This window comes from Epinephelus fuscoguttatus, linkage group LG14 (genome assembly GCF_011397635.1).
Source record: "Epinephelus fuscoguttatus linkage group LG14, E.fuscoguttatus.final_Chr_v1".
NCBI classification, from domain to species: Eukaryota; Metazoa; Chordata; class Actinopteri; order Perciformes; family Serranidae; genus Epinephelus; species Epinephelus fuscoguttatus.
The window spans coordinates 37,852,796-37,924,884 of record NC_064765.1 but is presented as its reverse complement, the minus strand read 5'-3'; the positions used below and the strand labels follow the sequence as shown (position 1 = coordinate 37,924,884).

Here is a 72,089-nt window from a genome sequence, read left to right as displayed (position 1 = left end):
CTCTGTACGTGAGCTGTTTTTGGGCAGATGCTGCGCCCCAAGCGTCTTTTCCTCTCACTCTCCTCATTTGTTGTTTTGGTAACTTGTCTAAGAAGCATCTCGTCAGTAACTGTAGGGTCTGAGAGGAGGGGCCTCAACTCACGCCGAATGTCATCATGTTTCTCATTCAAGCCCTGATAGACTGTGCGAAGGAATACGTTTTGTGCTGTTCGTGCCTCATACTTAATATCTGAATCTGTCTCTCTGGATGTAAATATCACCTTCTGTTTGAGCCCCATCATTCTATAGAGAAACTGCTGCGGTGTTTCATGCTCATGCTGTTTGGCGTTCATCAATTCCTGAAACAGTTCAGTGCTACTTTTCTCTCCTAAGTGTGATTGGAGGAAGCTCTTTAACTCTGCTATTGTCATCTCATCCTTGCTGGAGAGCATATCCTTGAAGTTGCCGGGCTTTATGATACGAAACACTGCTCTGGTTATCTCACCCTCGATGTGCTTTTCTTTCAGTCCTAGGTCAATTTGTTTACTAATATTGCTGTAGCTTATATCAGATGCATTATCACCAATTTGCCCACCATGGATTTTGAATTCTTTCCTCTGTAGGAGGGGAAGGTCTTTGAGAGCAATCATGCTTTCAGTGGCGTTGATGAAATGCTGGTCAGCGTTTGAGCAAGGCGATGCCATGGCCTGTGGGCTGTGGAACTGGTTACAGCCATTGTCAGTAAGTTGAGTGTCCGTCATATGTGGAGTGCCCTGTTTAAGATCCTGGCAGCGCACATGACTAGAGATCATCTTATTCTGTTGTGATTCAGGGGAACTAGCGTGAGAAATTATGTCTGTTGTCGTAGTTTCAGGGTGGGTACCTGTAGTGTGAGTGTCAATGTGAGTACCAATAGATGGTGAAGGTGGCGAAACATTAGCATCAGACACTGTAACACCCGCCCCACCCTCTGGAGGGAGTTCACCCTGTTCATGTGTATGCATCATGTCAGCAATATCTTTTATAAAGAGTAACTGCGAAAGGCCCTCGTCCTCTAGCATCAGCAAACTTGGACTGTTCATGTATGTACATATGTAGTCAATGCAGCCTTCTTCATCATGTTTGTTCAACTTAGCTGACTCTTTGCCGGGTGTCTGTGGAATGGTGGTTGCAAGCTGGAATCTTAGTTGCATGCCCTCTGCTCTTCACACCAGAGGACATTCTTTGTAATGTCTGTGTGTCTGATCTGCTGCAGGCAAAAACAATTCTTAAAGTTATACAAGAGGCGTGCGGTGAAGAGTCTGATGATGATTTGAGTGATGAAGATGGCGAGGATTCAGATTTTGAGGAACTTGGGGCATTTGGATACAGTTGATACAGAAGTTAATTTGCTATTATTCACCTGAAGCTGTTTGCACCTCTGTTGTATGTCTATTGCAGCCAACCTGGAAGAGCTCTCTGTCTGTGTCTTGCTATGTGACTGTTCTTTACATGTCCCTTTTGACCAGAAGTTTGTTCTTTGTTCCTTCTTAATGAATGTATCTTTGATGTACCATTGGAGAAACAAGGCTTCAGAGCCATTTTTTTGGTTTTCTAACACACTGTGCTGGTGAGTATAAATCATTGCACAAATCTTAAGCGACAGCAAATCAATTACTTAACAGTGCAAGATATTAGTAAAAATCAAAACCACACAAATAGAGCTGTCAAGAGGAAATTTTTTATTGAATCCCTCTCCATAGTGTGTAATTTAGTCAGTGCAATGTGTTTGTAAACATACTTTGTAAACATATATACTTGAAAAAAAATATCACTTTGAAAGAAAGGTAGAAAAATAAGTGTCCAGGGGCCTCATTTATAAAAGAGTGCTTAGGATTCATACTAAAAGTTGACGTGCGCCCAAAAGCTGAAAATGGCGTACGTCAAAAAATAACCTGATTTATAAAACCGTGCGCATGCACACTTGCACGTAATGTTCTCTTTATAAATCACAGACATCCTGGAGTTGTGCGCACCCAGATCCGCCTCATATTCCGCCCTCTACACGCCCTAGTTCAACCATAAATGGTCCTGCAGATCACCTCATGAATGCGATCTGCATATAAATAAGCCGGCATGCGAGTGTTCTCTCATGGGCAACGGGTGAGAAACGAACCAAAAAAACAGAATTTCTCCGAGACTGACCTAGAGACCCTTTAACGGGAGGTGGAGGACTGAAGAAAGATTTTATTTGGTGGCCACAGCAGCGGGAACACTAATAAAAGAAAGTGAAAAAAAGTGGCAACACATCAACGCTGCTGATGCTGTCAGCTGTGTCTGTGGGACTGCACGGACAGTGACAGAACAAAAAAAAAAGTGGTCTGATCTAAAGGTAGACCAAATATTTCTACTCCTTTACCAACATGTAGTTAATGTGTTTCCTTTATATTTGAGGATGTTTGACATTGATGTGCGACATAAAGAATCACATTTATTAAAGGCAGAGGCAAAAAGGAGTATGTGCCAGTGCCATCTTGCGCAATTACGCACGAGGGTCGGCGCAGTATTTATATGTTTATGGCAACTAGTCTGATCAGACTCCCGGCCTGAATTACAGCATGAACCAGTGGTATCCCTGTCCCAAAATACAACGTGTAATTTGAAATACAGTTCAAAGATCAAAGTGTAATAGGCGAACACGTTTCTTCATGCCGGTTTTGTCATGAACAGCACATGTCTAAGTAGGGCTGATGAAATGAGTGTAATGATTGTGCTTAATGGCTGTATTTCGAGACATGATAAATGCACTGGAAATATTTAGCTAAATAAATAACTATATTCCATGCAGTTGCGCCGTCCTCTCCCCCTCCTGCGCTCACAGAGTGAACAATGAGACGTTAGAGGCAGTGCAGATTAAATACATATTTAGAAAGAATTTCAATTCAGGATTTGAGTTGGTTTTTACAACGTTTTTATGAAACAATTATCACTCACTCCAAGCGCAAAATAAGGCTGCTGGATTTAATTTCAATGATAACGTGGATCTAAGGTGGATATAGCGTGACATTAAATTTGTGTGAGACATCAATAAAAATCTGACTCCACTTCTCCACCTCGCCGTCTGCGTCGCTACTTCCCAGTGTCTTCCAAAATGTGTGCACATGACTCAGAGTTTGCTTACAGGTGCGCACATTCTCCCTCCAAGTTTATTTTTATAAATCACAACCTTTGCGTGGTAAGTGGCGCCCGCCCCTTTCAAGCCCCATTTTGTGTGCAAGCAAGCTTTATAAATGAGGCCCCAGATGTTTTATAAAAAATGTAAATTAAATATACCAAACAATAAATAAAAAAAACCCACACATATCTTAGCTGCCAGAGCATCCATATTTGGATATTATTCAAGTGCTTCCCCTGCATCCCATGCTGCCTTACTTTTCCAGTCATTGAGACAAATATCAAGACTCTTTTTCAGTTTGTACAGTGGGTTTAACTGGCACTTGAGGAAGCCGATGTATACTCTGCCAGGTGTGTGAGTGAACACTTTAGTCTCAGTCAGCACCCTGACAATGATGCTGATGTCTGGCGATTGGCAATGGTGTGCATTCCAGACTCTGGCTCCAGCAGACAGTCGGGATCATAAGCCTGCATCAGTGCATTTAGACCTCCAGTCATCTTGCTCATTTCTTCTACTATCTCAAACTTAACATTGGCCCCTTGATGCTGCATCTGAACCTTGGTGTAGCGAATGTAGTGTTCACAGTTCAAGTCCAGGGCTATGTTTTTTCCTTCACCACCAGCAGTGTTCACTGTGTGGTTCCACATAAGTCTGTGTGCAACTCGTGGGCTCTGTACTGCATGAAGGTCCAGCTGGCCTCCAAGGCATACTTGTGGCAGCCGGCTTGTTTGAAGTGCAGCAATTTCATTTTCCAAAGGTGGCATCCCATCACCTTCCTTCACAGAGTCATTGAAATTCCTTGGCAGAAGACAAAATTTCAGTAGGCCACTGTGATAACTGCAGACTTTATCAGTGTTGGTGTCATTGTTATTGCTTGATTTGCCACTATCTTGTAGAACTACTCTGGAACCATCATGGACTTTGGTTAGATGGTCACTGAGCTGTTACTGATTGCGGAAGGCTGGGAGATCACATAAATCACAAAAAAAGTCTGCTTTTGGGTGTGGGGTGCCGGCTTGTCTGTTTGTGGTGTCCTCTGCTACTCTTGACATCACTATACCTCCATCATTCATGATGTACGTGTCAACTATTTGAAACATGTGTCTGTCAAATCATTCCTGTTTTTCTTTGATGAAAAGGTGGTTGGAGGTGGGTCATTCTGTATTGGCTCCTCAACTGTTTCCATGCCAAAATGATGGAGAGCTGCTGCAGTAATTGATGCATCAGTAACATCACTGAGGAAGTCAGAGCATGGCCTGTAGTGATCCCCAAGTGCACTTTTTGTGACATTCCTATGATCAAGCAGGTTTCTTAGCTAGTACAAAGTTCCTGGCTCACTGCAAGTAGTGTAGTGCAAGTAGTATCAGGTCTGTGAAGTTCATGGAATAAAGGAAATCTGCAATAGCTGGAAGTAAGCCGTCAAGGTTATCTTCTTCTTTTTTGCTCGCGTTTTTCCGTGACATAACGGCCGTATCTGCTTTCTCTTTGGTTAACTGGTCACCTGCAAGGATGAACTTAACAGCAGGCTTCATTTTTGTTCCTTCTCTGGTTTCAACAGGAACATAAGGAACATACCTTTCACTGATGTGCTGTAGACCCTTGATCATTTCTGATGACTTCTTTTCATCTACATTCAGTAGACCTAATGGTGTTATTTCTGTCTTCATTTTCATGACCGTGAGTTGTGACGCCCCTCCCAATGTTTTTGAGAATGTTTCAGCCAGTCTCATCAGGCAGCTGGCTGACATAGGAGGGTCATTACCTTGATTAGGCTCACCTGGGCTTCCAAGCTATAAAAGCTGCCTAATCTGTTCACTTGGGCTCTCCCTTCCTTTCAGCTGACATCCACTGAGCGGCTTTAGTTTTGGTTTGCACGTTCAACACCTCCGCAGGACACTTGACACTCACCTATGCATGGCTTTCATGACTGACTTTGCTGATCTACACACTCCATTGATTATTAAGTTAATTTTAGTTTAATAAATTTGGCTTGTTTTAAGTAAAACTTTTGTGTGGACTCCCTCCTTGTCACATACTCTGAACCAGTTCGTGACAAATGGGGGCTCGTCCGGGATCCGTTAGTTTGTGACAAATGGGGGCTTGTCCGATCCATTTGGTAAGGCTAAATCCTGCCTTAGTGTTACACATGAGGCTTGATTTGTTATATATGATCAATCTGGTTTGTGACTTGTAGTTTGTTAATGCTAAATTGAGTTTAAACACTTGAGTAGTACAGTTTAAAGTGTTTTGGTATTAGCATTGTGATTGAGACTTTTGGGAGTATCACACAAGGATTTTTGTTTTAGTTCTTTGTGGTTCATTTTTGTGGATGTTGGAAGGGAGCAGCATTTGTTTCCCCCTTTCTCTGATTGCAAACCCATGTGTTTGGAAAACTGAAAAACAAAAGTACTGGTGCATGTAACTGGTGAATACAGCCACATTAGTTTGAAGAGCCATGCATCCCCTCTGTAGGCTGAAGTGGTTGATCTCAACAGGAGATCAACCAGTTTGTTGTTTTCACTTAGTGTGGCGGAGAATGTGGTTGAAGACATTGTCTTGGGAGCATTTCCCTGGTTTCCTGAAGGTCGCCAGTTTCTGGTTGGCTTTTGGGTTCCAGTGGGACCAGTGCATAAGTACCCACCACCAGTATCTGTCCGAAGACTAGGTTTGAGATTAATTAGCTGTGACCAGTTAGGTAGAGCTGGGGAACCTGAGCTCTGTGGTTATTTGATTTCACCATTGCACATGTTCCTGTGAACTTGTTTTTGTGGGTTTGTAATCTTAAATTGTGGCCAGTGTTGCTGAATAAATGTCCTCTGTCTGGTATTGGTATTGATGGTAAGTTGCACTATCAACTGTTTAAACCAGGCATGCTGCTAGGCATGTGGTAGAATTTGGTTGGTAAGAAACAGTGGCAGTGAGTAAATGGTTGACTAAATTTGTTGTTCGTATCTGCAATTTGGTAGCTTGGCCTGCTAATTTTGGTGATAAGTACTACAGCTCATGCTTTGTTTGGTTTTGCATGTGAGCTTTGTTGTAGCTTGGTTCTTTTTGTGTGCGTCTTGGGACGACTTGGTTGGCTAGTGAGCCTTTTGTTTAGAGGAATCTTTGGGTATGCTACTGTGGTTTAGTACTTGTGTAATCCCATTTCAGTGTGCTTTGAGAAGCTGTAATTCTGAAAATGGGCAGAGCATCCTGACCTGTGCTTTGTCTAATTGCAGGCCACCTTGTAAGAATGTGATGAGCTTTGGTGCTCATTCTGAGAGCAACATTTTGATGTGTACTTTGGGTTGTGGGTTTAACAATCTCCTGACTCTACCTCACTGCTTTGTACCCACGTTACTGAATTCCTGCAAGATACAAATCTGCATTCTGAGGTGGGTATTGTTCCAAATGTTTTCCATAAGCCTTTGTAACTAGCCATTGGTTCTGTTGTGACCCTTTTCCCATGCAATAGCTTCTGATGCCAGTAAATTTCTCATTCTTAAATTGCTCCTCTGGATCCAAGGTTGCTGGGTGAGGGATTTGATCTGGTAAGACAGCTGGTGGTGGCTGGAGATTTAGGTCACTGTTAACACAGAAGTAAGTTTGTATGATGGCTGTCACATACTCTGAACCAGTTTGTGACATGAGTAGTCATGGGGGATATGCCATTTCACATTTTTCCTGAAGTGTTTCAGCTGAGGTATTTGGTTGACTACAACACGTCCCACTAGCTCCTTGTAGTCATGACGCATTTCCTCCTGGTCCTCTTCATTCAGGACCAGATCACAGTTTTGCACATCCCGAACAGGTCTCAAGTGCTCATCTGGCAGGTGCTCACCACTAACTCTCTCCTCATTGAGAGAGGAGGTAAGAGAGAGGATGAGAAAGAGGAGGGCGGGCGGGGGGAGTGGGGTGAAATGGGAGAGAGCAGGAGAGGGAAGAGTACAACAGGCTCATTTTAAGGCTTATTTCAGTCTGGGGTTGAACTCTAAACATTCAATATGTATAGTCAGAACACTAGCAACAATCTAAGAGAGTGTCACAACTGCCCCCAGGCAGTAGTGTTTTGGTGTTTGTCCTGTCATTTCCTGTTTTATTTTGTCATCTTCCCTCTTGTGTCACGTCTGGTGTCTTTACTTCCTGTTCCCTCCTTTCCCGCTCATGTCATTACCTTCCCCCATGTGTTTCACCTGCGTCTCGTTATCTCCCTCTCCCTGTGTGTATATAAACCATGTGCTCCCTCCTGTGTTTGCCAGTTCGTATTCGTCCGTTTGTGAGATACTTATCAGTGTTCCTCCTGCCTGCCTGCCTGCGAATCATCCTGCCTGTCTGTTTCCTGAGCCTTGCCTTTCCCCTGCCGGTACCTTTGCCTATGGACTACCTCCCCGTGTTTGACCCTGCCTGTTACGGTAACCCTGTTTTCGCCTTTTCCTCACATGTGCCTCAGCCTGATTTCCTGCCCTACTGTGAATGACCCAGCCTGCCTCGTTGACCAAATTCTGCCTGTCTCTAGTTGGTGCCTCTGCCTGTCTGTCTGGAAACCTGGTTTTGATCCTGCCAGTCTGGTTATCGGCCTCACGCCTGCCCTTGCCTGCTTCTGTGGATTTCTGGATTCCTACTACTGCCATCAGTCCATCAGCTTTTTTGTGCTCATTATTAAATATTTTTGTGAACTTTCTATCTGTCTCCTGGTCTTGCATTTGGGTCCTCCTGTCTGAGTTCAGTCGTGACAGAGAGAGCACCTGCTCAACAGAAGCTAGGGATTTGCTTTACACGTTCACATTGAGTCAGTCTATTTCCAGAGAGCCAACTTTGGCAGTGTCACTCGTCAAGTCAACAAAGCATGCAGTGAGTGACTGAGTGTGGTTGCACATGCACACTGTGGTTAGGCATGCCCTCGGGCTCCGCGTCCTCCCCTCCTGACCTCGACTCTTCAGTGATCAGGCTCCGCGGTGTGGAACTGCGGCTAGCCACTCGAACCTCAGAGGCCAACACCTTCCCAGGTTGTTTGGAGGTTGTTGGTGCACATCTTTTGGTTCTTGGCCTGAGGGTGTGGACTTGCTCACAGACAAAACTTCTTGTCCTCTCCATCTCTGACTTGCACCGACCATATTTGATTAAAATGTTCAGACAACAACCACACAGGGCTTGGGGCAGTCAGCCGTCACATTGGCAAGCCTTGCCCAAGATATCATCAAGTGCGGCTGTGTACAGACGGTCAGCAGAATTCTTGCCCAAAAATATCTGGTGCTTATTTTTCAATGACAGGAACGACTCCGAACAAACCCGACAAATATCTACACATTTCATCGGTGTAGTAGCCTGAGCCATGACTGACTACATTACAAATCTACATCACTGTACTACGCACCGGTAACCTGCTCTCTGTGTTTCTGGTACGTCTCTGTTACATGTAACACATGTGCCGTACCTATGGCAACGCCGTCACGTGGTCTGCATATCCCCGCCCATTTCTATTACAAAACGAAAGACAAATGTCCCCAGACTCCCATTCCGAAGTAAGGGAAGCTGGGGACGCGAGACTACACAACCACACGTCACACTATCCAGGCAAAGCTGCGATATAAATTAACCTGCGAGACAGTGGAGCACAAAGGCTCTGGAGAAGAAGCCGACTTAGTGACATGCAGTACGGCCAAGTTAGCGAGATGCAGTAACAAGACATTGTTGGACGTTTTAATCTGGGTCGCCGTCAGCTATTAGGTGTGCAGTTGTGCTGCTACCCACTCCCCCCTTGGACCTCCATGAGTGTTGTGAGGACTCTACAATGTCACCAGAGCCTCCCTTGGCATATGGGTGAATAGATAATGGCTGAATTTTCATTTTTGGGTGCACTATCCCTTTAAGTCTCACTGTCATCCTTTTGCAAGGAACCTTGGTTTTATTTTAGACAGTGATTTTAGATTTGACAAACAAATAAGATCTATAGTCAAAACAAGCTTTTTTCAGTTGAGACTATTAGCAAAAGTAAAGGCATATCTCCCCAGAAATGATTTTGAGAGAGTTATCGATACCTTTGTTATATCACATTTAGACTACTGTAATTCTTTGTTTGTTGGTCTCGATCAGTCAGCACTGCGCTGTTAACATATTCTAACTTTGTTCTAAATTGATTTCTTATTACTGTTTTATTTATTACTATATTTGTGCTTGATTATTTATATTGTATCTTAGTAACTGTACAGCACTTTGGTCAACTGAGGTTGTTTTCTAAATGTGCTTTATAAATAAACTTTGACTTGACTTGACTTGACTAATCCTAATCTAATCCCTGTACTCATACCTGTCAAGTTTTGGATTTGAAAATAAGGGAAATTTTTCGGCACCTGCCTCGCGAATCAACGCCCCCCCCCCCCCCTCCGGTCGCACACATTGCCCATAGCGAAACCGTCCCTGGGTGTACAGGAAATCTAAAATAACCACTTGTCAACCAGACCCGTTGTCGTCACTAACCTCGCGACAACTGCCACCCAGGCTACTGCAGGTGGCAGTTCTCGCGAGGCTACAGGAAAATACTAATACGGGAGGACGGCGGGAAAGATGGGTAAAATACGGTAGTTTCCCGGCCAAAACGGGAGACTTGACAGCTATGCCTGTTCTAAATAAATCAAGCAAATACAAGTAAAAATGCAGCAAGGGAGCTGGCCTCTGCATCTGCATGCACCACAGGGTTTTGCAACAGGGTGGTGTCTAAAATAACATTGCATGCTGTAGTATTAACATTTAGTTGCAAAGATTACCAGAACCATTAAAATTCCCCCGGCCCAAACTATGTGAACACCAATCGTGCAATAGATTGTTATATCAAGAAACAATCTCAAGAGCAAATGAAGTTATCTACCAGCATTAAGCAGGATCGGAAACCGCAGCTTGAGGTTTCTCAGTAGGAGCAGAGGGAGGAAGTTGTGACAGATGGAGGTTCTGCTCTGTCTTGTTGTCTTTCCTGCAGTGTCTCCTGCTGTTCAGCTTGTGGACCTCTTCCCATTTAATGCCTGCTGTAATTCACATAACTTTTTTGTTTATCTCAGCACTCCTCATGTTTTTGTTCCTAAGTGAATCTCCAGGAGGAACCTTGTTTCTTGCTCTGGTATTGTCTGATGGAACAAGGGGATCACCAACACAAGCCAGAGATTATTTGGGGGGAATTCTCAAGGTGGGTGAGCAGCAGTGGGCACCCATGCTGCTGGCTTCACTGCTCACCCAATCAAAGAACTGCACCTGGCGCTTCATTAGTTCTTCCTCTTTGTCTCTGCTCTCTGTTGGTGAGCACACACAGAAAGTCCTGATGAATTACAAATTGTCAGGGCCTGCGCCATGGCTGATAATAATGCACAAGAGCAAGTACCTTCTCTGAAGAAAACTTTATTTGAAGAATGATGGCATCCGTCTCGCTATCAGTGCTATGAATATAAATGTGTTTTGACATAAAGCTGTATGTGTACTGTGTGTCTTTTGTATTACCAAACTCTGTTGTTTTGGGGTTTAATTCCTGTTTTCTTATCAAAGCCTCTCTCTGTTTTCTAGCTGTTATGAATGTCACTCTTTTGATGTTTGAGAAAGAGCAGCAACTCTATTGTCTCTAAATAACATGGTACAATGCCCAAGACAATTGACTTCTTAGATGACAACACCAGAGCTTTGGAAAAACAAAGACTGTGAACCAGCATAACTTTCTACCAGCATACACAATAACCAGGAGCAGGTAGTAACAAAAAAATGGGTTTTTTTGTTTTTGTTTTAATGGAATAAGTACTTTTCAAGTTCCCTTTTTAAAACTACACTAAAACTACACGCGAACTCATTACTCCAGTATATGTTTTGCCAGTAATCTACTTTTTACTTGGTTACATTTGCTATTTATAACTTCATTACAAAAAGTCTGCTTTAAATGTGAGGATCCTGTGTACACATATCACTATGCAAACTTTGGTAACACTTTATATTAAGGTACTGTAATAAGTGTTAATTAATGCTTAATAAGCACCAATTAACAGTTAGAGACAGAATAAGATGTTTATTACCATTAATAAGACTATATAAGTGTTAATTACAGCATAATTAACACAGTTATTGCATAGAGGAGCATTATAAGCACTTAATAGAAACTTGATAACAGATAACAAAGCTATCCTAAATATTAATAAGATGTCTATTTACATTAATTATGGTTAAAGGTTAATTATAGAATAATAACCACATTTATTACTGGTTTAAGACACTATAAGACCCTATCAGATTAAATTAATAAGGTGTTATTAACAGTTAATAATGATCCTTTGCAGCTACTGGATCTAAAGTGGGAACAATACAGTGGCTTTTGCTGCACCTGATCTGGCGCCACACGGGCGCATGCACACACAGAACTGAACTCACTGCATGACAGTCACAATTATGTTGCTAAAATCAACACACTAGCCCTTCAATTTAATACATATTTATATAATTATATAATATAAATGCTGGGAAAGTTACATGATAATCAGTGGACCACAAAGCTTGTCCATACTCTACAAGTCAAAGCTTAAATGATGATTTCACACACACACACACACACACACGTTTGTAAATAAATCCCTGAAATAAAAGTTTAATCCTTTACTATGTTCACAGATAATATTATATTTGCACATTTAGAGGTTATAGTTGGATTTGTAAACTCCTGACGGAGTTGACATGTGACAGAGTTGACAAAAGGGAAAGTATTTTCCCTCCAAAACATGTGTTGTACACTGCAGCTAGCTAGGTTTTCCTTGGTTGCTAGCTGCCTCCTTAACCTCGCTAAAATGCACAAATTTGATTAACTACTGTTTCAAAAAAACAAAACATCATAATGGAGAAGACGGTGTTGACATGTTCCAGCTGTGACCGTAGGAATATCGACATTGTTTTTCAAAAATATTAAAAATTGGCAGTGCTGCATTCAGCACAGTCAGGAAGATAAAAATTTTGCTAACCATGTTATTGCCAGATTTAGTAAGAATTACAAAGAAATCTGACAGAGTTGACAGAAACTGAGAACACAACTTTGTTAGGCAGATTTTTTTAGACACACACACACACACACACACACACACACAGAATTTAAAAATAAAAAAAAAAAAATTAATAATAATAATAATAATAATAATAATAATAATAATAATAATAATAATAATAAGGCAACACTTAAGGTCACAGTAAAGCCAGTTCAACAGGGAAATCAATCTGTCCATTTACAAGTGATTGTGAATCAGTTTCACCTGTTTTGGTGCAAATAGAAATAGCAGGTGCAATGGAGAGGCAAAGGTATGGCAACCCCCCCAGAAGGGAATGGTTTTGCATGTGATGGCCACAGACAGTTGCTCTCTCCTTATCCTTCCTGACTTATTCTTTTCTAGTTTTGTTCTGCTATTCTCCTTGTCACTACTGACCTTGCTGCTAAAAACGCACAACTAGTTTTCTGGCCAAATTTCCAATTCAGAAGCTGAAAGATCTCACAGGTGTCACAGTTTGCTGGAAAACTTTAGCCTTCAGCTGGAGAAAAGAAAAGTGGTGCACAACTCCTGAAAGCTGATGGAGGATATGGAAGGCTTTGGTCTGTTTTGGAACAAAGCCTCTCATATTGAGAAATAAACACATTTCAAGGAAAAAAAAAAACAAAAACAAAAAAAAAAACCTCCACATTGAAAACTTTTAGCATGCGTGTTGACAGGTGGGTTTAGGACTCAAAAGCAGCACTTATAACAGGCAGGACAGTTTATGATGAACTTTAATGCACTGCTTATATAAACACAGAGGAGCCCCTCTGAGAGCCTTATACAGTCCAGGGCTCCAGGCCGCCAGGTTAGTAGCCAGCATCCCCTGGACGCACACACAAAACAGTTCAATAGTGTGCAATAGTACCATGAGGGAGCAGACAGAAGGTGACATCAGACAAGCAAAGAATCCAAAACCAGCAGGAAACACAAGAGAAGCAAACACACCTGTATGGAGTCAGCTGTATTTAGGGTGGCTGTGGCAAAAATCTAGACAACAATGATGCAGCAATGATGAGTTGAGTCTGTGTTGCAAACACAAAGCTGGAATGTGCAGCCACACGGAGAAACAATCAATAGAACAGGCAACCATAGGCACTAGAACAGGTAAACTCACCATTGAGAGCTGACTGACGATCTCGCCACACAGCCACAGAGAACAGGTGAACAGAAACCAGGAAAGTGGAAGCTGAGCTATTGGTCAAGGACAGAAGGCTGAGTCGTTTACCAGGAAGCAGATGAAGCACGAGAGTCAGAGGCAGACATGGTCAGCAACAAGGAAGCAGTCCCGAGATAAGCACTGGTCTTGCATGATATGGCAAAGAACACTCTGGCCAGGAGTCTGTGAAGCTGCGGTATTTATAGTGACAGAGGGTAATGAGCCACAGGTGAACGGAGTTGGCTTGATGAGGTGGGTGTGGTGGACCGGCTGGAGCTGGAGATGTGTGGACAGGTATCAGGCTGGCAGGTAGGTGTGCTGGAGAGGTGGGGTGAGTGAAAATCTACCGGTTGAACTAAGAAGATGGCATGTATGGCAGGTAAAAAATGCACACTGTATGCACACTGTCATAGAAAATAACAACATAACAGCACATACTGTCATGTTATTTTCTGTTATGTTATTATGTTTCTGTTTTGTTTGTTTTATCTGCATAATGTTGCTATTCTTGTCTGTGTAACATAAAACATAAAAAATACAATTGATGAGCAGTGCCTAAAACCTGTCAGACAATGCAGTAGCATTGGATACAGTATTTTTAGCAGGTTACACAAGCACAGGAAAATTAAGATTTCACAGAGAGCCTTATTTCATTCAAGACAGGAAGTAGTCATAGTGTGTTCTTGAGGGTTCTTTAATTCTAATAGCATGAGTGGCAGAAAGCTTTCAGGTGCCATGTTAGTTTAAGTAATTGAGTTATGTTGTCTATGGAGCAAGCTCGAAATGAACTAAATAGACATTGTGATGTGTGTTATGTTCCATGCATGCTATTTTACTGAATTCAAGAAACTCTTTACATCTCCCCAGACATCACCTTGTCTGTGTTTAAGTGACTCCACAAGTTTACAAAATCTCTATTTGGTTATTAAATCTCAACATTGTTTGTAGTAACCACTACTACAGGTGTGGAGTAGGAACTGTGAGGAGAGAAAATTTAGAGAGTTACTCAGATACACGTGCTGGCACCCTCAGTGTGTGAGAATGTGCCAGTCAATGTGCCCTGTCAGTGAACACTTTGTGCTCACTGTGCAGTATTGTTGACTTGGATGGCCTCCAGATGTAATTGCTACTTGTTGTGGCCATATATTGTGCTGGCACACCTTTACTCATTATGTTATTTCATCACAGCATAAGCAATGTGTAATCCTGTTTGACAGCACAGATGCCATCATTTACATTACAGAGGACACTGCTCATAAAAGTGCCTCTGCCCAGAGGGCATGTTAAGAACCACTCTGCTGTATATTCACATGAGGCTGCAGTTTACTGTCAGACCATGCAGTAATTAAACATATGTTACAGTGATCAACTGAGGAGCCTTTTCACCTGCACTATTGTGAATGTTATTATTTCTAATAACTTTGTTGCATATGACAGCATACGTAAGTGCCCTGTCCAGACAGCACTGCAGAAAAGGATAATGATTAACATTGTTCACAGCTGTTCCAATCAATCAAACTGGGAAAAACCAAAGACCTCTTCAAGTCCCAAACACATAGAAAATAGTAGAAACTCTGAAACAGCAGCAGATTAGAATCAAAAACCTCTGTCTTCAGTCTGGAGAAGCAGAGTCCACTAATTCTAAACAAAATCATTAAAGCGCCTCAAGTGTAATGCAATTATAATGCAGTGCTCCAGGGATGACGTTTTTCTGTAGGTCGATATGGGAGTTAGCATCACCCTGGTTCCCTTCTCACAAAGCCTATGGGATCTTTCCATTGGATTTTGGATTACTGCAGCAAATAAGCTCTGTGGTCAGCAAACTTTTCTGATACCTTCACATTTTGTTCAGCAAGATGATCTTCACAAATGAACACCACTTTTATGATCTTTGAAAACTAAATGCAGTCACCATTAGTAAAAGCTACAGGGTATAAATGAACTACAACACAGTCAAATTAATTAAGCGTGATTTATACTTCTGCATCGAATCAACGCTGTGCCTAACGCCACTGCGTGCTCCACCATCTGTAAACACCCACTGGCTACGTTTGCTGCTGACAGCGGGAGTCACGAGGACCCACGACATCTCGTGAATTCACGCATAATCACGCGACATAACAAGATGTAGTTTCTAGAAACAGAACCACAAAACCAGAGGAGCAGTAGGAAGGCATCTCGGTGCTCCTCCATGATTAACATCTCCTCGTCCATGGTGTCAACGGGGTGAAATGACATCTGAAACCTCTGACCTGTTGACTTCAGGCCTGCCTCCGCCCATTATGATGTTTTCAAGGTGTAGTGCAGGGAAATATGATCCGCCGTGAACACTGTATTTTATTTTGAAAATTAACCGGATGTTTTATTTTGTTTCTGTGCATGACTTCCTGCCCCACACGATCTGCTCCGTGCTAAATTGCTGCGTTGTGCTCCGGCGTCCGGCAAGTCCCGCGTATCACTTGTGGAGGGCTCCGGAGCACTGCAGCTGTGATGGAGCTGGAACGCAGCACAGCTGCAGCTGGTGGAAGCACACACATTGACTAGAACTGAAACGTATCAGCTCCACTGCCGTTCTGGAGCGCAGATGCAACCCACGCGCATCTGGTGGAATCTGGGGGTAAGCCATTCCCTACTCTGTACCCTATGCTGTAGCTTGACACCTCCCCAGAAATGTAACCACACACCGTGGTGGCACAGACCTCCTGTCTATTTTTGTAAGCTGAAACGATTTCCCTCAGTGGAAACGATTATATACTTTTATTTCACAGATAAGAAAAATTAAATTATGAAGACAATAAAGCCCCCACAAAATAGCACAGTGTCTGATTTATCCTGACTTTAAATGAGTAGAAGAAATCTCTGCTAGTCTGAGCTTATTCAAACAGGCAAAATATTAATGTGTAAATGCCATAGGCTTGTGCTAACAGATAGATTTTTATTAGCCATTTCAACACACATGGTTGATTGGAAATTGTCTTTGTGTAGATTGCTCATACAGGCAAGGAGTGACAAGATAAAAACATTAAACCAGACAAATGGCCAAAACTATACAACTTAAATGACAATAAAAACACAATGGACAATAGCTCAAAACACATACATTTAAAAACTTAAAAACAATAGTAAGGACACAATGGGTAGTAAAAGTAGCTTAAGTATAGAAAAAAGTGCAAGGTGCTTAGAGGAGTGCAAAAAAAAAAATCAGCTTGTCTTGGCCCTCCTAATACAAAGTGCGCTTGGGCTAGGGTTAAGGTGACGGACAGCCTCAGGGTATGTGCTATTTCTAAAACGAGATGTCCTACACCTAATACTCTGGAGTCTCCTGCCAGAAGGCAGGAGCTTAAAAAACGAGGAAGCGGGGTGTGAGGGATCTTCCATCACCTTCTCCCCCTTTTGCTTAATGCATGTGGCATTTAAGGAGGCCACAGAAGGAAGGTCACAGCCTACAATCTTTGATGCCGTGCATACCACTCTTTCTAGCTGTGCCTTGTTGTGCTCAGTTGTGTTTCCATACCACACCATCACTGAAAAGATGAGAACACACTCAACTGCAGCTCTATAGAAGCTGAGTTTCCCATCCCTGGAGACCCCAAACTTCCTTAATTGACACAGTGAGTGGAGCCTCTGATGGGCCTTACCAATATTGTTGCTGGTGTTAACTTCCCACTTTAAGTTGTCACATAGGGTTGTTCCTAGGAATTTAAAATGAATTACTGGCTCCACTTGCTGACCATTGATAAGCAGGGGAGGGTGAACTGCATCGCCATGCTGAAAGTCTATGATCATTTCTTTTGTTTTGGCGATGTTTAGGAACAAGTCATTCTCTTTACACCAATCGACAAGGCTATCTACCTCAGCTCTGTAAGCTGATTTGTCATTGTTCTTAATTAAACCCACTACTGTTGTATCATCTGCATATTTTAAAAAAAAAATAACAGAGTCAGAGTGGGAAACACAGTCATTTGTGTATACAAGGAAAAGAAAAGCAGAGAAAACACAGCCCTGGGGGGCCCTGGTGTTAAGAGTCATAGATCTAGAGAGCAGGTTACCAATTTTAACCACCTGTTCTCTGTCTGAAAGGAAGTCTAGAATCAAATAGCACAGAGACTCATCAATACCTAACACTCTAAGTTTTTCAAACAATTCAAAAGGCACAATTGTATTAAACACTGAACTAAAATCAATAAAAAGAATTCTGGCATAAGTGGCAGAGGCCTCTAGGTGCTGCAGGATGGTCTGGAGACACATGGATACAGCATCATCTACAGACCTGTTGGGTTGGTAAGCCAACTGATACATATCTAGCTTTATAATACTAGACAAGTGGTCACATACAAGTCTTTCAAACACCTTCATTATAGCAGAGGTCAGAGCAACAGGTCTGTAATCATTCAGGCAAGAAGGGTTGGACTTTTGGGCACAAGAATGACTGTAGCAGATTTATACAGTGCCAGGATTTTAAGTGTGCTCAGAAACGAATTATACAGATCAGTAAAAACAGGGCCAAGTTGATCGGCACAATGTTTCAAGGTAAAAGTAAACACATTGTCTGGCCCTGCAGCTTTCCTGACCTTTTGTTTACATAGGAGGGCTCTAACCTGGTGCTCCTCAACTGTGAAAGGAGGGGTTACAGGCCCCATACTGTCAGCTTCTCTCAGTCGATCACCTGACTGTACATCAAAGCGACAATAAAATTCATTTAATTTGTCAGGGAGTAGGGGATCTACATCCTGGACCAACTGTTTTTTATTGGTCTTGGACCCAGAGATTGTGTATAGGCCCTGCCAAGCCACCCTAACATCCCCAGCTTTCAATTTATCCTCCAGGCTCTCTCTGTATCTAGCCTTAGCTGTTTTAGCTGCCCGTTCAAATTCATACCTGGCAGTCTTGTCGAGATCTGTGTCTCTGCTTTTGAAGATCTGGTTCTTCCTAACCCAGAGGCTTTTAACCTCTTTGTTAAACCAAAGTTTTCTGTTGCCGTACACACTCGCCATTTCTGATGGAATACACATCTCCTGAGAAAAGTTTGGAGGATAGTGTATCAGTGTATTCGTCTACCCTATCACATTCTTCTTTAAGAGCAGAAAAGTCAGTGGTTTCTTAGCTCGTCAGCAGCCTCGGGTAAAAAACGCCTCACAGGCCTGACAGTCCGTTTAACAGTCTTTAGCTGCTGGCGAAGCTGGGGAATAAGAGAGCGTGCAGTGGTCAGATTGGTCTAGAGGAGTGTGCAATACAGCGTGAAACGCCTGGGAGATTGTACAGTAACACTGGTCGAGTGTTCTTTCACCCCTGGTAGCAGCGTGTATTTGCTGTTTGTACCTGGGTGCCGACTTCCTCAGGTCAACGTGGTTGAAGTCTCCCATCACAAGAAGGACAGAATCTGGGTGCGCGTTTTCCAGGTCTGTAATCCGTGCAGCCAGTTGCTGTAGTGCCGATTTGGCCTTGGCCTCCAGAGGATGTATGCTGCCACAATGACGATTGAGGCGAATTCCCTTGGCAAGTAGAAAGGTCTGCATTGGATAGCATTTCTAGCTCAGGTGAATATGACTGGTGTAATGTTCTCGTGTTGGTACACCACCTTAGGTTGACGTAACAGCCGAGGCCGCCGCCTCGCTGTTTCCCCAACTCTATGGTGTGATCCGCTCGGAGGAAAGAAAACCCCTCCAGCAGCTGTAGCACTAAGTTAGGAATGCTGGAGTGGAGCCACATCTCGGTGAAAACCATGGCGGAGCAGTCTGCGTAGTCCTTCCGCGACAATGTTAACATGGCAAGCTCGTCTAGCTTGCTGGTTATGGATCTCACATTAGAGAGTACTCGGTAGCGGGGAGTGGTGTCTGCGTCTTCTGCTGCGCGCAAGAGCACCTGCCCTTCTTCCGCGTCTCCTGGGCCCAGGCCCAGTGTGTGTTTGTGAGTTCAGCTGTGGCTGTCCAACAAAGTCTCTCGAAAGTTAAGTCGCTGGGGTTCAAAGCTTGTCATCTCAGAACGTATCCTCAAAAGCTCAATTCTTTCATACTTCAGACTCACACTTTCCGACAAACACACAAAGAAAACAGACAAACACAGAGCAAGCAGCACCATTTCGCCGTATGCCGGTTTTAGATTTTGAACTCAACTTTACAAATTTCAGAATGTAAAACTTACAGTTATTCATTGTGTTGACTATTTGAGAATTTTGTCAGATTTGTATGTGTTGTGTTTCAACATTTTTTTTGGTGGTGTTTGTGCAAAACAGACCAGAGTATCAAAGGTAATAGTTACAAGGAGCACATCACCAAAGTTTTCAAAATTTATAATACAACCCAGCAAACCACCTCCCTACCCCTGCCTGTCTACCCTAAGAGAAATAAATGAAAAAAAAGTAAGTAAATAATTAAGAAATAAAATAAAATAAAATAAAAAACAGCAGACCATTGAAAAAAGGAATATAGGGATATTGCAGAACTGGCCAACCGTCAGAGTTTACACCTACATTCCACATTAGTAGTGCACATAGTAGTTACAGAATTCAGTCTTAACAGATTTGTATGTGTTGACTGAACTTAAGTTTGGGGGTTTGTAAGTTATCAGTTGAAAAAAAGCAGAGGGAAAAAAAGTGGGAGTGGGGGATGGGAGCTACAGAATAAATCTATTTGCAGTGACTTGCAGTGACTTTTGAGTTGATCTGTCTTCTTTAAATCAAGGCAAGGTTGAACAATGGGAATAACAATTTATACACTGTAGATAAGTCATATATCGAATTCCATCCAAAAAATACACATTTTGCATTAAACAAGAAAGGACAAGGTGGACAAATTTAATCAATGCTTTTGTGTGTAAAATGTTAAATATATAACTAACTGGTGTAGTGTTTAAATGTGACCATAATATTTGTTGATTATTTCATGTGCTGCTGAGGTTTTTCACTCCCCACTCTTAGCTAACGTTAAAGGAACATTTCGGTTTATTTCAACCTGTCTCCTATCGTCCTAAATTTGTTTCAAGTGACTAGTGACATAAAAATAATAGTTAGCCTGTTAGCCATTAGCCTAGATACAGCCGGGGCGCATAGTAGCGTCAGACCTGTTAAAACGTAAGTGGGGCAACGGGCAACCTTCAAGTGCAAAGTTAGTCCACTAAACAAGCTTTTTTTCCACAAAGACCGCCTCGTATCGTTAGAATAAATGTCAGAGAACATATAGAAAACAACATGTAAACATGTTGTCTTACCTTACCGGTGTGCTGCCATGTTTGTTTATCCCTCTAGCTCTGCTTTCCAAAGCGCAGCCAAAATATATCTCGCCAGCTCTACATAAAGCCCAGCTGGATACTAACATTACTTCAGGTGGAGGTGTCTCGTCCTCGGTCACATCCTGACCTTGAAAATAAGGCTGCAACCGGTCCCATTCCTTGCAACAGAGGCATTCCTCTTCTGTGGGCACTGACAGGTACACCACCAATCTCCAGAGCTACGCAGCCTTGCAGCAGCCATTCCTCCTCTCTCGTCCTCTACCTGTTGCGCCTCTCTCTCTCTCCTCCTCCGTTCTTCAATTTCACGAACGGAGGAGTGTTGTTGAAATATCTATCTATCTACATTTTTTGTCTGAGGATAAAATATTGAACAAATTTTAAAAAAGAAGACAAAATGAACCTAATCAATCTAATACGTAGGCCTGACTGCTAACCATAATTTTCAAAAGTTCGTGGTGCCGCATCAGTAATTGATGTCACACATCAATATAGCACTCTGTTCCTGTGGGAGACCTTGTAAAAAAGTACACAGGTAATAACAAAAAGTGACATGTATGTCGCTCCTCTCTCTGCCTCTCTCTCGCTCTCTCCTTCTCTCTATCCCTCTCTCTCTCCTGCCGTATCTCCTGCAGCCTCTCCAGGATGGCAACGCGCACGCACACACCTTGTACTGCTGACTGATTACCGTAGTCTAGCCTACATAACGAAAAATTGGACTCAGTAGTCCTGTGTTTGATGTGCTCATTCATCCAGTTTAGCCACTTCAAAATCTGAGGGTACCCAAAACCCATCTGCCCCGCACCACTTTTGCAGGCCTTCTTCCACTTCTTGTGTGCACGTCCGAATCTGTCCTGTTAATTTCAAGTGTGTTGCTTGTATTATCACCCCCGCTGGCAACGCATGGTATTACACGCGTCGCTGCGTCGCGTATCAAAAAAATGGACAACACATTTTGAGACACAAGCATGCATCATGGCAGCCAATGCGTCTCGATGCATCACAATGCATGCTTTTGTGTCGGCTATGAAACGGCCCTAACAATCCAGGCGTAAGGTCAGCATTACGTTGGCATTATGTTACACTGGATGTTAAAGTTCAAACAACTTTATTTATCCCAAATAGGGCAATTCAGTGTACAGTCTCCAGTCAAATGAATGTGGATTTACATCAAAACTGCGCTCCCATGCTTTGCACACTGTGTGTGTGTGTGTGTGTGGTGCATGTTTGCGTGAAAGTGGGTACTCAGAGTGGATAGCAGAGCAGAGGTGGGCTTTCATTCATTCATCTTCTAACCGCTTCATCTCTTGAGGGTCGTGGGGGGGCTGGAGCCTATCCCAGCTGATATCGGGCAAGAGGCAGGGTACACCGCCGCCAGACTATCACAGGGCTGACACATAGAGACAAACAACCATTCACGCTCACATTCACACCTACGGACAATTTAGAGTCACAAATTAACCTAGTCCCCAATCTGCATGTCTTTGGACTGTGGGAGGAAGCCGGAGTGCCCGGAGGGAACCCACGCTGACACGGGGAGCACATGCAAACTCCACACAGAAGGGCTCCCACACCCGGGATCGAACCGGCAACCCTCTTGCTGTGAGGGTTGCCACCACACCACCGTGCCGGATGGGCTTCGTCATGTTAAATTTATATTTTTAATATAAGGCGGGAGTAAACTGTAAACAAAGTCCTCCACAATTTTTCAAACTCCTGTGAAACAAGCAGTGACGTCCTGAACAGCTCTCTTCACAGTCAACTCGATGCTCCTCCGGTATGCTTTGCACAGACAGATGGAGCTTGCAAATTAGTGAATTAACTAAAAACGAATGTCATTTGTAAATAAAAGTATAGTTTTAGCTAACGTTAAGTGTCTGAAAACAGTGGAATTATTATTTTAGGCTGAGACAACCAACCCCTCCTCCCTGCCATCTGTGCGTCTTCACATCAGCAGCAGAGAGGAGAGGATCTGTGATGATACAGGGCTGTTTGCCAGTTTAATGTAAACCATTGCGTAGTTCAACTAAAGTACGCACAAAAAGCAAGGTAATTTGTGTTCGGTGATTCACAGCTCCTGGGTGAACTGATGACAGCAACATTCTCACAACAAAGACAAGAGATAATTGGTGATGAACCACTCATCTCTGCAGTCATGGACAGATGGCCTGCATTGTTTAGTGAGCGACAGGTAATCCTTTGCCAACAGAGTACAGCATAGAAATCCTATATTTTGTTACCTGAGCGTTGATGTAGTCAGAAAGCATGTACTCTTTGTTGCAATCATATTTATTTCTTTGTGTTTCTATCCCTACAGCTCTATGCTGCTCTTATTTTTCCCTCATTCATGCCCTTTTCTCTGCTATTTTGTTATCCATCTGCTTCTGCTAATACCTGAGTTCCGCAGAATTGTCACCAAAGACCTGCTGGAATCCTTTCTGGGTGCCTTCGTGCCTAGTCTTCTACAACTGTACAAAGCAGCTGCTGCATCCAGCAGGATGTTGGCCCTGAGCAGCATTCTGGTTTGTCTTCAAAAGTAGGTATGCACTGTATAGAAAAACATTTCCTATCAATGTGTACTAAGATCAGGATTCTAGCTTGTGTATTGCTTTCACCTACTATTGCCTGTTTTTGTAGGACACAAACCAAAACCAAAGAATAGCTGCCCTACATGGTTTCCCGTGCTACCTTTCAGACAATTCCTCCAACGTAATCAGGATGTGTAATGTAAGACACTGTATTTATATATTTCATACTACACTGTTTAGATTTAGTTTTAAAGGAGCAATAAGCGAAATTCATCATTTCTAGATTGAAAGAATTAAAAAATCGCTATGTGAAGAACTAGAGGTGTAATTTCATCTGGAGTATAGCATGACCTCACACACCCTCTCTCTGTGTTGATCTCCAGCCCATTGTTTACAAGCCGGTCTGGTTGCGCGTTCATGTACGTTCATGTGAATCACATGTGGATCCAACCGGAGCACCGAGCCATGGTTTGTTATTCAGGTTAATGTGGGAAGAAGCAGCGGGTTTATCGGGCAGCTGAGTGAAGTGGGGTGAAGTGGAGGCTGCGGAGGAAACACCAGGATGGGTTAATGTCTGGAGCTTGAGTTATTAGCGGCTCGGTCCCAGCAATGGGTCAGGCGTTACGGTTGTGTTAGGTGAGTAAGTTAGCCCGGCAGCCCAGCTAACATTTTCAATTAGCATTGTAAGATGTAGCCTCCCCGCGAGGCTACATTTTTGTAATACATTTGCTGAGATGGAGGCGAGGCTCAGTGACTAGAAGAGCTGATAGAAGCGCTCCATAGCTCTAAGTTACTCCAGTAGCCGGTGGCAGCCGCCTCGGCTAGTGCTAACACCGGGAGCTAACGCTAACGTTCCTCCTCTTCTCTGTGAGTGAGAGCGATGTTTTAGCCTGATGTTTTGAAATACAAACATGCTTTCAATTATTGAACAAAATTTCAAGTAGTAGTACATCTACCACTTAGTTACCTTCATGAAGTACTGTATTAGTGCACTGCTATCTCAAAGTGATTCGTGGAATACATAGTAGGAAGTAAATGTATGATGCATTATGAAAAAGTACGAATGCAAGGATATAGGGAAATAAATACATGTAGTGCAATATGACGTTAAATAAAACACAATAAAGTGAAAAAGTCTTGATATTCAAGAAAAAAGAATTTATTTAGGTGTTTTTCTTTTTTGTGTTACTCGCACATTTGAAATAAGGACAGTCCATTGCTACATGAGGTGAGGGAGCTGGAACTTGGAGGTCAGGCATGAGAAAGGCCAGGCAGCAGCTAATCATCAGCAGCATGGAACAGTGGTCCTGTTGAGGGCAGATTAAGTACACATTAGGTGTAACACAGCATGTGATTTTTTTAGTATTAATCGGCAATCAAATGGATCACTTACCTAGACCTCTCCTGACTTGACTTTGTAACAATTCTGATGTCATAGGTGCAGGTACGGGGGGGGGGGGGGGGGGACCAACCCAAGCATGCAAATGCATGCATTTGAAATACATATATATATATATATATATATATATATATATATATATATATATAAAATATCTTTCTTATGAACATAAATGACCTGGGTAAAAATGGATACATAAATTATAAATTCAATGCTTACAAGGACCTGCTCAATCGTGACAGCTGTTTTACAACACCACCAAAAATGGTTCACGATGTCCGTCAGCCATATGAGGAGAAGAGACTGTCCCTTTATTTTTGCTGCCTTGAAGAGAAAACAAAACAAGTGTAACAATGTAAGATGTGGGTATAACAGACCTGCCAACCTGTACGCATTTTGCGTACCAGGCACGCATTTTGACATCAAAGTATGCTGCTACGATTTGATGCTCTAAAAGTACACATATCACTCGATCGCGCATTTCGCCGGTTTCAGTGTATTTGTCTATGCAAGATGTTACTCAAGTTGATACCCGGTGAATATAGGTGCGTAGGCGGAACGAAAAGATTTCGGCCAATCAGATTGCTGCATATTGCCCCCCCGCCCTCCCACCCACGGCTGACTAAGAAAGATGCGCTTGATTCAGTTCCATCCAGTTAGAGACAGTACACTGTCGCCCTCACCGTCAAGATAGATGGACCCTCTTCGCCCACACCTCTGGGTAGTCCTCAGTGATGACTATCAATTCAAACAACGCTGACAGGTAAAATGACGTAAGAAATGCAAAAATTGAGAGCTTTTGAGAGCTTCTGTCTGTAAGCAGTTAGCTTCTGTCTGTAAACAGTTAACTTTAGCTTGTGTCTATTAGAGCTAGCTTCTATCCTAGCAGTTAGCTTCTGTCTGTTAGCAGTTAGCTTCTGTCTGTTAGCAGTTAGCTCTTATTAGCTCCTCACCGTCAGCTCAGACCGGAGTTACCGTGTGTTTAGTCTGGTAGACGGTAGCACCTTCTCACGCCCGTTTAAGAAATCTCACTCCACCGCCGAGTCCTTTTTTATTTATTTTTTTACGCCCTCTAGTGTGTTCACTCGTGTGTGTGTGTGTGTGTGTGTGTGTGGGCACGTGTGTGTGCGCGCCCAACAGGGCCAAACTCCGCCGTGCGTGATACAGAGAGCAGGGGAGGATTGTAAACGCGCGACCATGTAGAGACAGAAATGACATGCGGTCTGTAAATAAGATAAATAATGTAAGGCTATTTAGTTTTTTAATAAAAGGACAAGGTATAGACCTGTTCTATAGGAAAGGTTACCTTAAGTGACTTCTTTGTAATCTGGTACTATATAGAAAATAAAATTAAATAAAATTAACTTGACCTTCAAGGGGGGGCAGGGCGAGGTGCCCCCCTAATAAAATGGTAGGGCAAACACTGAAGTAAATAGTGTCAAAGTCGCCTGTCGTCGATACATTGCTGGTGAGAATTGTACCAAGGTAAGCAAATTGTAGACAAATTTACATTCAACTGTGTTATGAAACCATGTGCCCTGCCTGAATAACTATAACACACTTATGATAAAAGACTTTTTGTTTGATGAGTCTGCTGAATTTCTATAAGAAAAAAACAAGGCAATAAGGAGAGAGTAGTTCTAATAGGTGTCGTACTACACAAGAACATGATGAGGAATGCTAATGTAATGCACTTGTCTATGATCTATTATCTATTTCTGTATGAAATTGCATGAAAATAGGATTTCGCCATGTGATGTTTCAAAATTTTCTCGGGGGAGAACCCCCCGAATCCCACTTGAAATCTTTCTTTTTGTCACAACAGGACATATTACTGTATTTTTTAAGCAGATGATCAATACTACCATCAGATTGATGAAATTGACCTTGATCTGCGCCATAAAACAAATATTGTGCGTCTATGGACGTACGTGGGGCTTAGGCCTATAGATATGAATATGTAAACGTATGCTCGTTTCTTCTGTTTGCCACATGTGCATATTGACTTTTATGGTAAAAAAACAAACAAAACAAAAACAACAAAGTGCCGCCGTGTCCGCATATGTTCATGACCATGCACAAGTGTCTGGTAAGGTGGTACTCATAACCTTTCTTCAAGGTTGGCAGGTCTGGTATAAACACATGCAGTAGTAGCCCGTCTGTCAGAGACAACACCTCATAACACCTCATAAATAATTTCATGAACAACACTTTCAGCCACAGATGAGGAGCTCATAGGTGAAGTCAACTTTCTTTTTCTTTCACTGGAATGAAAACTTGCATTCTTGCAAACTTACAGCAGCAATTTTTCTTCTTGGCACCATGGCACATGTCCAGGCTGTGATGGATCCCATGTGCCTTGTATCTTCCTTTTTCTGGGTCTGTAAAGTGGAAAATCATTAAATATAAATACATTTCATCAATCTTTTCAACCTCTGCATTCCTATAGATTGTATGTCTTACTCATAAGAGTTCCAATCTGAGAATGGGCATCTGTACAGATCTCCACCAGTTTCACCTCTGAACTAAGCTGGTCCACGATCTGTATAAAGCCCTGTTTCTCCATGATGACGGAGTTCCAAGAGGTTTGCCGCTTATCACTGGTTGCAATGTGAATGATCTCCTTTGTATCATTCTCCATTGTACTGTAGCTGCAGTACTGTGCACAGTGGCCTGGGGAGTCATTCCTGCCGTCCACTAAAAAACAAACACAAAACAAAAATTAAATTTGCATACCCTTTGTTAATCTCTGAGTGATTACTAGTCTTAGATACGCACTTAGTACCACAACATCTTTCCCTTGGAGATGACTCATGGCCTCTTTTCTCCACTCCTCCCAGTACTCCTTTATTGTGTCCACACAGTAGGTTCCTTGGATGGTGAAAAATGTGTTTTTGTTAACCATTCCCATGTTAATAAATTTGAACAGGAGGGCAACTTTCGAGTAATTATTTCCAGACAACAAAATGTTTGTTGACGGCAGGAAATCCCCAGCTTGCATCCCAAACTTCACTGTGGGCTGGGATGACCACCTCCACAGTCTGTGACCCTTTTGATAGATCTAGGAGTCAATAAAATAAAATTAGTAATCACACTTACCCATTCAACAATCATTGCTGTGCCCTTTGACTTGATGTTCATATCAAAGGGAGGAACGCAGCCGCATGCAACACCTGTCTCCTGGAGAGCTTCACATTTATTCACGGGCAAAATCAAAAATGGAGCCAGTTGCCTCAAACAATCTTTGAATATTATTGCAGCTCGAGAACCTATGATGTCATCTTCACACTGGACATGCTGTCATTCTGGAAAAGCAGTTGGCTGATCACAGGGCTCATCAGCAGGGTCTTCATGTGAAGGGTGATCATGCACCGTCTCATCTAGTCCAATGACTGGAAGATGATCTGTAGAGGGGGCTTTCTTTAATCCTCCACCCATTCTGTTGAGGTGCAACAAGGTGTATGTATCAAAATATGTGTAAAAGAAACAGACATGTACAAAGAGTAAAGACCAGTAAAGACCACCTTCTAACTTACCTTAGAGAAATTGGAGGGAGATACTCATCATCAGAGCGGAAGGGGATCCTTCATCTGCCCAATCAGTTCTGTCAAGAAGGACAGGACATATTCAGAGATTAGCTTTTAAAAAGAGAAGACCAAATAAAACATGCCTCGAGGCGGTTCAACTTACACACTGTTCATTAGGTCGTTGAAGTCACTTTCCTCCAAATTCTCCTCAGCAATGCTCATCTCATGAAGGCTACAGAAAAGTAAAAATAAATATTATATTTCTGAATAAACACAAAAGTGCAAGTGGAAAAGGTGAAAGTTACACTGTTACCTTTGTTCAAGGCTCTGAATTTCAGTGGCTTCAGCAATGACATCCAGATGCTTATCTCTGTTAAGAACCACAGCATGCAGTACACATCAAACACAATGTATGGATACACAGTAGTAAATGTAAACTTTCAAGAAAAAACTCAATTAACCAGCAATTAATACAGTCAGACTTTCAGAGGAATAACTTGCCTATCCATCCCACTTGAAGTCCTAATACTGGACAATGCTGGAGCTGTGCCTTTAAGATACCCTCTTTTCATTGCCATTGATGTCAAGGGATCTCTTTCATACCTAGAGAAACAATAGCAGTGTCAGGAAAAAACAGTTCTACAGGATACATTAGCATACCCCCTTTCCCATTTTCTTGTCCAAAGGCGGGGGGAGGGTTGTCTCACAAACAATAACCTACCAAAATAAATCAAACTAACATTAGCTCAACAGCTGTCTGTTTAAGTAGGCTAGATAACAAAAGTGGATTCACCGCACACAGGGCTGAATTGCTTCTTATTTTATTAATCGGTCTACCAAACAACGCGTTTCGCCCATGGCTTCATCAGGTTTGTTACACAGTCCACAGCACAGGTGATATGAAATAGTCTACAGCTGTACTGAATCCAATCAGCAGGGTACACAGGAGTAACGTTTTTGCTATCCTATTGTCTGTTATGCCTTTGACATAAAACTAAAATTTTGTGTGTTTTACAGTAATTGCTCTACCTGGAGATGATGTAATGTTACGAACTCTACTCCTCACTCCCGACTTGTCGAGTCCGACACGTAATGCTATTATACTACGTGCTGACAAGTAGTAGCATTTACTTTAGTAGTTTACCCGTCCAGCAGAAAACATGCCACTTCCGCGTCAGATTGAAGCTCTTTGTCCTTCATGAACCCCCTCCATCGCTGAAAAACATCACCGATGTTTATTCTCTGCCGCCACTTGTCCCGTTTTCTTTGCCCCTCTTTGCGTCTTCTTTTCCTCGCAGATGACAGTTCGAGTTCATTCTCTCCTGTTGCGTGGTAAGTGTGGTCCATTCACAAACTTTATAACTAAAAAAACTTTTCACTACTCTCTATCGACGAACTACTAACACTCTCTGCTGTTTCCTCCTCCTTCTTCCTTCTTTCCGCTGTCTTCTTCGTTGGTTTATTTATACACGCAAAACGCATTCTCTGGCTGGCTGGATTGTCCGCTCGGGCTGCCGTACATATATATATGTATATGTATATATATATATATATATATATATATATATATATGTATACAGTACAGGCCAAAAGTTTGGACACACCTTCTCATTCAATGCGTTTTCTTTATTTTCATGACTATTTACATTGTAGATTCTCACTGAAGGCATCAAAACTATGAATGAACACATGTGGAGTTATGTACTTAACAAAAAAAGGTGAAATAACTGAAAACATGTTTTATATTCTAGTTTCTTCAAAATAGCCACCCTTTGCTCTGATTACTGCTTTGCACACTCTTGGCATTCTCTCCATGAGCTTCAAGAGGTAGTCACCTGAAATGGTTTCCACTTCACAGGTGTGCCTTATCAGGGTTAATTAGTGGAATTTCTTGCTTTATCAATGGGGTTGGGACCATCAGTTGTGTTGTGCAGAAGTCAGGTTAATACACAGCCGACAGCCCTATTGGACAACTGTTAAAATTCATATTATGGCAAGAACCAATCAGCTAACTAAAGAAAACGAGTGGCCATCATTACTTTAAGAAATGAAGGTCAGTCAGTCCGGAAAATTGCAAAAACTTTAAATGTGTCCCCAAGTGGAGTCGCAAAAACCATCAAGCACTACAACGAAACTGGCACACATGAGGACCGACCCAGGAAAGGAAGACCAAGAATCACCTCTGCCTCTGAGGATAAGTTCATCCGAGTCACCAGCCTCAGAAATCGCAAGTTAACAGCAGCTCAGATCAGAGACCAGATGAATGCCACACAGAGTTCTAGCAGCAGACCCATCTCTAGAACAACTGTTAAGAGGAGACCGCGCAAATCAGGCCTTCATGGTCAAATAGCTGCTAGGAAACCACTGCTAAGGAGAGGCAACAAGCAGAAGAGATTTGTTTGGGCCAAGAAACACAAGGAATGGACATTAGACCAGTGGAAATCTGTGCTTTGGTCTGATGAGTCCAAATTTGAGATCTTTGGTTCCAACCGCCGTGTCTTTGTGAGACGCAGAAAAGGTGAACGGATGGATTCCACATGCCTGGTTCCCACTGTGAAGCATGGAGGAGGAGGTGTGATGGTGTGGGGTGTTTTGCTGCTGACACTGTTGGGGATTTATTCAAAATTGAAGGCACACTGAACCAGCATGGCTACCACAGCATCCTGCAGCGACATGCCATCCCATCCGGTTTGCGTTTAGTTGGGCGATCATTTATTTTTCAACAGGACAATGACCCCAAACACACCTCCAGGCTGTGTAAGGGCTATTTGACCAAGAAGGAGAGTGATGGAGTGCTGCAGATGACCTGGCCTCCACAGTCACCGGACCTGAACCCAATCGAGATGGTTTGGGGTGAGCTGGACCGCAGAGTGAAGGCAAAGGGGCCAACAAGTGCTAAACACCTCTGGGAACTCCTTCAAGACTGTTGGAAAACCATTTCAGGTGACTACCTCTTGAAGCTCATGGAGAGAATGCCAAGAGTGTGCAAAGCAGTAATCAGAGCAAAGGGTGGCTATTTTGAAGAAACTAGAATATAAAACATGTTTTCAGTTATTTCACCTTTTTTTGCTAAGTACATAACTCCACATGTGTTCATTCATAGTTTTGATGCCTTCAGTGAGAATCTACAATGTAAATAGTCATGAAAATAAAGAAAACGCATTGAATGAGAAGGTGTGTCCAAACTTTTGGCCTGTACTGTATATATATATATATATATATACACACACACACACACACACACATATATATATATATATATGTTATATATATACGTATGTATACGGACATGGCCCTCCTCAACATGATGCAGAAACAGACTAAAAAAGAGCTGTCAATGCACAGAAGCATAATAAGTGACATTAACAGTATCTAATAACACACACACACACACACACTATCTCTCTACCAGCACCTCCCTCTCCCCTCTCCTCCACACACACACACACACACACACACACACACACACACACACACATGCACACACTTCACCTCCTGATGCTTTCCTTATAGGTCAGTTAGACAGGATATAGTTTTATACAGTCCATGGCAGCAATAGTCATGTTTACAACAACAAAGTCACTATTTAAAACCCAATAATATCTGACTGGAATACAAATATTCCTCCTGACATCACAATACTGAGTGAAGAAAGACACGTTATCTCAGCATGAAGACAAACATCAGTATCAGTCATTCATCCTGCTCTCTGTCCCTCCTTTACTGAGGACACTCACTGTCTGCAGGTCGGCTGCCTCAGGTGCATTTTGAGATAGTGGTGGTCACCTTCACCAGAGAGGAACTCCTACAGTTTGGTCAGTCCTGCACTGGAAATTTGTTGCCAGTTTTCAACAACCCAGCGAGTTTTGCAGAGATTTCCAGACAAACATCCAGACTCCCTGTTCATCATCCTAGGGGATTTTAACAGAGCAAACCTCTCTCACGAACTTCCCAGATACAAACAGCACATAAAATGCCCCACCAGGGACTCTAACACACTGGACCACTGCTACACATTTTAAAGGACGCTTATCGTTCTGTCCCCCGTGCAGCTTTAGGGTTGTCTGATCACTGTCTGCTCCATCTCATCCCGACCTATAGGCAGAAATTAAAAACTTCTAGGCTTGTAGTAAGGACTGTAAGGAAGTGGACCGAGGAGTCAAAGCTGGATCTACAGACCTGCTTTGACTGCACAGATTGGAGTGTTTTTGAAGCTGCAGCCACAGACCTAAACAAACTGACTGACACTGTGACATCTTACATCAGTTTTTGTGAGGATATGTGTGTGCAGACCAAGACCTTCTGTGCATACAACAACAACAAACCCTGGTTCACACACAAACTCAGGCGGCTGCACCAGGCCATGGGGGCCTACAGGAGCAAGGATTGGGCCCTGTACAAGCAGGCCAGAAACAAGCTCACAAAAGAGATCAGGGTAGCCAAGAGGGGCTACAGCAAGAAGCTAAAAAACAGCTGAAAGAAGCGTTTATTGTACCTGCTGTGGTGGTTGTATCTTGAAAGGATTCACACCAATTGAACAGCAAGGAGCGTAGCTTTTTAACAATAAGTCATCTGAGTAAACCAGTTAACCACAGCAAATACAGCAGTTGTGTACACATCATAATTATTAAATAAACTCGACAGGTCGTCAGATCATTATAGAACTAATGAGATTTGAATGCATCATGTGAGTCACGGGTCCATGTCATTGGTTCGACATCCCATTAGTCCAACTGTCCGCAGTGCTGAAGGGCTTGCGGCGGGCGTATGGTGCGCCGCGACCGGCTTGAGGCGGAGCAGGCTCACGGCTTATGTGTTTGTCACTTTCTTTTTCATTTTAACCCACACCATGATCTTTTCCTGACCCTAACCAAGTGGTTTTTGTGCCTAAACCTAACCAGACCTTAACCACAGGGCATCATGATGATTTCAGAATGGACTTAGGAACAATGAGTTTAATATGGTCGGAACAATGGGATGTTGAACCAATGGGCTGTCGAACCAATGGGCAGTTCCCGTGAGTCACATCAGTGCGCGCAAATTAAGTAATGTTACATTAAAACAACATTGACTTTTGGTTTCACACAGGGCATGAACTCTGGTTTTCAGGTCCAATGTCCAGTTTTGTTTAACTCATCCTTGCCTCCACACACACACACACACACACACACACACCCATGTGGACTTTCTCGCTCTTTATACTATGTCATATGTTATCAGCGTCATGCAAATTTAAGTAAGCTGGAAGCCCAGCTCATAAACATGCTAAAGAAATCAATATTTGAGCATGAAGGAGGAAGCAGGGTGAAAAAAATGTCATTGCTGTGCAGTTGAAAATATGGTGTAAATTCTGCAAAGCAAAGGTGACACCCATACAGTCAGGTTATTGCTTGGTTATATGCTCGATATTTTTTTTGTCAGTTCTCTCAAACCAAATAATGAAAAAATCTCAAGCATGCTTTCTGTTGCAAACACTCGGTAATGAGTGTAATCCCTGTTGCCTGTTAATATATTTCCCACAACCTGTTTAGCGGGCCATAAAAGCTCTGCAGTCACTGGCACAGTGTGTGAATTGGCAGCTGGTGATGGAGCGGAGCGAGTGGCACAATGATAAAAGCCTCAGGCTGTGCCAAAACGGCACCCTGGTTGATCCTATAGTTTAATCCTGCACTTTGGAGTAGACAAACAGCAATCACTATTTAAGCCCAACAATTCCAAACATACTATACGAGACCATCTGGATTTTGCAGAGATGGGATAGCTTTTTAATGCACGTTTGCCTTTTTGAACAGAGGATGACTCTTCTGCTTCACTGGACAGACAGACAGTGGAGGTGAGGGCATGTCACAGGCTGGTTAAAGTCTTTGGTGGAGTGCTTCCAGCTTCTCTAGGTATACATTCTGAATGGATAATTCTGTTGGTCATATTTATCCATGCCAGTGGTCAAAAATGTTCGCACTGACAAAGGTTATTGTATAAGCCCAAAGCCCTGATAGCAGGTGCAAGAGGTTAGAAAAATATAATGATATATTGTCATCTCTTGTGATCAACAAGTGCTCGTGCCTAAACAACAAATGAGATTATGTAATTTATGACAAACGATTAGCTTGAGTGTTTTCTGATTTGCCATCTATAGATATGGTTTCGTTACGTTTACTCAACTAAAACTACACTCAGTTAATATTTGGGAAAGATTGTGGTCATGGTTCATGTTAGACAAACATCACAGATGCGAACAGTGATCTCTGATGTCAGACACACTTTGGCCCTCCTTAAGAGCCTTAGTGATGGTGAAACAATCAGTGCATTTACATGCACTCAAGAAACCAAGTAATGCAGCTAATAAGAGAATGTGATTACATGCAGTGGAGTAATCTGATTACTGTAAAGGTACCCTTGATGTGTTGGTCGTTGACATTCTGGGACCCCATGTTATCTTTGGCCTTTTACATGCATTGTGTGTTTTCAAAATACACTTTTCAAGGGAAATGTACAGTTTGCATACAGTCACTGTCAGAATAAATGAATGTAATTAGTATGTGTAATTGAACTCTAGTAAACTTCCCTCCATCTAACCAGTGCCTAGATATTCCATTACCTCCCAGCGAAACTCTGCCAGATGACGTGATTTACATCATCATTTTGTGATTTGAATAAATATCTATGAGATTCAATTTAAGTTACTGTACTCTTTTGTATTTATGGTCATAAGCCAAATTTATGCATCATTGTGACATCACTGCAGCATACATAAAAAAAGATAAATGTAACATGATTGTGCATTACAGTGTTGAGGTTTTATATGTATTTTTGTAAAAGGAGACCAGGCGTACAAAAAAAAAATGGCTTAGACCTCTGAGGTATCATGAGGTGGCTCTAGCTTTCCTCTGTTCTGGAGGCCCCTGTCCTATATTGAAGAAGTTTCTGCTGTCAAAACCTTCATTATTTTTAAGCTGGTTTGTCTCGAACTAAAACCAGATGCAAACTAGAAGACTTTCAGACTTTCACCACACAGAGATATTTTTGCACTGCTGTCATGTTGATGTGAAGGTGCACAAGTTAAGCAACTAGACTAATACAAGACAGGTCATACTGATTATAATGTCATTCCACCTGCAGAAATCCATGACTGGAGCAAATTATCACAATATTTAACAAACACTTGCATGCATCTCCACATACTGTGGGGTAGACTGTGTGAGCTTTTCAGATGCAGATGTGATGTATTCTGCCTCATTCATCGTGTATATATCAAACCAAAAAGCGTAAAAATACTCATTCTGCAGCCCAGTAGTCAGAAGTAAATGTTGACACTGTATGTTTCTGCAAACCGTGAATATGTGACATTGCACATACATTTATCAATGTTTCTAAAGTGATGTAGTATAACTGTCTTTATCATTGGGAGATGGTGGGAATTAGGGGTGAACTTGGACAAATACTTGGCGCTGGCATTTAGGCCCAGACCAGCCCACCACAATTGATCACACAAATATGAATCATTTATATATTACATGATACAAAGGTGTAGCGGAGAACAGGGCATAACCTAACACGGGATAACTTGTAACACAGACTTTTTAAGTGGTTACACAGGGTCAATCCGTCTGTGCTTCCAGCCAGTTGACCACAATACTGCCAAACAGTGACCTGTGAAATTCCACAGAGACTGGATGTGTTTCAGTGGAGTTCAGTGACTGAAGTGTAAACAAACTCTTATAGTGTAGATAACCTGATGCGACTTCAGCCAGATGACCTGACATGACTCTGACCAAATTTAGGTAGGTGAGGAGAAGCAATTGTCTCCAGAACTGGTTATCTAAATGACAGGAAACAGTAGCTTGTGGGGCGGCAGTAGCTCAGTCAATAGAGACTTGGGTTGGGAACCGGAGGGTCGCCTATTTGAGTCCCCATCCGGACCAAACTATGGAGCATGGACTGGTGGCTGGAGAGGTGCCAGTTCACCTCCTGCTGAGGTGCCCTTGAGCAAGGCACCGAACCCCCCAACCGCTCAGGGCGCCTGACCAAGGGCAGCTCCCTCACTCTGACATCTCTCCACTTTGTGCATGTATAGGTCCTGTTTGTGCATGTGTGTGTCTTTCGGACCTGTGTGTAATTGACAAGCAAGAGTGAAAACATTGAATTTCTCCTCGGGGGGATTAATAAAGTAAATAAACTTAAACTTAGGTGACAGGAAACACCTTCTAATGTGTGTATAGAAAAGCTTGCAGGTGTGTCAATTGATACTGCTTGTTTGTCAGACACTATAAATTGTCATGATGTACTAATTATTTGACTTTCTCACGAGTATATCCTCAAATGTCCAATTCTTTGTGTTTTGAGTCTCTTTATTTCACTACATAATTGCCAAAGAGTGTTTTTGGCTGATTTAACAAAATTTCTGTGATACTTGTTTTTTGATTACTGAGCTGTTTTTGTCAGTCACTGAATCCAACCATATATCATCTTAATAGCTGTCTTCTTGCCAGAGCATGTGAGCGGAGCGGGTGAAAATTTCCACTCCTCGCTCGCAGACCTGTCACTTTGCACCGCTCGTCCACTCCACTTGGTTCTGCGCATTCTTCGCTCCGCTCCGGTCCACTCCATCATAAATTTTATCCCGCTCCACTCACTCACCACTCCGCTCAAAAAAACTGCGTTGTACTACTCTAACCTGTAATCTTTTATTCACAAATAAAACATGAGCTTGGTAGATTCTCCGGGGAAGCCCTCTCCCCTCTCCCTGCAGTTAGGGACCGTTCTCCACCGCTACCACCGCTGTCAGCAGGGTGGAAATAAGTCAAAGTGTGGAGGAGACGGACCGGGTTAAGCGGCCGACCTCCGGGGAAGCCTGCTCCCTTCTCCCCGCAGTTAGGGACCGTTCTCCAAGGTACCGCTGCTTCTCTTCTCAGTTTCTTTTCTAAAGTACATAGTAAACGCTATAGTTTTGAAAGAAAATAGTGTGGGTGTGCGCAGGTGCAAAGATGCATTCTGGGTGGGGCATGAACGACCAGAGCGAAACTGGAGCGAGAGATAAGGCTCCGCTCCACCTTTTAAAAAAAAATAGCCGCTCCTCGCTCAGCTCCTCTCCAGCTCTGCTCTGCTCACATGCTCTGCTTCTTGCCAAAAAACATAGCACTACCTATGGGCCTGAAAGACGTTCAGTGTGTTCAAATTCACACCTGTTCTTCTCTATTGATTTTCTCCACGACCGTGCGTCATAGTGAGAAGCCACGCATATCACGTGAAACAGCGGAACGGCAGCTTTCCGACAAGCACTTGTCGGTAGTTCACTGTTTTCATAGCGAAAAAAAAGATTAAGTTACACTAAAATGATGTATAACAAAGCTTTCATACAGCTCTGCACACACATTACTCTTGGATGGATTACTCGCGAATGCAGCATCACACAGAAATGCCACGCATATCACATGAAAGCACAGAACTAGAGCTTTCCAGTGATACCACACACATCAGTGTGCTGTCATCCCATCACGCTGTAAATACAGATTGATTGTCTACAAAATAAAAAGCTGACAAATTTCTTTACAATCCATTATACAGATCTTGTTATCAGTCACCTCATATAGTGAGGAATATCGTATCTTACCACGTCTTTGTTTCTCCCTGTCTATCCACATTTGTAGTCCAGCTTTCAAGATGCAAATATCTCCATATTGTCCAGTTGACACTCCATCAAACTTTGTATGACAAGACCAGCCACTTCACCTTTGCGCACCCAGACAACTGAAGCCTAATTATGCATGCATGAGAGGGCCGTAGTCACCATATACATCGACGGGGACATGTGCCCCCCCCCCAAGCCCAAAATGTCCCCCCAGTATATAACTGAAACTGAAAAACAACAACAAAACAAAGTTCAGGTTAGGTCAAAGAGCAGCACAGAGTACAGAGAAGTAAGTCAAGATCATGTTGCCAGGAAAACGTCCAGAATTTTTTTTTTACTGCGAAGTGGCAAATATTATCTTGGACTTGCACTTGGTTGACTATTTTTCTATGATCTTACATGTAATGTATTTTTGACTTGTGAATGAGTCAGTGGAATTTCTTGCAATAATGAAAAAATACTGGCAATCATGTCCGCCTGGCACAAACCACATGTTTTGGACAACTGTGAAGTGACAGAATGTCCCACCATCATGGTTCTTATATTGCCAGATTCCAGAGAGTCTCCCCTCTTCATATATGGCAGCATATGTCAACTTCCAACTTGCTATGGTGAGATACATGTAAACATGTAAGAATTTAGTAACACAGATTTGTTTTTTTCATTGATATAAAAATTAATATAAAATACAGGCACATAGAAGGACATGGAATGATGGCAAATCTGGTTAGCCCACATTGTCCTGAGGAAAAAAAACAAGATCTGTAGCCTTTATAATGACTGTGATATGAGCTTAAAAGTAAAGGCAGGAAAAATACCCCAAAAAGGCCTAGTCTATTTCCATAGAGTGGAGTTAGTTGTAACATGGTGTTACAACTAAGCCTTCTATATTAAGTTTGAATTAATGTCCTTAATTAAATGAGATATACTTTGTATTTTCAATTCAAATTTCAAATCTTATTGACACAATTTCACAATCTTGTCAATATTCATACATTCAATACTTTGACACGCAGATCTAGGTTACCCAATCTATGTGCATCTATGGGTCCAACCACTGAATATGGATGATACTAACAGATGGACGGATACCAGTATGGATACCTATCCTTCACCTGATGTAGATGGAGAGATAGCCATCTACATACATCTAGTCATCAATCTATCACAGATGAAAAGAAAAACAAATATAATATTCACACATACTGGGGCGCTGGTGGCTTAGTGGTAGAGCAGGCGCCCCATGTACAAGGCTGTTACCGCAGCGGCCTGGGTTCGACTCCAGCCGTGGCCCTTTGCTGCATGTCACTCCCCCTCTCTCTTCCCCCTTCACACTTGTCTGTCCTATACATTAAAGGCTAAAAAGCCCCAAAAAATATCTTAAAAAAAAAAAAAAAAAATCACACATACCAGATGGATCCATGTGTGTGCTGTTCGTTACATTCATGAAGCATTGGTGGTTAGATGAGGGATGTAAAGATGTTTGGATATCTATCATAGATAGTTCTATAAACAGTGTCAACCTATAGTATATAGATATAATTGTATTGAATTAATTATGTTGAACAGACTTTTTCAGCGAGTGTTACAACTAACTCTTGCCAGTTAACCCCACCCATAAGGTACACTACAACTTTTCACTTCCACAACTTCTCACTTCAATTGTAGAAGGTGAGCTCTGGAGGAAAAAAACAAAACAACTTCATTTTTTTAATAGAGATGTGCATGTTGTTAGACTAAAACAAACAAACAAACAAACAAAAAAATCTTAAATAGTTCTAATAACAAATCAAAAATGTGTTAAGTTGTATCCCACGTCTCCTTAGGTTTCTTTCAAAATTTGAGGGGACACACATTAAGGAGGGGTTCTGTGAAAGGTCCGAGTTAAAAGTATTTTCTAACTTTCAATTTCTCAGTTCCTGTTTGTTGTCATCCATTTTGGTACGCTTTTTGTTGCAGATGCTGTTTAATGACAGCACTGAGCCGAAAGGGGGAGGGGTTTAAACATGTGATTGGACCAGCCCAATGTCAATTAAGAAAATATACCAGTGGGCCAGACTACCTGTATCATTGGCTGATCAGACAAAAAAGGGATAAAAAAGACGACTGTGTCTGCCCAAAGGGCACATCGGCCCCTCGGAAAACTGCCCAGTATGCCAGAATGGCCATTTCACCCCTGGAGGGGATGGTAGATGACGTGTCACCTAGGTGGAACGGTTACAGAATAACAGGAACAAATAGTTTCAGCAAGACATCGCTGAGTTTCCTGCAGCTTTTTATCCCCCAAATGTAGGTGTTTTTTAGCAACCTGTCACTGATTGCTGCTTTTCCAGCTGTCTCCCCAAAACCAGCTATTTTAAACCAGAATATGATCTTTTCCTAATCATAATGTGTTTTTTTATACCTATACATTATCACGCATTAACCACAGCATTGTTGAAACGTAATGTTTCAAGGTATCTTCTACATAATGTACCGATGTACTATGTGTATGGTTTGTACAGATGTGCAATGCCAACATTTTTCTGGTGAGCGGGCTGCATTTTCTCAGATTCAATCTAGCATGCAGCTGTTTTTTAGACACCTGCAAATTATGGGTTAGCTGAACCACAGCTAAACAAGTCAGGTGTAAAGCAACACAGCACCATCCCTAGGTTGTTGAGTACATTTGAACACAAACACTGAGGAGAACAGTCCTCTTGCAATACATTATTAATAATGTAGCAGCATCATTGTGATGTTGATTTATTGTGATGACTGTTGTCTCACTGACACAGGCGTAATTTCTTCTCTCCTGCAGACATTTAAAGTCAGGCATATTCAGCCTCTCTGATACTGACACAGTGGCAGTTATTATGTTACTCTGAGTGTGTTATAAAGACTCAGAGTGAGTTTTCAATAAAAACTTTACAACATAGAATACATTACAGGGGTGTTGTAGTGAATTGCATTACACGTATGTACTGGTGCTGAATGCACCGGTAAGTCAGTGTTATAAAGTTGAAATAAGCTCTGTACCCTGTGGCTCTTCAGCTGGCCTTCAATCTCATTTTACCATAATAACTAGGTTGTTGAGATCAGCAGGACTGCAGGACAGTGATCCATTTTTGTTGTTTCAGATGGATGTAATGGACAGAAATTATGTAAATGTACTCTAAAATTGCCTGAAATTGGTTTTGAACTGGCTTTCTTCAGTGGGAGTGACATCCAAAACAGAGAACCCTGCTATGGGTTTTTTTTGGGACTTCAGTAAAACATTACATCCATCTACATGAAGTATTTCATCTGTTCCATCAGTTTTTGTCCCCAGATATTTTGGCACATTTTGCATGTTCATTAAATACTACAGGATTTTTTGGGCGGAGGAGGATGTTGAGAAGCAAGATTCATTAGAATTCAATCTGCATTCAACTCCTCCATCGACAGACAGAGAATACAGTATTTTAAGCAGCAATATCATTAAACCTCTCTGGTCAAACCCCTCCTTTCCTTCTAGCTCTCAGTTCTGTGTCAATCAGTGTTTGGCTCATTAATCTTATATCAATCATATTTAATCCCGTTTTTTTTTTTTTTTTTTTTTTTTGCTATTGCTGTTAATTATGCCTGTAACGCTGTTTTTGATTACACACTATGTAATGTGTTGAGTGGGCAGAAGCAGGAGAAGCAAGCCGTCATTGACTGAAACGTATGCAGAAGGCTGCCTGTTGACACCTCAGAGGACCGCTTTCCTTGATTTACCTGTGTCCAAATGAATTCCTGTCCATGCCACATGAAACACAACTCATGAAACAGCGCTGCATTTTCCTAGATTCAAGTGCAAACACACAACAGGCTCATAAAAACGCCCTCCTCTCTCGCACATTCTAATGATGAATAATTTGTGACAGCGCCTCAGTTTTCAAAGATGTGAATTCTGCATTGATTCCTACACTCTCCTCTGCTGTGCTCCGCTCTGCTCAGCAGCGTGCCTGTGAATGGAGAGGAATTTTGTAGCAGCAATTAGATACAGGCCAGCTGCTAAGAGGGTGATGAGCAGCACAAACACACACCGAGATTCTTGGATTAATTAGCATTTCTTTAGCCTGGATACAGACAGAGACACGTGGAACAGGTGGTATCTACATGTCCAGTCAATCTACTACAACCAGACCTGAACTATATCACACATTGAATTATAATGAAAGACATGATTGCAATTTTAGAGCTGACACATTTATGATCTGTAATAAGAAACACTGTTACATTTTTCCTTCACAGGTATGCCCTCTTGTTTTGAGCTGTCAGCACATTGTAGAGACCACACTGTCTACATAATGGATGTAGCTACTGTGACGTCACCCATTGGTTTGTGAACTGTTTTATTGCCTTGAGTTCCGCATTTCAGCTGTCGCCAGATTTTTGTAGCCACAACTGACCATATTTGGACAAGAGTTTGGAGGTGTGGAGGGGTGAGAGGTGGATCTCACTGAGAGGCTGTGGTGATGCCCACAGACAACCTGTTAGTCAAGAGGCTCTGCCCTGTGTACATACAGCTGCAGATGCCTAATCTGGACACATCATCAGTGATGTTCCTGGAGTCTCCTCTCTTAAGCCATAGCCATTTTGAGGCTGTCTCTGCAGCATTGGTGGTATTGCAGATAGCTCTCCTCCTCCTCTCTCCCTTGATGCCCAAACTGCTGTAGGGTCTGGCTAAGGATCAGGCCGCAAATCCCCTACATCCAGCCTCCACCAGGAGGCACCTCGCTCTTGATCCAGCCTGCTGACTGTTGCTGACCAGTCCCATGTACTTGGAGAGCTTCTTTTCAAGGGCCTCTTCCAAGTGGTGTTCCCATGGGCTTGTCAACTCCAGTAGGACAGCCTGCTTGATGGACTCTTGGTAGAAACAAGGACAATGTCTGGTCGCAGGGTGGTAACTGCTATATGGCTGGGGAACTTCAGCTGACGCTCGAGATCGACCAACAATTGACAGTCCCTTACCAAGGTCAGAATGCCTGCAGATGTTCTTTTGGTGGGAGCTGTCTGTTCCCCTGCCCAGATGAAGGTAATGGATTTCTTGGAGGGTCGGTGCCGCTTTGCCCACTCCAGTCCTATGCCGATGGCTTCAGCGATGGTCTTAAGGACCTGGTCATGTCAACATCAGTACTGTCCATCTCCAAGTGCCCTTGTACAGCAGCTAATGATGTGCTCAAGGCTTCCTCGTTTGGAACACAGTGGGCATGTTGGTGACTCTGCTATGCCCCAAGTGTGCAAGTTTGATGGGCTTGGAAACACGTTGTATACTGCCTGGATGAGAAATTTGATGCAGTGAGGCTCAGCTTTCCAAAGCTTGGCCCAGGTCACTTTTCTCTCCATCGCATTCTCCCATCTAGTCCAAGCTCCCTGCTGCTTCATCCCCACTGCCTTGCAGACTCTTGTCTCCTCCATTGCAGTCCTCATCTCGTCCTGAACCAGATGGCGCCATCCCTTCCCTCTGGTGATGTTTGTTTGGGGAGTTGGAAAGGATCCCAGGCCAGTTCTGCCTCGTGTGACCACTCCCACCAGGCTCTTGTGATGCAGCCTCACCTCTGCTTCCTGAACAGCATCCTCTGCCCTCCACTTCCTGCCAGTCCTTACTTGGATCCCTGCCTTGGCCACCTTTGGATCGCTTGAGTCCCTATACTGAACCACTTCCCTGGCTCTTGTCACTTTGAACTCTTCCACCAATGATTTGAAGGGCAGTTGCAGTTTGTTGTTGCATCCATAGAGTACAATGCTGCTCAGGCTCTTTGGCAGATCCAGCCATCTCCTGAGGTGGCTGCTGACCCTCCTCTCTAAGGTCTCAACTACTGAGATTGGGACTGCATAGACAAGGAGGGGCCTCAGGATCCTAGGAAGAATGCTATGCTTGTAGATCCAGACTTTGAACTTTCTGGGTTGGCCTGGATTTCAGCCAGCCATCCAACTCAGTACAGGTCGACTGAATGGATGTTGTGTCCCTGTCAAAACCTTGCCTAAGCTCTTGACTGGCTTCTCTGTGATGGTTAGGATGTCTGTGCCTACGATGGTAAACTGGAACTTGTCTTCCACCCTCCCTTCCCTCAGCACCATGTATCTTGATTTGGCTGGTTTAAAATGCATCCTGGTCCACCCCACCAGCTTTTTGAGCCCCTGCAGAATCCACTGGCAGCCTGGGACTGACTCTGTGGTGACTGTGAGGTCATCCATGAATGCCCTGATGGGTGGTTGCTGTAGACCGGAACTCGTTCTGGGCCCTCTGCACTCTGGTTCAGCAGGCTTGGTGAGCATTTTCATGTCTAGTGAGAACAGCATCACAGAGATAGTGCACGCTGTGATGATGTGACTTCTGGCATCAGACACAGATGAAAAAAGCCATCATTTCACGTCACCGTTATTGTTTAACAGCACCTGGCAGCATCGGGGGAAAACACAGGACAATAATGAATTTTAAGGTGGCAGAAGTCCTATAAGGGCAGGCACAAACAGTTGGGGGATGGGTCCAACACCCACTGACTTTCAAGCAGGAGTTCACTTCCCAAGTGCAAGGTACCCTGGGTGCATTGATTGTTGATATTCTGGGCCGCTCTGTTGACTAAAGCCTCTTACATGCAGGCTCGTCTGTTTTCAAATTACATTTCTGTGTCTACAGTAAATGTACAGTTTGCATACAGTCTCTTTCGAAATAAACACACTATGTTGGTACAAAACCACAAATAGACGTATTTTTCCTTCAACAGAAAATGCACATGTTTTGCCAACACATGCACGTGGTTGGGTTTAGGAAAAAAAACTAGGTTTGGCTTTACAAGTGAGCAGAAGGAATTTGTGTGTAAACTGTTTACAGACGCAGACGGAAATTTATGTGCGTGTCTGCTCCTGCTCCTGACCATTCGTACTGCTTGTGTAAATTTAGTAAAGCACATAAATATTGCTTTTCACTATTGGAAATTACAATTTTAATTCGTATTGCGCTCTGTTATGTACACAATACACAGATGCCTTTGAAACACGTAATCTAAACATGACAAAATATTAAAAATATAACACATTTAGTTAAATTAGGTGGCAATTAGCAGGTTTAATGGTTCATGATTATGAATTATCTATGTAAATCAATTCAACTCCACGTTCTTTCAGCCGGATCACAGCCTCTTCGGCCTCGGTATCTGGGTTCAGCAGGAGCAGCAGGTGGTGGAGCCATGAAGGAGCACGTGCCAGCTGAAAGAATTATTTGAGACAGCACATGTTTTCTGGGGGTTTTTTTTGTGGCTTTTTGATCATTTGATTGAATAAATCTGATTTGAAAAATGTTTAATTTACGTTGTATAAAACAGAGCTTAAGGCTATTAAGATTCAAATAATTTGAAGACGATGCATACAAAACTGCTGTAGGCTATATGTTATCCTTATCATTTGTTAAAATAAATGTTAATAGCTCTACATTCTGACAGCCATCATTGATTTAGAGTTTATCCATTACGCACAAAACATCTCTGGTTTCCCATTCTCACTTCATTCAAAACCCCACAAATGAATTTTCTGTTTGTTTGGTGACCGCTGTATTTTTTTTGTGGGTGCTTATGCGTTTCTTTGCCTCCAGTTTCATATCAAACTGTTTACGCTTCACCTCTGAGATGGTTCTTTTTTACTACGGAGACAACATTAACAGCATCTGTTACCTCCCTCCAGGCCTTCTTTTTGCCTGTCCCCGTCACACCACTACTAAGTGAAGAAAATAAAATGTTTTTTCTTAAGTCCACTTCACCCAAAATTATTTCGATCTCTGCCTCGTAAAAATTCTTTTTTCTGTCTCTCTCTTTCTTTTTTTGTGCCATGACTGACAGGTCAACTGGATGCACCTACACCTCCTTATATGGTGGTCATTGGCTATTCATGGGTGGGGATTTATGCTAATTGCTGATTACCGGGAACGCGCTGTCACTTTATGATGGATTGCATTCATGATCATACACACGTGTTTACGATCAAATCTGAGTTTCCCGCGGCGTTCCTGAATCCGGAGTAGGTTTTTAGTAGCGTAGGCTTTTATGTGCAAATCTACACATGGATTTACCCAATCAGACCCAATGCATGTAACAAGCGTCAGTTGAGATGCCATCTGTGAATGTCCAAAACCGATGCAAGAGGCATACCTAGCTCCTCATACTTTGATGTTTAGGTCACTGACAAAGCAGCAGTATTTAACAAATTGGGATAAGAATGGGTTGAATTCACTCAGTTTTGGAGCCAGTCTCAAGTGGCTATTCAATTAACTGCAGTTTTAGGCTGCAGGTTTTAGCTTGGTACATAAGTAGCTGAACAAAGTCTCTAAAAACAGACTGATGGAGGCTGGGTCAGTGATTTAACTAGAGCATGATCTGCTATATTCAAGCTTCTTAAGATACTCAATGCTAACCAACAATAAAGTTTATGAGGATAAAGGGTGATGAGTGCCATAGAAATTGTAAGGCCTTTTGAGTACATTTTTTGATTTGTGATTTAGTCTTAACAACAGGGCTACAACTATGCTCAGGAATGTTCCACAAACACCAGAGGAGCCTTTCTCACATGATAGACAATAGCCTTCCTTACAACAGTGACCAAGAGCTGGTCACTAAGAGTTGGTCACTGTGTGGGCAACTCTTAGTGACCAGTGGCCAACTGTAATAGGCAAATAATTCCATGTAACTCATACACTGAACATCATTCCTCTAATGCGGTTAACAGAGTTTTGTTCTGGCTGCCTGGGCCCATGCATCTCCACCCCTGCTTCATGTGTACAATGTGTTTCTTGGTGAGGGACATGAGCAGCACATTGCCATGCTGAGGAAGTTGGATTTGTTTCTGCTGAATGCTGATTAGTGCAATTAGAGGCTTTGGTTATCTAGATGGCATTGAAATCTTATTCATGTCGATTGAGATCAGTGTCACAGGAAGAAGCTCAATCCAGCCCTGCTTAAGAAATGAGATTCTTATAAATGCATACATTACTGCCAGCTGTCACTGCGGCCTCTGCATTATGATCATTTATGCATGTCATATCTCATTTTAAAGTAGCTTTTTACATTCATTGATTTAACCAGCTTGCCTGAGTTTGTCCTCTGGGCTTCTTGACAACAATGTCATTTTAATTACTTCTCTCTTAAAAAAGAAAAAGAAAAAATGAATGTCATTTTGTCATCAGTGACACAGTTGGAGGAGGCAGCTGAAGGGTCAGAGAGACATCGTCCTGCTTATAGTTCTACATGTGAGCAGAGCACTGAGGCATTCATTGGCTAAAAGCCACCACCTGACCTCAGAGAGATCAGTGATTTTTGATAAGGACATGCTAATGAGGAAAAATTAGTTGTTATTATATAAACGTATATCAGCATATATGTTTCATATTTTCATTGTGTGTCAGTCTTTTATCAACATTCAGGAGACTGTCCTCACCAGAAAAACAACAGCTTTGGTGATTAGTTCCAAAGTTCAGTGTTCAAACAGATGATACATTTTTGATAAGTGACCTCTTGAGATTGTGAAATATATGATAGAGAAATGGCATTTGGCTAAATGAGGCATCTTTCCCTCTCGGGGGCCATCTGAAGTAATGCCAGTTGCTGGTGTGGCACAGCTGGATCAGCTGTTAGTTGGCTTCAGCAGCTCCATTGTTTCCTTGGAGTTTGTATTTTTACAGTGACATGCAAAAGTTTGGGCACCCCTGGTCAAAATTTTGTTTAGGAGATGAACTGATCTCCAAGTTAATGATGGCACATTTCCTTAATATTTTAAGCAAGATTACTTTTTAATGTCAGTCTTTTCCAGTTTCAAAATAAAAAAAGGGAAAAGGGCCTGGAGCAAATGTTTGGGCATCCTGCATGGTCAGTACTTAGTAGTGTCCCCTTTGACAAGTATCACAGTCTCTAAACACTTTTTGTAACCAGCTAAGAGTCTCTCAGTTCTTGTTTAGGGGATGTTTACCCATTCTTTCTGCAAAAGGCTTCTAGTTCTGCGGGATTCTTGGGTTGTCTTGAATGCACTGCTCTTTGAGCTCTATCCACAGATTTTTAATGATGTTTAGGTCGGGGGACTGTGAGGGCCATGGCAAAACCTTCAGCTTGTGCCTCTTGAGGTCGTCCATTGTGGATTTCGAGGTGTGTTTAGGTTCATTGTCCTGTTGTAGAAGCCATCTTCTCTTCATCTTCAGCTTTTTTTTTTACAGATGGTGTGATGTTTGTTTCTAAAATTGGCTAAAATTTAACTTCCTTCTACCAGTGAAATGTTCCCTATGCCACTGATTCCACAGGACTTGTGTCCAAAAAGTATCAGGCTTGTTTAGATGCTCCTTTGCAAACTTCTGATGCTAAATTTTGCCGTAACGACTCAGGAAAAGTTTTCTTCTGATAACTCTTCCGTGAAGGTCAGGTGTTGCTGCACAGTACAACAGTGCACCACCACTCCAGAGTCTGATGAATCTTCCTACAGGTCTTTTGCAGTCAAATGAGGGTTTTGATTTCCCTTTCTAGCAATCATATAAGTAGCTTTCTTGAAAAGTTTTCTTGGTCTTCCAGACCTCAACTTGACCTCCACAGTTCCTGTTAACTGCCATTTCTTAGTTACACTACAAACTGAGAACGCTGTGCTATCTAAGTTTACTCCTACTTTGTGGCCATCAGTTATTTCAGTTTTCAGAGTGCTAGGCAGCTGTTGAGAGGAGCCCATGGCTGCTGATTGTTGGGACAAGGTTTCAGGAGACAGAGTATTTATAAAGCTTTCCTAACATTGACTGTGCCCCTTTCCTTTTTTCACTCTAAAATTGAAACAAAAATAATACACCAAACTTGAAAAGCATGTTTCATCTTTAACCTCTTGGAGATCAGTTAATCTTCTACTCACTTAACTATTCACAGTAAAACTGATTTTCACCAGAGGTGCCCAAACTTTTGCATGCGACTGTACATATGATGTGCAACTGTCTGAAATATAAATATGGGAGCATGGTTACACAGCTCATACTGCCTTATACTGCTACTGATTTAATCCATGCTTACAGCATCTTAGCAGTGTTGTTCTGTCAGTTGTTCGGCACACCACTTCAGTCAAAACCAAATTATCTCAACTACTGAATGAATTGACAGAGAATAAGGTAGATACATGCTTTCCCCAGAGGATGAATCCAATGACTTTGGATATCCCCTGTCTTTCTCTCTAGCTCCACCAGCATTTTGACATTTATCATATTGACTGAACTATCTCATCAGCTATTAGATGGGAGCAATAAAATGAATGAGAATGTGGCCAAAACAGTTACTGCACTCAAATTCAAAATACTGCCGTGAGTGATGTCCGCCCCCCTTCCCCTACAGATTCGAGGTTGCTGGACAGCGGCACACTGGAGACTGATTTGTTTGCCCACAGGCGGCTGCCGTGGCAAGGCCTCGTCGCCGCGTCCTTGATCTTCGGTTTTCCAGCTGACCGTTCGAGCAAGTCCGGCTTCTCTGCTGATAACACTGCTGCCGGGATACAGCTGAGGAGGAGCCGGCTGCTAATGCTATGTACTGGGACACTGCTAACGCTGCTGCTAGGATACAGCTGAGGAGGAGCCAGCTGATAATGCTATGTACTGGGACACTGCTAACGCTGCTTGCCGTGCTGCTGTAGCTCAGTCGTAACTGTAACTGATGCTGAGACTCGACTGACTGCGTGACTGGTAGACGGCGGTGGGTGGCGCAACAGGCCAAAAAACAAATTCAAAACATAAACATGATTTGCAGACTGCAAAAAAACTTTTTAGATGCAAATATTCTGGCTGTACTATTGTAGTCGCTGAGATCAGTATGTTATATGAACATTATTCCTTAGTCTCTGTGACATGTTAGGATGATTTTATGCTTATTTGCTTTAGATTTCTTACATATAGCTCCTTTAATCCTTAACTTCTCATGCAGCAAAATCATCTCGTCATAATTTCACTTTGTACAGTATTACGGTTTATGACCGAATACCTGAAAAATTTATATCATTCACATCAGCCTCAACTGTACTGTATGTTCTGTGCCAAGTAGCAAATGTTTGCATCCTAACAATGTATGGTGGAACATATTAAACATGCTACCTTCTTAGCACTAGCATGTTAGCATTGTCATTGTAGCAGTCTTACAGAGCTGCCAGCATGTCTAAGGACTCTTGTTTATTAATGTCTTCCCACATGACAAAACAGAATGTGAAATATTAGTCAGGTCATTAGAATGGACAGTTTGATAACTACTGAGACATGCAGTGCAAATTATTCATTTATATTATTGTTATAGCTAAAATATGCCAGAATTTATAGAAACAATATTGAGTCTAAATGTTTTAGAAAAAATACATATAATAGAAGCACACATCAGAATAGTTTCAGTGATGGTTGGTATGCAGCATCACATGTCACTGAATGGAAATTGTTCAAACTGACAATTAAAATGTGTTTATTGCTGGAAGACAATAGGCATGATAGAACTGGTAAACTGGAATGCTCTTAATAAAATAATTAAAAATAAAATGAAATAATGATATACCTACTTCTTTTTCCGTTCATATACAGTATACCCACCTATCAACCAAAAAGCCACTGGAATATATAGGACAGTATACCCACTTCTTCTTGTGTAACCTATCTATCTACCTAAGGTAGAGCAGGTTAAAAAAGGGGGAAATTACACATGACTGAAGAATGTTTTTTTATTTCCTTTCTTAAACAGGCCTATAATTCACATTGATCTACTAGATGGGGAATCAGACAAAACATAACATCTAAAAGCTGGAAGTGATACAATAGCTGTTTTTTTTCTAGTTCCAATAGAAAGACGGGATTTGTAGTGTTACTGTTTATTGTTGCTTTGTTTCAGTCTGGTTAAATCAATGAAACAGGACTTTTACCCAGGAGGCTGCTGGGGCTGTGAAGTTTGATGAATTCAAATTTGACTGATTCAAAATTAACCTAAAACACACATTAAACATGGATTAATGGCAACAATTTCAAACCAAAGTACACACATTGGCTTTATAAAAACTTACAAGGTTCACAGACAAAACACTTGTCCTTTGCTTGACACATTTCCCTCACAAATACTACATGCTAACATTATTAGAACAAGCCTATCACATTTTACATCATGTAGATTAGTCAAGCAGTGAGCAGAGTTCTTCTCTACTCATAACAGCAACATATAACAAAGGTAACATTACAATGTTTGTCTCCATCTCAACAGACAAGGTTCACAGACAAAACAACTTATAATAGGCACGTTTTCCCCACAAATACAGCATGCTAATATTATTAGCATTAGCCTATGATTTTTTACATTGCATAAATTAGCCTAGTGACAGCAACTTAAAATGCTATTTTGTATGAGGGGTTTATCATCTTGGCGGCACGGTGGTGTGGTGGTTAGCACTCTCGCCTCACAGCAAGAGGGTTCCTGGTTCAATCCCGGATGTGGGAGCCCTTCTGTGTGGAGTTTGCATGTTGTCCCCGTGTCAGCGTGGGTTCTCTCCGGGCACTCCGGCTTCCTCCCACAGTCCAAAGACATGCAGATTGGGGATTACGTTAATTGATAACTCTATATTGTCTGTAGGTGTGAATGTGAGCGTGAATGGTTGTCTGTCTCTATGTGTCAGCCCTGTGATAGTCTGGCGACCTGTCCAGGGTGTACCCTGCCTCTCACCCGATGTCAGCTGGGATAGGCTCCAGCCCCCCCGCGACCCTCAAGAGGATGAAGCGGGTAGAAGATGGATGGATGGATAGATGGATGGTTTATTTGGATGGTTTATCGTCTTCACAATTTTTGAAAACTAAAGTGTCATATCTGTGAAATATAAGTAAATAAAAGCTGTGTTTCCTCCAAGGGGACATTGCACATTTTAGGTTTATTTTGAAACAAGACTGTATGGATTTAATGAGCAGACACTGCAAGTTTTCTTTGAACATGGAACTTTATTTTGAAAGACACTATGCATGTAAGGACTTGGAACTGACATGCTGTCCCTGAACTTCCAAAAGTGATGCCAGAGGGGTACCTAGGGTGCTAAAGTTTGACATGTAGGACCACTGACAAAGTGTTGGCATCTGACGAGTTGGCAGACAGAATGTGTTAGCCTGACATGTTGTCCTGCCAACAGAAGCATACGATCATGTGAATCATTTAGGAAGGCAATGAAAAATAATGAAATCATGTTTATTCTGTCATATACTGTATTGTCTTGTTTAGCAGAATGTCAAAGATCCTGTATGTTTCAGCTTTCTCTCTGAAACAAAGTGCCATTACACCATGATTCCACTACAACAGGCTTGATGTGAAATTGTTTTGTAGTGACAGGCATATATAACACTCACCTCCCTCTGTATCTGACACACCTGAGTGGCTCTCCCTAATCATGGCATGTCATGGAAAGGCAAACTGTAGCAAGCCAGATCAAAAGCACACAAGCAACTTTTACTCCCTCAAACTTTAAATTGAGCGTGAAAAAGCCTGGCTCGCTGGAGCAGATAGCATCAAGGCTGAGCAGTTTTCACTGCCCATGTCCCATTTAATGCTGCTCTCATCTCCCATATTTGTTTTTGCCTTGTTAAAGTAGCCATCTGTGAAGATAGGGGTCCTTGTAAAAGCGCACAGCAATATCTAATGATGTGGCCGTCTAAAGCAAGACACGCAATTTCATTTGTCTTGCTCTGGTTTTACATGACATGTAGTTTATATTCATATCAGTTGTTTAAACACATAGTAAGTAGATTTATGTCAGGAGATACTGGCTTGTGTTTGGTTTGGTGAATTGTTGGCATTCTGAGATGTAGTTCTTATTACTTAAGCATAAAACATTATTTGAGCTCTGCATTTGGGTCTGTTTAGTACTGTAAATACTGGGTCTGGGTCTTATGATGACAATACTTTTTGGTACAAACAAGACAGTTTTATCAGCTGTCTTGGAGCAGAATGACTACAATCACTGATCATAGACCTTTATTGTAGATCTGATGACTCTATAAAAACTAAAGGCCTTAGTACGCTTCAAACGAAGTGCCAGTCAGATCCTCTGACAGCATCTGAACCCACTACCCCCACATCTCTCCAATAACAGATCAAGGGTCGCATCTGAACACTGTCCTTGTGTGCAGAAGTGTAAAAAGAAAGGGGATATGAACTTTAACTCTCTCCATCTCTCTTTTTCATTTGACGCAAGAATGAACAGCCAGAGTGCAACACCATGAACGCTTTGGTGGGAAGACTGCCCAAATGTGTGTACCCAGTAGTGCAATTCATGTCAACACTACAAAGACACACAGAAGACATAGAATTCTTAGAAAAAGTTTTAGGACGCAGTGGGACGACTGCAGGCTTTCGGTCCTACCCATAAGTAAAGCCAAGTGGCACAGCCTTCAGACACTTATCACAGCCTTGTGTTGCATACTGAGCTGCCAAAGGAATTTTGTAGCTAGGCTTAAGCAGTCACTGCACAATAGTAAGTGGTTTTACAGTATGAAGCTGATTGATGCTGATCATGTGATAGTAGCTTGAAGGAGCACTATGGAAAATTTCAGACGTATGAGTTGTCTGGACACTGTTCTCAGCATCAAGATGGCTGAGTGCAGCTAGGGCTGCAACAAATGATTATTTTCATTGTCGATGAATTTGTCAAATTTCTCAAGTAATCTATTTGGTCTATAAAATGACAGAGAATGGTGGAAAATGCTCAAGATGAAGTCCTCAAATGTCTTGGTTTGTCCACAACCTCAAAATATTCAGTATACTGTCACATAGAAGTAAACACAAAATATTCACATTTTCAGAGTCCCTCCATTTAAACACGACAGACTGAAAATTTTGTTTATACCTTCCTGTTGCTAAACCAAAATCAGTGTGCTGCTAATAAAGATCTGAATCTAGTCTGAATCTAAGGGTATTATACAATGTGCTCCATGGTCATGACTGTTTGGTGTGTTTTTTATGGCTATGCGCTGTTTGTAGAACTGTATGTCTAATTTGTGTGTGAACTTCTTGGCACTGTCTGAGGACACTAAATTAATTTCAGTGTAAACTGACAAAGTTGTATTGTACTGTATGGTATGAAATCGTAGTGTATGGTATTGTACGGTATGGTATCGTTTCGTACCGTACCAACTCATCAAATACAGCAGCTTGTACAGTGTCCAAACACTTTAAACTATCACACTCTAGGTCCCCATTTAGTGTCAGTTTTGGACGTGTCAGTTTCCCAGGCAGTTTCTGATTGTTACATGCCACGGTGTCTCTCATTCAGTATTCATTCTCCACAATAAAAAAATGTCAGAAGGAACTAACAGCACCTGATTTTTTTTCCTATGGAGAGCAAGAAAGGCCCTGATGGCACTGAAGTCACAGAGCTCATGGGGTGTCCAAAAAGGAAAGGGTTCTTTCTCTGAGGAGCATGAATGTGCTGAGTAAATTCCAAACAATATAGTCATTAGTTATTGAGACACTTTGTCATGGACTAAAGTGTCAAGTGAAAATCTTGGCCTAATGGTGAGACAACACAAAACCTTTGGAGCTCACTGCAATTATTGGGACTGACCATGCTGAAGTCACATATGTTCAAAACTATGTTTATTGCTTTCAGTCATACTGTCAAGTGATCACGGGGTCCAAAGTGTTGAACCTATGGCTAGATCTCACCACCTTGCAGGGTAAAAACATTTCAGGAGTAACCTATAGTGCCTGTGTGCTTCTCTTCATGTGGTGAAATGGGTCAAAAGAAGACTTTTTATAAAAGCTTACTGTGTAATTTCACCATCAGTTGTTCAATCTGTTTGAGGTTGATGCAAATGTGTAATAGTTGAAATTCAATTTTTTTTTAAATCCACACCAAATGCCAACTTGCCAATCCTTACTGTGAAGCTGGAACAAAACTGTGCTCTATTCCTTCACCTGACCAAAAATTTTTTTTTTTGTTTTTTTCCCCAAAACCAACTCTGCCTCACACTTACAGACTGACACTACCAGTGTCTGAGCAGCTCCATTTGAACAATTCAGGGATGAACTACCTTGCTCAAGGGTACATCAGCCATAGGTACTTCTCTGATCGTTGCATAGAAATGCTTTTTCAGTCTCCCCTAATTAGATCCGTTTGGAGTGGTCAATCAAGGATACACCTCCATATTTTATTTGTGAATTAGATTACAAAGTAGCTCTTCCTGATTGTAACCGAGGTAACTAAAGCTGCGTAAAATTTCATGATGCAGAGTTGCAAAAAATGTAAACAGACTATAAACTTAAAATCAGGCTATAGGTGTAAATCATTGTCTTTTCTTTTATTTTGTTTTTTTGTAAAGTTTTGTAAAGTGTATTGATTTTGTAGGTCATGAACATACAAAGAACACATACAAAACACATGCTCCACCTTTAAATACAGTTAAAAAAATTAGAAAAAAGCCAGTGACAAAGGATTAACCTTAATCCTACCAACATATTTTACATACAGTAGCTACTGACTGGGGTCCCCAGGGACCCCAAGAATAAATTACTGTAGGGAACAACCATTATAGCAAAATGTTAACTTTTAATAATAGTGATAGCAACCTCAGTGTGCTTAATATCATATATGTTATAAAATTATAACAATGAAACATTCCGAGCAAAATGTAAATAAATTAATGGTTAAGAAAAAACAAAGAATATATTAAATTAAAAATAACTATAATTAGGTAATTCAAAAAGAAAGTAGGAAGAGGAACATAATGTTTTGTTACTGACGTCTTGAAGACACACTTGCACTAAAGGTCATCATTTAACTCTGGCTTCTCTTTATGTAGACCAGAAATGGCTGCCAGGATTCGTAGAATTTGCTGGATGAACAAAGTGTGCGCTTAATTTCTTCTAATATCATATAGTATCCCTGATCTGCTGCATATGAGAAGGAGGGATAGCATCTTTCCATTTTAGAAGGATCAAATGCCTAGCAAGGAGCGAACACAATGCTAAGAGGTCAGTAGGTTTGTTTTGCCTTCTTCTTCTTTGGGTGATGGACCTTATAGGTGACTGGGCCCATTTTGCGGGTGATGATGTATGGTCCTTGTCACTTTGCCAGGAGCTTGCTGTTGGAGGAAGGGAGAAGCAGCAGAACTTTCTGGCCAGGTTGGAACCCTCTTTGCCGAGCCTGTTGGTCATACCACGTCTTCTGGCTTTTCTGGGCCTCACGCAGGTTGACTTCTGACTCCTCTTGGTATCTTGCCAGCTGATCCCTCGTCTTAAGCACAAATTGCACCATCCCCCTGTCGCTTGGATTGGTAGAAGGGGCCTCCCAGCCCTTTCAGAGCAGATCCAGTGGTCCCTGTACATCCCAGCCATACAGCAGCTCAAAAGGGGAGAAACATGTTGAGGCCTGAGGAGCTTGTCGGTAGGCAAAGAGCAGGAATGGCAGCCAGTGGTCCCAGTCCTTGCCAGTGTTGTCCACAAACTTTTGGTTGAACCTTTCGACGGGGCCATCAGTCTGTGGTTGGTGTGGCGTGGAAAACAGTTGCACCAAAATACGTAGGACCGTGGGAGCAGTGATGGTGCACAGGGAGAAAGCTTCTGAGAAACAGGTGGCATAGTTGCACACGACCAAGATGTACTGGTGACCCCCGCTGCTTTTCACCAGTGGACCCACAATGTCCATAGCAATCCTGCAAAATGGAGTGGAGATGACAGGGAGTGGCTGCAAAAACGCTCTGTCAGACTTGCGGACAGTGCATGTTTTCTGACATGTGGGGCATGTGGCACAATATCTCTGAATGTGTACACGGAGGGCCAATAGTAATGTGAACTGATATGCAAGTAGGTTTTGTGGTGGCCAAGGTGTCTGGCCCATGGGAGTGTGTGTGCTAGGTGCATTACAAGTGTTCTATAATTTGCGGGAATTACAAGACGTCTGTGGTTATCATCAACTGCATACAACACATTCTTATCAACAATGAACCTAAGGTTCATACTGTCTCCTTATTTAGAATATTTTAAGGTTTTCTTATATTCAGACAGAACAGGATGTAAGGAGATGTGTTCTACCTGCTTGACACTCCAGTCTTCCTCAGAAGCATCATCCGACATGCTGCTGACATGTCATATATCAGCTGGTAGGCCTGACAGACCAATCAGCGTCTGTCAGGCCTACCCCGCCTCCCGCGACGTTGTTCGTTTTCTGGAGTAGGGAATCCCAGGTATGCGAGAGGGTGTATGCCCCCTCGTCCTGGTTGATGGTGCCGCTTGCCCGCTTCCTGATCTCAATTGCCTCTTTTATCCAACGTTTGAATGTATTGGTCTCTGATTTGATTATTTTGCTCCTGTCCCAGTCCATGATGTGGTTATTTCTTCTGCAGTGATCTGTGATGGCTGATTTGAGGTTTTCCTGTTGAGATCAGGAAGCGGGCAAGCGGCACTATCAACCGGGACGAGGGGTTGTACACCCTCTCGCATACCTGGGATTCCCTACTCCAGAAAACGAACAATGAAGCGGGAGGCGGGGTTGGCCTGACAGACTCTAATTGGTCTGTCAGGCCTACCAGCTGATATATGACACGTCAGCAGCACGTCGGATGATGCTTCTGAGGAAGACTGGAGTGTCAAGCAGGTAAAACACATCTCCTTACATCCTGTTCTGTCTGAATATAAGAAAACCTTAAAATATTCAACAATAAACCTTTCCTTCCCCACACAATTCCCCTCTTTTTTGCCTACCACCTTACTAAAAAGGGGTTTCAGAGTTTCATCCTCCCTCTGTAGCACAGAAATGTTATAAGGCACCTCTCACATTTTGTTGGACAGCACACTCTCAGATTGTGTTAGTCTTAGCTGCTTCTCAAAGCAGTGTTGGCGATGAGATTTTTTTGGCCCCTTTGCGCCACCCTCACACAGACTACTGTCAAGGTCTGGGAGTGGTTGGACACCAGCTTGCACCTGGGCTCAAGTAATCACAGGACAAGAGACATTCACCCCCTCATTTTCCCTAGAGTCTGTTCCCACTGGCAGTTCTTTTTAATGTAGCAAGTCCATGAGTACAGATAAGTCCCAACCCAAGATGGCATCTACGGGTAAGTTGGCCACCACCCCAACAGTTACAGTTCAGTCAGCTTTGGGAAAAGGATGATTATCCCCATGAACACACAAAATGTCTGCTTGCCTGCTGTAATCCACACTGCCAACTGGCACCAGGCTTTGCTTGACCAGAGACATGAAACTACCAGTATCCAGCAGGGCAGTAACCTGCTGGCCATTGATTGCACAGTTTTATAGCGCTGAACTCTTACTTCCTTATCACCAGTGGGCCCCACCTCAGGTCGGGGTGCATACCACGCACCCATGACCTTAGCTTTATGTATGGGACACACAGAAGCTTTGTGACCTGGCTGCTGGCAATAAAAATAAACAAGGTCCTTACCGGATGCTTGTTGGTTTGGGACAGTGCTTCAGGTACCTGGAAGCTCCTGGTTGTTGTCTCTCTTTGTCGGCCTGGACTGGGGTGGTTGAAGTCCTGGTTGGTTTGCTGCATTGGTGAAGCGCGTAGCTGGTCCTCCTTTGCAAGCGTTGAGATACTGTACAGCCAGCTTGGCAGCCCCCGATCCCTCCATTGGCTCATACTCTTTCACCCAGGTCCTCACCTCAAAGGGGAGTACTTGCAGTAGTTGTTCCAAGATGATAGTCTCACTGATCTCCCCCTTGGTGTGCTGCTCTGGTTGAATCCAATACTGATAGAGGCCCTTAAGGTGGTGGTAGGTAGCAGTATGATACGCAGACAGATGGCGTCAGTTAATAACGTGGTGGACAGCACCTGTTGCAGCAACACATTCCACTCTGACCTCGTCACATATTGACATTTGGTCATTGACTTTCCACATCAAGATATGACGTGCAAGGTACCCTGGGTGCATTGGATGTTGATGTTCTGGGACCCCATGTCAACTTCAGGCTGTTACATGCATTGTCTGTTTTTCAAAATACACTTCCGTTTTCATAAGAAATAAGTCAGTGGTTGTTGGTCCCATCCGCCACCTCTCCTTTCCGCCCTACTTAGACTTCGGCTGCCGTAACTTTCGTTGTTGTCCTGCCACATTTTACCCTGATGTCACTGGGTGCTGTTAAACAATAACAGAGACCGGCCATGTATAATGCTGACATAAAGGGCAGCTTTTTTCATCTAGAGCTGGAAGTCACTGCCTAGTGACTGCTGGTTGTGGCAGTACGATACGCTGCTGGATGGGGTCTATTTAATATGCTACCAGTAAGAAAGTAATATAAGGAGCTGGACAGTCCCTATAGTGCACTCGTTAGGGGTGGTGGATGGGTCCAACAAACCCTGGACTTTTTCATATATTGACATTTAGGTCCACTGACAAAGCGAGGGTATTTGATGAGTTGGGATGAGAACAGGTTACAATATCAAACTACAAAATCTGTCCAGAACAGACATTAACACTTGGCAATGTACTCAAAACAGCTTCTGTGGTAATTCCCACTACAATAAGTGTCACAGTCTGCTTCTCTCCCTCACCTTCTCCTGGTAAATTTCCATTCACCTGCACCCTGCAAGGCAGCCACGCCCCACTCATCAAGACAACTCCTCTCACCTGCCTCCACAGCTGGAGCTCATCAGCCAATCAGTCTGGTATAAAAGCCTCTCCAGCACACCAGATTGTGCCAGATTGTACTTCAAACTCAATGCGAGACATTCCAGCACTCACCTTGGCTTGATTCCCCAGTACCTGCCCTGCTTGTTCCTGACCTGCTTCCATCGTCTCTGTCCTGGTAATTACCTCAGCCTTCTGTCTGTGACACTAATTCCCGCCTGCCCCCTTCCTGGTTCCCGTCTGCTTGGCTCTGTGGCTGCATGGTGCAACACCAGTCCTGCATCCCTCAGTTCTCCTCGTTCTGCTAGCTACGTCTGACTTCACCCACTATCAGCCTCACGAGAGACCCCCCCTCCACTAATGGTACAGTCCACATCTCTCAGACCGTTTTCAAGCATTGCCTGCCTGCTCTTGCCACGTTCACTCCACTGGAACTGCAATCAAGCTAAACCCAAAGACCCCAGAACTGTTGAATATCTGTGTTAGCAATAAAGCTTATTACCAACTGTCTGCCTGCCTCAGTGTGCTGCATTTGGGTACAATCACACCCCGTGACAGTACAATCTGGCCAGATATGTACCCAGCGCACCCTCCCCCATCGTGGAGCCACCGCAGAGGGATCCAATCATTCATGGACCCATTGGCAGACCTTCATGAGGTGACATTTAATTTTATGTGTTTAAAAAATGACTGGAGATATGCCACAAGTAACTATGACAGAGAGACAGCCTTATCATCAGCACGCCAGGAGGTTTCCTTGAGGCCTGGGCCTGGGCAGTTGGATTAAGGACTTTGTGAGCACCCCTGATTCTCAGCCTGGACATGAGTCAGTTAGGCTGGGGGTTGTTAGCATGCAGCCTTCACAACCTGAGCAGACCCCAGCTGTCAACCCTTTCTTGGGAACCCGCCTGGCCCTGGGAGGTTCTCGGAGGCTCAACCAGTCTACCAGCCTGTCCTGCCAGCAACCAGACCAAGCCTCAGTCCCAGTTACCCAGCATCCAGCAAGTCCCTCAATCTGTTGTCCTGGCTGACGGCACTCCTGTTCCGGCGTCGGGGATCCCAGCAGATGTCACTACTGTTCCGGCGTCGGGAGTCTCGGCGGGCGCCACTCCTGTTCCAGCGTCAGGGGTCTTGACAGATGTCACTCCTGTTCTGGCGCTGGGGATTCTGGCAGACGTCACTGCTGTTCAGGCGTAGGGGGTCCTGGCAGACGTCACTCCTGTTCTGGCATCGGGTATCCTGGCTGATGCCACTCCTGTTCCGGCGTCGATGTCCCGACAGACGTCACTACTGTTCCAGGGTTGAGGGTCCCAGCAGATGCAAATCCTGTTTCTGCTTTGGCAGGCTGGCCCCCACCTGCTCCTCGAGTCCACTCGATGGTCCGGCCACCACCTGCTCCTCCAGCCCACTGGCAGTCCGGCCGCTACCTGCTCCTCCAGCCCACTCGGCAGTCCGGCCGACACCTGCTCCTCCAGTCCAGTCAGTGATCCGGCCGACCCCTGCACCCAGAGTCCAGTCAGCGGTCTGGCTGGCCCCTGCACCCAAAGTCCAGTCGGTGGTCCGGCCGACCCTCGCACCCAGAGTCCAGTTGGTGGCCCTGCCGACTCCTGCACCCAGAGTCCAGTTGGCAGCCCACCAGACAACCAGCCCTTCTGAGCTGCAGCACTCTCAAGACCCTGTCTGTGCCAGGCTGCAGCGCGCTCAGGTTCCTTTCTGTGCTGGGTTGCAGCGCTCTCAAGTCCCTGGTCGTGCTGAGCTGCAGCACTCCCAAGTTCCTATCTATTCTGTGCTTCAGCACTCTCAAGATCCTAAACCTGTGTCACTAAAGCACTCTCAAGTCGCTGTTCATGCAGAGCTGCAGCACTCTCAAGTTCCTGTTCCTGTGTCACTGCAGCAACCTCAAGTTCCTGTTCATGCTGAGCTACAGCGCTCCCAAGTTCCTGTTTATGCTGAGCTCCAGCGCTCCCAAGTTCCTGTCCATGCAGAGCTGCAGCACTCCAAAGTTTCTGTTTGTACTGTGCTGGGACAGCCACAAGTTTCTGAGCTGCTTCCGCCCCCCCCCCCCCCCCATCGATCCTGCTGGGCTGCAGCATCCTGCTGGGCCGTGGCAGCCTCAAGTCCCCGTTCCGACTGGGCCGCAGCAGCCTCCTGGCAGCCCCCCCAGATCTGCTCTGCCTGTCATGTCAGCCTCCCAGCCAGCCCCCACATCTGCTTTGCCTGTCGTGTCAGCCTCCCGGCCGGCCTCCCAATCTGCTCCACCTGTCTAGTCGGCCTCCCAGCCGGCCCCCACATCTGCTCTGCCTGTCACGTTGGCCTCCTTGCCAGCCTCCAGATCTGCTCCTCCTGTCACATTGGCCTCCTGACCAGCCTCTAGATCTGCTCCACCTGTCATGTCAGCCTCCCGGCCGTTCCCCGGATCTGCTCTGCCTGTCACGTTGGCCTCCCGGACGGCCTCCGTATCTGCTCCTCCTGTCACCGTGGCCTCCTGACCGGCCTCCAGATCTACTATGCCTGTCAGGTCAACCTGCTGCCCCATCTGCTCTGCCTCCTGGCCACCCTCAAGATCTGCTCTGCCCTTATGCTCTGCATCCTGGTCGCCCTTCAGATCGCTCCAGCATCCAGATCATTCTCCTCTGTGGTTCTGCTCAGATGTCCAGGCTTCAGTCTGTCCGCCCGAGGTTCTCTGCTCCGCCCCTGTCCAGCCCCCTGGGCCATCTGCCATAGGTCCCCTGCTCCACCCTTGTTCAGTTACCAGACCAACATTTGATCAAGATTTATCTGTGTTAGCAATAAAGCTTATTAACAACTGTCTGCCGAGTGTCACCAGGAGCACGTTTGGCCATGATTACACACACAAGGTGAAAACAATACCAGCCATTGGGATGATGTTACAATAACATTGTAAATACTGATGCATCAGTGTGTCTGCAGCATGTTCTTGTTGCAGCTGCTTGAGGTGGAACTATATTCATCCCCTGCCCAAAGTTTTATACTTTATATGTGATGACAACTGAGCCAGTCCTCATGGCTGAGAGAGGCTGTGGGATATGGAAAAGGGATTCAGGAAAGTCTAGTATGGACCTTGAGTGTAGAATATTGTATTACAAATTACGTGTTCCCACAATAAAGAATAAACACTTGTGGAAATTTGTAGCAGTACTTTGCGCTCCATTTTGCAACTAAATGTGATATTTTAAGCTACCACATTTCACTTCAATGGTTATCTGAAAAACTGAACCCAATAGAAAATAAAACAAAAAAGTCTTTGACGGTGCTACTTAACCTAGAATGACAAGCCCTTCTTTTTAATTGGAGTCAGTGTTTTGGCCTAGTTGCTGTTATGCCCCAAGCGTAATGTGGGCACTTATCTGAAGTACTGTATGTAAACACATGCCAATAAACTAATTAATTAATAGACTCTAGATGAAGCATGTGTCATAAACCAGACTGAATTTGACAGCTTTTGATTCTGTAGCAAACTTAAAACCAATTAAAAAGTGCATAATTAGGACATGCTGCAGCATTGCAACCAAAGTGATTTCTCCTCTTTTTTTATTTCTTTGTTGAGAAGATCCTGTTTGGCAAGCCTGTAAAATTGAAGTCATGTTGTTTTAATGAGCGCTGCTGCCTTTGCATACCCATGAGCCTTCCTAATTGGCAGGATGACCTGAAATGCACACCTGTAGGGCGCGAGGGGTCACAGCAAAAAGAAAGAAGCCGGCTGGACGTCCACCTCAGCTGCACACGTCAGCTCTGGCAGGTCACAGTGGAGGTGCGCTGGGTGGAATTAGCTCTGAAGGTGAGCCTGGACTTTTGAGCTGCCTCTTTGCAAATTAGCCAAAGGTCTCCACACCTCCGGGACAACAAGCATCATGTTCTGTAGAAAGGCTCTCACCTTTGTCAACAACGTGTGACATTATGAACAACAATGTGGCATTATGAACATTCAGTGGCTGTATAATGGGGACATTTATAATAACCAGGCTGCAGGATCTGACAAACATTGTGGTGTGCCAGAGGCATGTGCATTAGCAAATTAGAGGGTGAGTGGATTTTCAGTCCCATCCCAATCCCATCCCGTCCCAATCCCATGAAAAAGAAAAAAAAAATTCTGTCCCGTCCCAATCCCACAAGAATGACTCCTGTCCCATCCCGCTCCTGTGTTGTGTTTCAGTTACAGTAAAAAAAAAAAAAAAAAAAAAAAATACAGTACATGGATCACACAATGCCTACCGTAGTTGAATATAAACCCAAATATGACATCTGATGTTGTGTTTTTTGATGTTTATTGCCTAATTATTTTTACATTCACTCCACCTTGAAGCTGTTCAGAATGATAAACACATTTGATTTCTGATGTGGTTGCAGCCAGCCACCTGACAGGAGAGAATAAAAATGAATAAAACAAGACAACCGATCGACCAGCTTTATATTAAAAATAAGGAAATGGCATTTATTCATCGTGGAGCTGCATATTTGTATATAAAAACTTGACTATTGTCATTATGATTTCCAGTCCCGCCCGCTCCCGTTGGCTTTTTTCCCCATCCCATCCCAATTGCATGACGAATAGTGAAACTGATTCCCGTGGGAATCCCATGGGAATCACGTGACCCATGGGACTCCCGAAAAAATGGCAGCCTCTATTGCAATCTGATGACTAATGATGATGTGTTTAACGTTTATAGTGGCAGTATGATGTTCAATGGTCTGATGCCGGTTAAGGAACTAAATTAGATCACTATATGTGAGACAAGATAACAGTGTGCTCAAAACATATTCAGGGCTTCAGCTTGAACAGATGACAGGCAGGCAGGTAGGAACAGGACAGAAGGGCTAGCTCTCAACAGCAATACAGGCAGGATTGAAGATCTGGAGCCTGTTTTGCAAAAGCGATTTGCTTGCACTACTGACTCGCAGATCGCAATCAATGCCATCATCCCGTTTCACAAATGTTTGCTGCAGATACATTTGGAAGCCCTTCAGTCCTCTGGTGTCACACAAGTATGGTATTTCTTTTGATTAAGTGAGTCCATCAATTTCAACATGTCATCCCAAGTCGTCACATATTGCCACTTTGTCAGTGGACTTTCATTTTTACATATTGTCATGGAATAAAGAGACCCAGAACACATACGACTGGACATTTGAGGGTTTAACCATAAGAAGCCAAACAATTGATACAGCATGACAATTTACAGTGTCTGACAAACAAGTATTATCGGTTCACAATATGTGACATACCTACAAGCCTTCAAACACATTAAGAGGGGCTTTCCATTATATAAACTGCAGCTTCCTGTTATTCAGATAACCTGATCTGAGAATCCGTTAGCACATACACAGATTTGGTTGGGGTCAAGTCAGGTCACCTGCACTACAATATTATGCACTAGGTGTCCTTCTGCATCTGCTGTTTATGTTCTGGGACAGCGCAACCAACATCAGAACATCAACAAAAGCATGTGCTTATGTTTAAAAAACCCCATCATGGTTTGGCGCTATATTCATATGGGAAGCGAATGGATGAAAATCCAGGGTTTGGTGGACCCATCCACAATAGGGACATTTTTTTTCTACAACTACAATTCATTTCTACACACTTACAAACTGTCATTTCTCCAGCAGTGTTTGACAGGTTTAAGGGCTGATTTACGAGCACACACTTACTGATCATCATTTGAAAAGCTCAACATCTCTATTTATGATCTCAAAAACGTTGACACCACAAATAACTAATCTGAGACAACTAGGATTTGTACCCAGGGTCATTGTAAACTCTGACTTTTCAGTCTCACTATTAAGAAGCAGAAAAATAAATTAAAGCCTGAATTATTTCTTAATCTGCAGCATGTTTGGAGGTCATGGAGGTTTAAACTTGTGTCTTCTCACAGAGTCGGTGGTTAAAACTAAATTTTCATCTCTGTCAGAGAAAACTGATCTGAGTTCAGACTGTTTATTTACAGCACAGCTATGGTGGCCGGCGGCTGCTTGCTCCACTGCTAACAAGCTCACTGCTCACTGCTAACAGCCACCACTGCAACTATCAAACTCCACAGATATATTCAGCAGCTCTACCATCCACAGTGTCAGACACACGGCTGATTATTTACTGCTGAATTACAGCTCACAGCTCGCATCAACGGCTGACGCTGCTCCAGTGTGAGTGTTTTTGCTGGCTAGTGAAACATCCTAGCACAGACTATTTGCTGCAGTTTACCAGCCTGTCACTCATGTGACATTTGAAGTTTATTCCAAGCACAGCCGTTCTCTGATTTCAATGTCCAGTAGTCCACCACAAACATTTTCATCACGTCTCATCTCATCAATGAAAATCAAACATAGATTTCTTCTTAATTTCTATTATCAAGAGCTATTTTTAGTTTGTCATCATTTTGCTTTCATCGTGGAAAAAAGGTTGTTGATGAAAATTTTTTGTCATAGTTTTCATCAACAAAATTACCCCTGAATGCAATGTAACAATGTAAAGGACCTAAGTGCATCTAGCAAAAAAGAAGTCAGCATTGACTTTTGGTGTCACACGGTCTCCAAGTTGAAAGTCTGTTGTTGTTTACCCACCCACCACCACGGCCTCCTCCCTATGCAGACTCTCTTGCTCTTTATGCTACAGCCCACTGTTTGACATTGTTAGACCAGGGAATTCGTGTGTCCACCTTGAGGTATGATCCTTATTGACTTTCCATTGGTACCGTTTTCATTCAATACTGCCACCACCACATACTGCAGTGTTAAGAGGTCATGGTCATTTCATGTATTTCTGTAAGACCAGGCTGCTAGTGAAACAGGGATATAAAATCTGTTCTTTTTACCTGTCTAAATGAAGGCTGTATATGTTGATTTAATGAAATAGATATAAACAAAACATACATTAAACTGCATAATGGGAGAAAGAGAGTTCCTGGACTAGAATATAAAGAAATTCAAATTTCACATTTTGCTCACATTCAGAGTATCAGAAGTGTGCAGAATGAAAGCGTGTTGGTCACCACACGCTGAGTGGCTCATAGGAGCACTATTGATCCCAGGCTTTGAAGCATTGTCTGTCACATAGGGCAGACAGGAGAGCGCAGGAAGTGAAGCGATCACTCCTCCACCTCCTCCTGCAGGTCCAAAGTCTTCCATTATTTCAATCAGGCCAGCCTTCAAAGAGTGTCCCATTCCCTGTTCCCCGGAGCAGTGCCCTGCATAGGTGAGGCAGACAAGTGAAGTGGTAAATGTGTTCATTTGTAGGCGGAACCTCATTTTATCGACTTTTTCGAGGCTGGCTGATAGATGTTGCACGGGGCAAGCTGAGCAGGGAGAGTCACTTAACCAAAGGGCATCTGTCAACCCCAAAAATGGGTTCACGCATTCCCAGCCACAGCTGATGAATCTTTTAATAAGAAATGTCTTATTAAGAAAAAAGTCTCACATGTGGCTTCTTACTCTTTAGGTCAGTGTGAAAAACTTTGAAACAACTTAGACAATGTCTGGCCTAGAGATGAAGAAAATTCTTAAACTATGTTTTCTATAGTTTAACGGCACACTGAGAACAAAATTTCCGAAGATCATAATTAATATTTGAAGATTTTACCACACCAAATGAAGCCCAGTAGCTCAGACTTTTTTCAATTCAACCTGGTATGGAATGAACCTATACTTTAAGACATGTAATCTGTACAGAAATAGAAATGTAAAGATGAAAATTTGTGTTTTTTGTGGAGGAACATTCTGGAACAATGTCTTGGTGAATAACAGCCTGGTGCAATGACTGGGCACAGCTTCCTAAAGTCTTGTCGTCATAGTGAGGTTATCAGGTTTAGTACCATTGCCCCATACAGCAACCAAAACTTGTGCTCACTGAACCTATCTGACAAGCCACTCTATAGCCAGATACACTGCGCAGAAATGCAGGATGGATGGATACACTGTTAAGAAGGAGTTTCAGCAGTTGTTGTTTGACAATATGACCTCAAAGCCTTTGCATAACGAATCTGCGTTTTTTTGTATGCCTTGTTTTTTAATTCATCATCTGATAAAAATGGGGAACTGCCCATTGGTCCGACAGCCCATTGGTCTGACATCCCATTGTTCCAACCATATTAAACCCATTGTTCCGAAGTCTGTTCCGAAATCATCATGATGCCCTGTGGTTAAGGTCTGGTTAGGTTTAGGCACAAAAACCACTTGGTTAGGGTCAGGAAAAGATCATGGTGTGGGTTAAAATGAAAAAGAAAGTGGCAAACACATAAGCCATGAGCCTGCTTTGCCTCAAGTCTTTCCCAGCTGACCCAGAGCCGGTCACGGCACACCATCAACGTAGAAATACGCCTGCCAGGAGCCGTTCAACACCGCGGAGAGCTCCTCACACAACCTGGACCAGAGCTAATAACAGGATTTTATGGTGTTTCACTCTCTCCTCTCTATGACACTTGTATCTCGACCAGTAGCCTACTTTTGTTGCGTTGCTGATCCTCTATGATACACAAATACAGTATAGCCTAGTATAATCACATATCTAATGTCTAATGACTAATGAGAGGTCAGAACAATGAGAGGTCGGAACAATGCTACGGCACCATAAAAATGGTTATGCACAGAAACCTGAGGTGCTGAGCTGTCCTCCCTCTCTGTCTCCACACTGTCTCTCTCTCTCTTTCTCTCTCTCTCTCTCTCTCTCTCTCTCTCTCTCTCTCTCTCTCTCTCTGTCTCTCTCTCTCTCTGTCTGTCTGTGCGCAGTCCCAACCGACCTCCCAACTGACCTCATCGCATATCGATGTTTGTTCGTGGACTTTCCATGTCTTCAGCCTGTTTCACGCATCGTCTGTTTTCAAAAAACACCTCTGTTATTACAAGAAATGTATAGTTTGCATACAGTGTCTCTCAAAATAAATGCATTTACGTCGGCACAACACCTCAAATTGATGTTTTTTTTCCTTCAACAACAAACGCCCATGGTTACGTTTAGCCAACACACGTATGTGGTTGGGTTTAGGCAACAAAAGCATGTGGTTGGATTTTGGAAAAAAGAACAGGGTTTGGCTTTACAGTCTTACAGAAGGCGAACACTGGCATCCTGGGTGAAAGTCAATGGTTGTTCTACTCAAACTTTCACCCCCTTAACTTACGTTGTTGCCTGGCCACGTTTCCCCCTGACGCCGTTGGTGACTGGCCGGGAATCATGAAAAGACGGCTTTATTCGTTGGTGTGTCACTGACGATTTGATGATCATTTGATCACCCACCTGACTATTTCTATCTGACCTGTTGAAAGTAAGCTATCTGAGTTATGAAATAATGCAATGCACCCTGTTCCTCTCTCTTGCAGCACATATGTCATGCAGGTTATGCCACATTTTCTTTTCTGACTTCTCGGTCAAATATCTGTCTCAAGGCTTTTGACGAATGCGAGAAAATCGGACTCATTCCAATAAACTGGGTGAAGAACAGAAGTTTCAGAGTCAGTGTGTAAATATGATTGAAACAATGTGAGGGTGTATTATTTTTTAAACATGCAACAATTTCTAATAAAAAATTGTGTGCAAAGGCCTGGTCATGCATCATGTACAATTGATTTACTGTTGGTGGATAAATAACAGAGCTATGTTGCTAATATGAGATTTCACAGGGCAGTGTGCAACTAATGAGTTCATGAGATAATGACACACCAATACACTTTCTGCTTCATGTATTGACTGACCTTTATGTACTATATTTATGTGCAGTATGTAATAACATAGAGGACATACTGCATTTACACATTATGGATTGGATTACCAAAGAAAGATGTGGTCGTCCTGAAGTTGCCAAAAGTTACTGAAGGTTGTTCACTACCATTATCCTGAGGTTGTCTACGATAATTCATTACAGAGGACTTATCATCCTGCTGCCTTCTTATTAAAACTCCTTATTATTTCTACCTATTTCTACCTACCTATTTCATTAAAATGTGACATGCATTTGGCCAGACCATTACATCTGGATTTATGAATCAATAAGACAGTGTAAATGTGTATAATTACATTCTTAAGAGGAATAAAAAAGGACAGAATCTCTACTGCAATGTTCAAGGCAAGGGGCACATGATTGAAGAAGCACCAAGCTAGTGCCAGCAAACTTGTTCACTGGCTCTGATTATCCTCTTACAGTATGAGTAACATGAGTGCTTCAAAGCCCCAGTGTGCTTCAAACAAAGTGCTTGTGTGATCATCTAACAGCAACAGGGGGACTGCATCCAGCAATTTCTATCTATTCGAAACAGACAAACCGACATTTACACCCACCTCATGCTTTGATTGGCCGTGTGTGTGGAGGTTTTCTCTCCAACTCTCTTTTTCATTCTTCAAACATGTACTTCTGTTGCGTTCTGTGTGTACAATGAAGTGAAACAGTATGAATGCCTCCAAAAAGGAGCCTGCCCAAAAGTGTGCATGGTTAACCCCATCTGTACCAATCGTCAGCTCATTCCTCGCTGTGATGGCACGCTTTTTGTTCTGTGTTTAAGTGTGTCCATTTTAAACTAGTGTAAACAATTTTTGCTTGTAGACACAGGTGGAAGACACACTGGGCGTACTGAAACCTTTACTAGCAAGGCTGTTGGAACTAGCTTACCCTAACCCCAAGCTGCTTAACCTAACTCCCCCAAATGCCTGGAGTAAAAAATAGAATGTAAATGGGCCATCACACTATGACAAACTCAAATCATAACATTTTAAAACTGCAAAACGTTGTGCATGTTTGACCCATCAACTTAGCCCTTTAAAGACAGACCTCCTGCAGACATCTGCGAGACTTCATTGTTTCTTCAAGCTTCTGTCTTCCCCATTATCACGACATGACCTTACGGTACCTTCACTAATGTGCTATGCAAACATGGTATTTCGCTGTGATTACGCTGGTATTCCCCCATAATGGCTGCCGGTGATCACTGTTTACATAATCCTGTATATCAATCTAAAATAAAAACAATAGAAAGAACACACATTCTGTTAGATAGAGCACTTAGCCATAGCAGAAAGCTTTGGCTTCTGTCTTTCTTATCATCATGTCTTTACCTTATGTTACCTTACCTTACGTGCAGTGTAGAAGTAGTTTTTTTTTGCCATAATTACACCAGAATTTCCTTGGGAATTTTCCCTTAATGGCTGTGGGAGAGCTTTGTTTGCATAATCCTGTAATTAAAACTATAATAGCTAGAGCATTCATTCTTTCTACAGCAGAAATTTAAGGCCCCTGCCTTTCGTATCATCATGTTGTATGCGCATAATGATGTCACTGAGCAATATTAGGTGTGGTGCAAAACTTTGCAGTGGTGCCAAAGGAACAAATGATGAATCCATCACAATGACTTTGTACTCTCTCATAATAAAGAGCATATCTCAAAAATTAAATAATGTACACTGTTCAAATAACTCAAAGAGTATTGAGAAACATTTTATGTTTCTACATTTGCAATTTCTTTTGGGATCAATGTGTTTTAGCTTTTTATTTTGTAAAATCTGATGAAAAACATGTCCAATTTTTTTTTTTTTTTTTTTCACGACACAATTCCAATACTTTTTAAATGGGGCTAGAATAGAGCCTGAGATGGATCAGCGGTTTGGTGCGGCGTTGGCAGTGATACAGGCGCTGTGCCAGACCGCCATGGTGCAGAGGAAACTGAGCTGGAAGATAAAGCTTTTGATTCACTGGTTCATCTACATCCCAACTCACCTATGGTCATGAGCTCTGGGTAGTGACCGAGAGAACGAGATCGCAGATACAAGCGGCTAAAATGAGTTTCGTCTGTGGGGTGGCTGGGCTCAGCCTTAAAGACAGTATAAGGAGCTTGGACATCAGGAGGGAGGTTGGAATACAGCTAATGCTCCTTCGCGCCGAAAGGGGTCAGTTGAGGTAGTTTGGGCATCTGATTAGGATGCCCCCTGGGTGCCTCCTGTTAGAGGTGTTCCGGGCACGTTCCACTGGTAGGAGGCCCCAGGGTAGACCCAGAACATGCTGGAGGGATATAGCTCATCTGGCCTGGGAACGCCTCTGGGTACCCAAGGAGGAGCTGGACGTCTGGGGTTGCTGGCCTGCTGCCCCTGCGACCCAGCCCCGGGTGAAAATGGATGGACAATTCCAATACTATTAATTATTACAGTTTGTTTATTTAAAAAACTTTTTGGCCTATGTTGTAAAAAATTTAGGGATATGAGGCATTTGATGATACTCCAAGAGATGTCACTTTACAATAAGGAAAAACACTACTGTAGGATTAACAGACCATTTCTATTGCAGAGTTGAAAGAGTAAAAATTTGTAATAATAGCCATAACTGTTAGTAATCAGTGACATTTCCAGAGTGAAGCTGACTTAAAGCCAGCAGTATCCTATTAGTAAAATCCAGGGTGAGACAGTGACCTGTGGACACATCATAAAATGACAATGAGAGACAAGCTTCTGTCTTATCTCTGTTCACCCAGATACTCTTTTCTTAGCGAATAATGCAATTAACATTTAGCTGAAGCTTTTGTGAAAGCCATTTAGAGCACCACGCTACTTTTCATTTTTTCTCTGAATTACTATTCAAGTAAAATTATTAATTTGCTTTCTAGCACAGGAGGTTTGACGTATGTGAGGCTGTAAATTGGACCACAGGAGCGGTGGCCTTGCTGGCTGTCATACCCAGTAGATGTAGTCATAATGTAATCTCAGGCAAGCAGCAGCAGAAATGGACCTGTCACAGCTCTGACGAGCTAACTGTAGGCAGAGACAGGTACAGTTGAGTCAGGACATTAAGCTTCAGCCTCGAATTCAGATTAAATCTGCATCCTGTATGGTGTATATTGAGATGTCAATCATGTTGTCCACCGTACCGCCTCATACATTACTACAATATTTTC

At 42.9% G+C, this 72,089-nt stretch overlaps 1 long non-coding RNA gene and 1 pseudogene across 1 annotated transcript; both read right to left on the bottom strand.

Moving 5' to 3' along the window:
* Window positions 1-27,674: 27,674 nt before the first annotated feature.
* On the bottom strand, window positions 27,675-28,212 carry LOC125901009 (uncharacterized). Its single transcript, XR_007450921.1, has 3 exons — window positions 28,154-28,212; window positions 28,000-28,067; window positions 27,675-27,902 (listed from the first exon to the last, which is right to left on the bottom strand). It is a non-coding gene; the product is annotated as an uncharacterized LOC125901009 (long non-coding RNA).
* A 13,868-nt stretch (window positions 28,213-42,080) lies between these two features.
* Window positions 42,081-55,879, bottom strand: LOC125901426 (uncharacterized; annotated as a pseudogene).
* Between the last annotated feature and the right edge of the window lie 16,210 nt (window positions 55,880-72,089).